The sequence below is a fragment of the Argiope bruennichi genome, chromosome 4 (genome assembly GCF_947563725.1).
Source record: "Argiope bruennichi chromosome 4, qqArgBrue1.1, whole genome shotgun sequence".
Classification (NCBI taxonomy): Eukaryota; Metazoa; Arthropoda; class Arachnida; order Araneae; family Araneidae; genus Argiope; species Argiope bruennichi.
In genome coordinates, this window is record NC_079154.1 from 41,610,593 (window position 1) to 41,682,681 (window position 72,089).

A 72,089-nucleotide genomic window follows, 5' to 3' on the forward strand; every position below is an offset into this window, starting at 1 on the left:
TGTTAGTTAATGTATGTGCCTATTTGTATTGCTGAAAATTTTCGAAATTTATTTTATTTCTTCCATTTATAGGCAATATATTTAGTACAAAAAGGCACTAAGTTCGTTTCTAAGATTACTTGAAGCAAATGTATAGTATATATAATAATTTGAAAGTAAAACGTTTGAAACTTAAAGAGGATAGTTAAAGAGCTATAAAATTACAAATAATTAATATGAAAAAACACCTGCTTGCTCTCAATTTCGCAAAAAAATTGCTTATAATTTCAAATTTATTACGATTTTTGTTGAAATTTCTCTGAAATTCTCAATTTTATACACATTGTAATTAAAATATGCTTATTTTATTAAGATTTTATGCATTTAAAAATGTTCAGAAGATAAGCATATATAATAATGAATTATTCTGGTGTAATTGTTTACTACGCCAGATTTACAGACTTGTTCTGATTATTTACATAGTTCGCAGTGTCATGAAATATTTTTCCGTTTCTTGATAAGTTGGGATTATTTTTTGTATTTTTAATTTTTTTTCTTACTTGTATTCGTTTTACACTGCTTTCATTCTCACCAATTATATACAATATTTTAATTCCATGAAGGTGGATCACCTTAGCACAAGATGGCTTTTGTGCCTAAAAAAAAACTCAAAATAAAATCCAATTATATTATTTTTTTCAAAATGCACCATTTCATTATAGATCTTTTCCACCTTTTCTACAAAATATATTGTCCAAAAATTCTCAAATGCCTTGAATTTAAAATTAGAACATTCATTTTCACTGTTTTACATTCTTGTTCTTATCAACGTAAGGCTTATTTTGTTATATAGAATAGTTTTTCATATATATATGTAACAAAAATGAAGATTTCTAGTTTAAATTATATTATTAACCTTGAGTTACCAATAAATATCAATTACTGTTGTTCACTTAAAAAGATTATCATAAACCATCTTACTGGAGTTTTGCTTTGAATTTTTCTGTCCTGTTTACACTTATTACAGAATATTTATAAAGAACTACATTTCATTTACGGTAAAGTAATCAAGGAACATCTTTATATATTTTTGCAAAAAAAAATCTTGTGTCTGAAATCTTTTTTAAATAAATATGTTGAATGAATATAATAATAGTATGATGCAGTATCATTTTTGCCAATGTAGCATAACCTTACAATTTGTAACTTAATTATTTTGACTTCCAATAACCTAGAACATAAAATTGTAACTATTCAATTAGCCTTTAAGTAATCCTAAAAAAATTTAAAAATTCTGAAAATCCCTTAAATCTATTTCTATGAATAATTCTAAATATTTCTTCAAGAATTTTTTCAATTGCAAGACTTTTCATGCAACCCTATACTGTAGACAAAAACTCAACATTATAGAAAAAAAAAACATATTATCACATAAGTACTCTAGTGTGGAACTCAATGACACGCACAAGAAGTAGAGCTAAACTAATTTATTAACTCAACTCTGAACACAGTGATTGACAGATCTTCGGCTTTTATACTAGCAGGGAAAGTTCCAGAATACTTTTCTGGAGACAGTAAGAAAAGTCCAGAATATTTGTCTGGTAAACTAAAGAAATGTCCAGAATCTTCTAGAACATGAAATAAAGGAAAATATAAAATCGTCGAATTAAATATTTGCACAGACGTTGAATCGCACTGTCTCCAGCGAGATTCGAACTTACGATCTCTTGATTATGAGATCAGTGCTATGACTATTCGGTCATGGAAAGTCGACTGCAACTTTTCAATGCGGCAATAATGTAAACTAAAAATTTCGATGTAATTAATATATTATTTTCTAGTGAGCCACAATCCTTCAATTATTTTGAATATTTTTATTTTGAAATTACTCCAATTTTTAATGAATAATTCAATGGATAATAATATTAATAATAATGAGTAATAATAATAATAATAATTTAATGAATAATTTAAATTTTATATGTAAAGCTTTTATTAATGTAAAAAATGTCTACATTTAAAAAGTTGTATAATTGCTGTGTTTTGCATATTACTCAATTTTTTTCAAAATATTCAGGCATTCAGATAAAGGAATGAATAGAACCTTCTGACTTTTAACTTCAATAAATAAGTTTCCAGAAATAGCTGTTTTTACCTCATGTTTGCTAGTCTGATTGGCATGCTTTTGTTCCCAAAAATTTAATTTCAAAGGCACTCATTAACAAAAAAGTTCAAATAAGGTTCACAATTCAACTTTCTAACATAACTCAAAACATAATTAAACATTTAATGATAAATTAGTTTTAATATTCTACAAGCATTAAGGGGACTGTGGATCCTATTAGAGACTTTTGGAGATTATTCGGTTAGGATTATGACTTTTTTTGCATATGTATTAAAATATAAATATGTCAAATTTCTTTAAAAAACATTTTTATACGAAATATATTATTTTTAAAAAAATTTAAAAGATATATAATATTTCAAAATTTCAAAATATTCAGGCATTTTAATTTAAATTTTTTAATTATTTTTTTAACATTACACAATGTAAATTTATTTGGTATAAAACTAGGTCTGATTTTGCAATTACAATTAAATGGAAATGTTTTAGAAATATTTTTATGCACGCATACTGAATTTTCATAGAAATTTTATGTTTCTCTGAACTAAAAGTGACTCTTAACTATCTAAACATAAAATGCATACCCCAATTTCTTTTAATGTTTGGCCGAAATCTTATTATCAATTTCATTCAATTTCTTCAAAAATTAAGACGCCTGGAATATTTCAAAGATATTTAAATCTAATTATAATATCATTTTGAGAAGAGTCATTAAGATTTTTTTTCCACTTAACCCTTCAAATATTTATCTTTTAGAACAATACATTTTATAACACTATTTTAGTTGAATATAAATATATATTTTGGTGATGTAACAATAAACATAAAATTGCACGTTTTGGTTAATTTATGCTTATTTCAAAATCCACTGTCTCCTTAAAGAATAAAATCTCAAGTTATTGATAGAAAGATGCGGATTAGAATTAGAAACCAGAGTATAGCATAAAGAGTGAAAATCAATATCATTGAATGATATCACAATCATATTCTGTTTTTTTTCCTATAAAAAAACTCGTAAAAGCATTGGAAGATGTAAAATATCTCACACTACAAATTGGTGGAATATAAGAGATCAAACATATATGTCTTGCTATTTGTTCCCAAGCTCATGTTATTCTAATGAAGAGCAGTAAACACAACCACACATAGATGCACAGTTTTTCTTTGCCTACATAAAGATGGAGCGCATGCACTTTTTCATTCTTTCGCAGACTATTTTGACGCAAATTTTGGCAGTCACAAGGAATTTTTATGCGAAGAAGACCAGCTGGAGAACTGGAATATTTTTGCATTCTCAACTAAGTAGGGCTCTGTTTTTGTTTCACTGTTTATTTATTGAACTGCTTTTTTTTCATGCAGTTCTCCCCCTTTCTTCGTCAATCTTTAGTTATTTTGGTAAGACATAGTTCAAGCATTTTCATGAATATATTTTCAGTTAGAGAAGAAGTAAGAAGGAAAAACTTTGTCTAGAATAACAAAGTGTGAAGAAAATATTCTACTTCTCAAACAAGAATATAATAAGGTTTTATTTTCTTACTTTTCCATACGAACACTTCCTTGTATTTTCCCCCACGAAATTAATTGTTAAGCATAAAAATGTTTAACCTAACTATATAATACGGAAAAAAATTATTGAGTTAAACGCATCTGAGAAACGACGTTGAAAAATGTACGTCTAGATAATAATCTAAATTAAAATGAAATGATTTACTTTCGGACACACAATTCCTTATAACAGATATTTAGCATTAAATAAATCATGTTTTTAGAGGAAAACTGATGAAAATTATTTTAGAATTCCTTGGATAATATTCAAAATTTGATACATCTGAAACTATTTTAATTGTTTAAAAATCTGCGTTATCGTCTGAAAGAATTTTTTTAAGAAATATGAAGTAATCCAAGTTACCTACATTACATCCAAACAATAAGAAAAATAGAAGTACATATTTCTATACCTTATATAACACAGAATTCTCACATTATTGTTGCAAATTAGAATCATAGAAGAACTGAAAAGTTTTAAATAAACTTGAGTGAGTAATGAAAATAAAAAATATAAAATACTTCCTCCCATGAAAGTGAATTCTGATTCAGTAAAATATCCAAGTTAACTAATTATTTATGTTGCAAAAAGCTTGGACCCATTTTAGGTTACAAATAAGTTTAGAAAAAAAGAATGATTTAGAAAAAATGATTTAGATGATTTATTGATGATTATTGATCATGATTAGATGGATGATATGATGATTAGATGATTTATTTATATGATTTAGATGATTTATTTATATGATTTAGATGATTTATTTATATGATTTATATGATCTATTTATATGATTATTGATCTTGAAAATGATTTAGAAAAGAATCCAAAATAATCTAATTATGATGCTGGAATATTTTGGGTATAACACAAAGATAATCATTCCAATAATTATGAAACTACAAAAAATTAAACATAAAATGCATGTCAGCTGTAAAACACTACTTATAAATGCAACGATAGAACTGAATTTTGCATAAAATAGTATTATTACCAGCGGGAATAATTCAAAGATATGATTAACTTTATTGCATAATTACATAATTTGATATAATCAGGAATTTCTTAATCTGTATATCGTCTATTCAGTAAATTTATTTCCCTATGATTAATATTGCAAAAGATTCATTATTAAAATGTACTTATTATATTAAAATAGTTTCTTACATTTTAAAATTATTCTATAATTATATGTTTATTATTTTTGAATATCACATTTATATAGTGTCATATGCATAATGAATCGCAAAAATGAAACATTTTTAGAAAGTCTACGGCAATTTTGTGTTTTGATGCACATATTTACTTATAACATATGCACATATTACTTTACTTACTCTACACTGACCCATACTTTTCAAAGAATGTGAGATTGGAACTGCTGCAGGTGATTACAAACACTGTGCAATTTCTTTGAAATTTTCTTAGAAATATGAAAGTATATATTACGCTATAGATGTTTAATAAGCTTTCAATTTTCGCCTCTTTGCATAATGTAAACTTTTTATAATGCAAAAACAACATTTCGAATATTCCTTACAATACAATAATGAACAAAACGCTTCACAAGAAAAATGGTTTGAGTGTGAAATTAGACTCAATTCTTACATTAACGTTTCCCCCACATTATTCAATGTATATAAAGACGACATTCACAATTATTCTCTCAGTAAATGGTACTGAAATTCGCAATCTTCTGATTCTGAAAAAAAAATCTTTAAAATTATCCTACCACAAATCCAAAAAATGAAAGGATTTATATTTATTTGAATGAAAAAGTAACCTTCATTTCAATTCTATTTCCTGGCCTAACTGAAAATGAAATTGCGAATTTCAAAATTGCTAGATTGGGTAAAATGTATATCAATAGAGAATCATTGCAATTCATTTGCAATCCTAATCCCATATCTAATTTCAATATTTTACCCTCAGGATAAATGCTACAGAAATTTCAATTATTTTCGATAGAAATTTTAAATACAATAAAATCTCTGTCATTTGTCACATCTTAACTCTACCAGAGGACTATAATAATTCTTTGAAATATTAGTTTAATTTAGGCAGACAACTTTTCCATCATCATGGTAAATTAAAAATTTACATTGGGTGGTTAAAAATAGAAAAAAAAGTGATTGGAGTAATGAACGATCAGAATGGATTCAGTTTTTTTTTTGGTTACATAATATATAACTATAATGTCTATTTCAATTTTTAAAACAATGCATAATTAAATATATTTACTTAAAATATTATAAAATTAAAAATTAAATATAATTTATGATATAAATTGAAAAATATACAATGCAATTGGGCTATCAAGTTTAATTATAATTATATTCCAAATAAACATTATAGTTGTTTTCAATTTTTTTGATAATTAAGATAAACAAATTTTTTTAGCTTTAAGATTTTTCTTAAATTATATTGCTGAAAAATAAAATATATATATATATATATATATATATATATATATATATATATATATAATTTCTTTATCTCTTGTCACTTTTAAATTAATTGTATTTAAAAAGGAATAAACTGAATGGTATTTTCTAATTAAACCTTTTCTATAATTTGTAAAGTTGATTTGAACGAATTCTCTTGTCTTCAGTACCAAGTATCCTTGTCATGTGATACTATCAAATATACTCATCAAAGTAATGAGTAAACTTGATGTTAAGCATGTGATTGTCATTATTAATAAAGCTAACTGATATAGAAAGAACTTAAATCATTTTTTTCCTTTACTAAGAAATTTGTTCGCCGAAGAGAGGTAATATATAAAGAAAAGCATCTTAGCCATGTAAATTCTGATTCAGATAAAGTTCGGTTTCCGCAAGTATAAAAATTATTTAAATTAAATAAATCAAATGGAAAGTAGTAGCTTTTAATTTCTAAATATTTTATGTATATTAATTTTACAGCGATAAGCAATATTTAATTCTCTAGTTTATTAATATAAAGAAATATACAGAGACATGCTTACTCCATCATATTTGCAAGTAATTTGCCACTAGTCAAAATTCTGTTTGTGTAAGCATAAAATTTATTTAAATTTAATAAATCAAATGAAAAATATTAGATTTCAATTTGAAAATGCTTGTATGTATTAATTTTACACAAAAAATATTCACTTCTCCAATTAACTAATATAAAGAAATATAGTATAGACGTGATTACTACATCTTGTTTGTACGCAGTTTGTCTCCAGTCAAAGTTCTGTTTATGTAAGTACAAAATTAATTTAAATTAAATAAATCAAATGAAACACATTAGATTTCAATTTCAAAATGTTTTATATAATAATTTAACATTGAAAAAATATTTAATTTTCTATTTGATTAATATAAAGAAACATATAGACATGGTTACTACATCATATTTGCAAGTAATTTGCAACTAGTCAAAGTTCTGTTTTTGTAAGCACAAAATTAATTTAGAGTTAATAAATCAAATGAAAAATACTATATTTCAATGTCAAAATGCTTGTATATATTAATTTAACCACGAAAAAATATTTAATTCTCCAGTTAATTAATATAAATAAACATACAGGCGTAGTACCTACATCAGATTTGCACCGAATTTGTCTCCAAAGTTCTGTTTATGTAAGTACAAATTAATTAAATTAAATAAATCAACTGAAAAATAATAGATTTCAATTTCAAAATATTCTATATAATAATTTAACCCTGAAAATATATTTAATTTTCTAGTTGACTAATATAAAGAAACATATAGACATGGTTATTACATCATAACTGTATCCAATTTTCCTCTAGTCAAAGTTCTGTATTTATAAGCACAAAATTAATTTTAATTAAAAAAATCAAATGGAAAATATTAGCTTTGCTATATTGATTTAACCACGAAAAAAATATTTAATTTTCCAGCTAACTAATATAAAGAAATATATAGGCATGGTTACTACATCTTATTTGTACGCAATTTGTCTCCACTCAAAGTTCTATTTATGCAAGTACAAAATTAATTTAAATTAAATAAATCAAACAAAAAATATTAGATTTCAAATTCAAAATATTTTATATAATAATTTAACCATCAAAAAATATTTAATTCTCTAGTTTGACTAATATAAAGAAATATATAGACATGGTTACTACATCATAATTGCACGCATTTTGCCTCTAGTAAAAGTTCTGTATTTGTAAGCACAAAATTAATTTTAATTAAAAAAATCAAATGGTAAATATTAGCTTTCAATTTCAATATATGTTATATATTAATTTAACCACAAAAAATATTTACTTCTCCAGTTAACTAATATAAAGAAGCATATAATATTAATTTTCAATTTCAAAATATTTTTATTTAGTAATTTAACCACGAAAGAAACACATATTATTCTCTATTTGACAAATATATTTGACTAAAGAAATATATAGACATGGTTACTCCATTATATTTGCACGGAACTTGCCTCCAGCATACGGAATACTAGAAAGCACGGATTTTAAACACATATCTATACGTTACCTCTTCTCTATATTTTTCTACATTTTCAAAATTCGATGGGATCCTGCATTTTGAACAGTTCACTCTACACAATTCCCAGATTTCACACGCCACTGAAAAGGTCTTAATCAAAATCCCTGCATTTTGCCTGATGCCATCGGATAATGGAGAGACAATTCTCCGCGGAATTCAGCAATTTCTGAACTGCGATGTATTTGAAAGAAGGGTACTTTGGAGACGCCCCGTCCCTAAATGGAGGATCGTAAAAAATACATCAAACTCAGTGTTCGGCATTTTTGCTGAAATAGAACAGAACGTTTTGAATGTGAAGCATTCCGGGGAAGAAGTGTGATGAGTTTAAAGAGATTCGGGGAGTTATATTTTTTCCTCTCCCTGATATAAGTAGCTAGGCAAGTGTATCTGACACTACTTTAGCGAAATTTTATGCCAATCAATCACGGTAGGAGAAACTTGAGTCAGTTTTGAGAAAAAGCATTTCTTCTTCCTCCGAATTTTATGACAGCATAACAAGGTTGCTCAAAGATCCTTTTCAGAAAAGATTTTTCTCTTGAGTAATCGATTAGCGGTATTTTGGCAGAATATTTTTGAATTTGTAACAAATGTGTAGCTTGATTTAAGCTGTCTGTTTTTGTTGGAAAGAATTTTCATTTTCAAAATTAGACGCGTAAGGAATCTTTTTTTTTTAATTTTTTATAACAAAAAGAAATAAATGTATTAAAAAAACAAAAACTGCTTGAACCATTGCGATAAATAAATTAGTCTGGTAAATGTTTCAATCTGGACAGATGTTAAATATCAATATAAGAATTTATGAAATGTACTTATGTTTTATTATTCTTAAAATCCCCTAGATAGGTATCTCAGACATTAGATAAGATTTTCAGTTTTTATGATTGATTATAGGTTGTCTGGTAAGCTCAAAAAATGATGTGAAGTTGATTACCACCTACCAATAAAATGACGTGCCTCTTGTAGGAGTGTTATACCGTGGCCTTGATGGCCCTTAAGACTCACTCGAAGTTTCGCTTATTCTGTCTTCGCGCTTCCCATCATTCAAAATCTCTGTGTGCATTCGAGGCCGGAGCAGTCACTATGATTATTATTCTTAAATGTACTAATAGGGCATGGTGGCCTGGTGGTAAGGTCTCGGCTTGTGAGCCGTAGGGTTTCAGGTTTGAGACTAGAGTAAGGGGGTCTGTTGCACGATAAGTCCGTCAGGGCCTCCCATTAGTGTGGTGTGGAGAGGTGGGTGCCAGCTCAGGTGTCGTCCTCGTCATCCGACCGCGGTTCAAAATTACGAGGTCCGTCCCAAAAATAGCCCTAGTGTTGCTTTAAACGGGACGTTAATAAAACTTAAGTAATTAAATGTGCTAATTTGTTTTATAATTGGACTACATCCTACCGATGGAGTGACGTGCCTCCTGTAAGATACCTAGACTACATCCTACCGATGGATACGTGCCTCCTGTACCGCGGCCGTGATGGACCATAAGATTTAAGCATAGTTCCCACCAGTGATGTCGCGGCGTTCATATCAACCGACATTTCTGAATTTCAGAAGGTCGGAGTAGTAACTATGATTATTTTCCTTAAATGTACGACTTTTTTTTTATAATTTCCTTTATATACATCTCTGGTAGGTTTAGATAAGAGATTCCAAAATTTCCTGGACTTCTGCTCCTTTTAAAAGAAAAGTATACAGTACTCATCTCATAATAATTAATCCTTACTGCTGAGGGTGGAAATTTAGGGAGGAAATGCCAGCGCAGATGTCGTCCTCTTCATATGACCGCCGTTCAAAATTACGAAATCAATCCCAAAATATGCTTAGTGTTGCTTTAAAGTGGGAAGTTAATATAACTAAACTGAATTGATTATAATGAATCAAACAAAATATTAAATCATTATTGCTCTTGAATCCGCTATCTCACATGGAAAAGTAAAGCACCAAGAGGTGAGCATTAGCATGCCAGTTCGAAATTTATAGCTTAGATGGTGTTGATTGTCACTAAAACTATCAAATTTAATATTCGTTTTAAATGTTAGTATTTGATTATTTAATATTATTAGAAAAAATAATGTAAGTATTTTCAGAATTTTATGTTATTTACGCTGAAATAAATTAGATAAAATATAAATAAATAAAAAGTCTTTAATCACCAATATGAGTTTTTAATTAGAGCTAAAAAATTATGAATTCTTATTGTTTCAAAAATTACTGTTGTTTCATTATATTCCGTTATGAATTCCATAGCTTCGGAAATAAATCTTATTTGGGGAAACAACTTTTGCATGATCTAATCATTAGACATATTTATCTTAAAATAGATAGAAAAAAAATTAATCATCATTAAGACCCAAATATATATTTATTTATGAAGTGAGTGAATGTTAGAGTACTGTTAATAAATTTTCAACTAAAAGCAGATATGAAATTTTTGATAGTTAAAAAATTATGTCATTAAATAAACGAGAAAACACAGTGCATAACAAAAGAATAAAGAAGGAAAATTATTTGTTAAACTTCGAAATATTTTAAACTTCAGAAGTAAAATAAAATAAATAGGGTATTAGTAAAGCCATGTCCATTAGTTAGCCTTTAGCCTCCAAATATAAATTCTAAATTTAAAATAAAATGGAAGAATCTCTTCAAAGTTGATTGATAGTCTCAGGATGATAAACTACGAAAATTTATTCATATCAGAAATTGATAAAGAAGAATGAATTTTTGTTGCACACTTTCCCAGTATCTGGGATCCAAAAGAATTTAGAAGAACATATAAAAAAATGTTGCAATCAAATTATATGTGCATTGTAATTGCATATAATCCAATTATACGCAAATAATATATTGCACAAAGCAAGAATTTGCTTTGTGCAAAGAAAAATCTGCTTTGTGCAAAGAAAATATTGCACAAATCAGAAAACACTTCTTTGGATATTATTTTTGTTTCCACTTTATTATTCATAAAAATTTTCTAAGGAAGATAAATATTATTACCAAGCACATTCGTGTTAATTTTTAATATTTTTTTATGTAATGCATTTTGATGGGACTTATTATATAGATATAGTTAGCCATTTATATTGAATAATCAGTAGTTATATCCTGGATATTTAATGCAAATTCATATATTGCAGAATAATCTGCCCAAAATTTCTAGATAAATGTAATTTTATGAAAAAAGGACATCGGTAATCTTGTTGACGTTTAGAAGCTTAATAAATACTTTGTAAGAAAAAGAAAGAGTCACTTTCATCTGCGTTTCAAGATGTCTAAAGTTTAACAACTCTCTAAAGTAAACGTGAATAAAATTCTGAATTTGAATTTGCTGGGAAGGACTGTTAAGGAAATTTCGAAACTTTCAAATCATTCTAAAAGTATGATTTATCGTGTATTAGCTAGTAAGACACCATATGAGGCAAAGTCTTGTACTTTAAGATCACATATAACAGATATTTGCAGTAATATCCATACAAAAAAATGGCTTAGTATCAGAAAATGTCAGTTCGTAAAATGAGTAGGTCTGATTGCTAATATCCAAAAACAATGCTTATAGACGGATTTTAGAATTTAGTTAAATGATCCACCTAAAAAAAGGCTCAACGAATGCCATTCTCAAAATTTCAGGAGAGTAAAAAATTAAAGTGTATTCGTAAACATAAGGCATACGATTAGAAAGTGGGCCGGGATAGCCTGGTTGGTAGGGCGTTGGGGGTTCCTATCCCTTGGGTTGCGAGTTCAAACCCCGCCGGCAGAAGACCCTCTATGTGTGTGGTAGCTGGCGCATGTATAAATATGTAGTGGTCACAAAGTCCTCCATGTCGAGAGTAATACCACTGGGAGTACTGGATCAGGGGTGATCATTCTCTGATTCAGGTCTAAAATAAGATCTGTGAATGAAATGCATGAATAAAGTCTGCGCAGTAACAAAGTTTGTGATGTGTGTGATCTAAGTCGTACTCTCGGCCCTTGAATGCGCTACGGAAGAAACAAGCAACGCATACTTGGCATAAAATCACTGACTTCTAAAGTCAGTGGACTTGTCTATATTAAGTGTCATTAGAAATAACGATAATAAATGGACTGCTGCATTTTTCAGTGATAAAAAAATGAAACTTCGATAGACCAGAGAGGAATATAAAGTATTGGCATAATTAATAAAAATAATCCAGGAGCTATTTCAGTTAGCAAAGTAGTAGTAAATATGTGATGATGTGCGCTGCGTTCGGTCACAATGGTTAAGTAGCGTTTAATCATTTTAGAAGGCCTACAGAATTCTCTTAAATGCTTAGAAACATTTGAATATCCTCTTATGCCAATTGCAAAAATTTAGTATTTAAAAATAATGAGGAAATCCCATTCATGTTTTTTGATGCAAACCAAAATTTAAAATTTGTCAACCGACATCAACGTCAGTAATTCGAAATGTTTTCATTAGTGTTTAATAATATTTGTTGGTAAATTTTGAGTATTTTCACTTGATTTTCCATTTCTATTAGAATTTTATAACTGTTGAAGTCCTATCAAAATTAATATTTTTTTTACCATGAAAGTACTAAATGGGATTTGTCTGATATACATTTATATATTTGATAAGTATATAAATGTAGTGTTTAAAAACAGATTATGAATTATTTTTCCATTTAAATTAGTCTTATTTTATAATATTCTTAAGTCCTTAAGCAAAGTGTGAAACAAAGAAGAAGTATTATGCAGTAAAATTTGTGATATTACATAATTTTTTTCTTGTTATTTTGTTTTTGAGTCCAGTTTTTCCTGTTCGTTCAAGTGGAAAGAAATGTTGCTTTTGATATCCTTATTAAAAACATTTGACTTATTGCCATTCACCTATATGAAGTGAAACTTTAAATTAATGTAAACAATGTAATTCACCCCCAAAAAATCAGAATTTATTTTTATTGCTCAAATTTTGAAGCATAAATTTATATTCAAATAAGTTATTACTCTGCTCTACTTTATCAAACCAACTACTTGCATTTCTGCAAAATTTAAATTACAGTTCATCATTCTAAAATTATTTTGCTTACAGAGACTAAAAGATATTTAAATCTGATATCTTTTCACGATATTACTTTTCAAAGAGTATGCATCTATATTATTATATGCTGAAACTACTTTAGAAATTTTAATTTAAAAGTAAGGAAATCCAGGACGGTAAATTTAGCCAGTGTAAGATGGATCACTTCAAAACTTGTAAAGTTAACATTACCAATGTGAATAACCGTTTCATGAATATCTTCCATTCACTGCCATAATTTATCAAAATACTTGAAGCGTTACAAATTGGAACGGAGGCAGTTTGAAAAGAGCCACAACTATAAAGATTGCTTACATTTTCAATTCGTGAGGATCAAAAATATTTCAGAATATAAAATTGTTCGTTTTTAAACTTTACATTTGAATTCAAGAACTGTCTTGCAGTTTTGAAAATTTTAAGAAGCTCGATATTTCTTGTAAAAGAATTCAACTTAATGTTTGAATTTTAAGCAACTCATTGCATGCAAATAAAATGTAACTCCTTTTATAAAAATATTTGTTATAAAATTTATTGTTTCATATGATAGATCAATGCTCTGATATCATAGTTACAATACAATTGGTATTTCTGAGTGCAATTTCGAATTTTCAATTTTGAAACTTGCATGACGTTGCTTTTCTCCCACTTTTCAATTCTAGCAATTAGTAAAGTTTGAAAGATTAATATATCGTCTGAAAAATTCCCCCAGAATCGATACTACACTTTATTCTGTAATAATCAAGAAATATTTTGTTTATACAAATTGTTCTCATTTAAATATATATTTGTAGTAGGGGAAAATTTGAATATATCGGAGAAAATTATTGATATAATACAGATATAATGTGCAAAGAAAAAAGGGCAGAAACTCCTTATTTTTCATATATGTGTATGAAAGATATGCAATATTAAAACAATATCAATATTTAATATCATGAAATATTAAATATTAATATTATTTTAAAGGAAATCCATAAAAAATCCAAGATGCACACATTAATGTTTCAATTTATGAAATTTCAAAGATTCTTCAAGGTTTTAATAGCAAGAATTATAAGAAAATGATTAACAATTTTTTATATTAAAGAAAGATTTCTGAGCAAACAGCTGTTGGGAAAAAAATCGTTAGTATTTTTCATATAAGAAGAAATAAATTTATTCTTATTATTTAATTCATATTTTTTTTATAGTTGAAGTCGTCATTGATATTGTACTGAACATAAATATACCGATATTTTAATATCTTTCACAATTTATTTTAATTAGTTCAAATTTTAAATTACTTATTTTTATAAAATTATAATTTTTATCTCAGAATAAATTAGAAAGCATGTTCCAATTAGTCGCTATTTATGAATAATATTTCAAAATCATTAATTTTATATTAAATTATTACTTCATCCAAAACTTATTTATTTCAAAGAAACTTTAATTTTAAAATTATTTCATAATTGTTCTTGAAGTAATTTTAAAAAACAATTTTAAAATTAATTCAGGCTGAATAGTCTGAATTTCTGGCTGAAGTGAAAAGAAATTAATTATGATTCATGCTGAAAAATTCTAAATTTTTTGTAATTGTCTCTGCATTATTGATTAAGAAAAGTAGATGAACACAATATAAAATTAGATCCTAAATTACTTTCACTGGAAAAGCATTAAATTCAAACTAGAAAGGTTTTTTTCTTCTCCAGATTGTAATGGAAATTTTCTGAGTGCTCCATTTTCTCAGTGATTCTATAATATCTACATAAAACAAAAACATGAGCGAGGTGTTGATGGGTGAGCTGCTTTTGTGAGAAAAAAATTACTTGCTTTGGCAAATGCTATATAAATTCTATAAAACAAGAAAGTAAGTAAGTGAAATTAGATATGGATCAAGGAAACAAAATGATTGGTATTTTTGTAATATGAGCTCGAAATTTAAGCTATCGAAGGTAATAATAGATTTTCAAAGGCATAACTATCATTTGCTACCTTAGATTAGAGCGATTACATGCACATTTTCATCAATAAATGACATTCAGATACTTAACTTCTAATAGTGGAACTCCTTATATTATGTTTTTTACTGTCAGATGGATGGATATGGATGTTTCCTGATGTTAAGATCCATTCCTCGGACATACTGCGCTGAAAAAGGTTAAATTATGAAGCCTTTGTATTAGTTGCAACAAAATCATCTTAAAAACTAGTAAAATGGTAATAGGGTAAATGTAATAAAATCAGATTTTACCTAAAATTCCTATTTTTTTAAGAACAGAAATAAATTGGAAGGAGATATCTCTCCTACAGTGCCCGAAAAAATTATAAGGACAAGCGAAAAATTTCCAAATCTAGAAGCCTTGTTTACAAAATTGTATGCAAATTTTTGCAGCAAAAATAGAAGTAAAACTAAAATATTTTATGTCTAAAGTAATTAAAATTTTCAATTTTAAATCTGCTAAAATTTAAATTTTGATTTTTAAACCTAAATGAAAACGGAAAAAAGTATAAGGGCATTGCTTTTTCTCCAGTAATTATTTAAAAATTTGCATATTTGAAAGCATAAAATGACAATTCTGAGTTAAAAGATTCATTTGCGAAAAGAATTTCCCACTCGTCGACTTTCAGTGTGAATTTTTAAACAATGCTCAAAGGAACTCAACTTTCTGACTCTGAAAAAGGAAAAACTGTTGCTTTTCGAGAATGTGGATTAAGTGGATGGGAAATTTCAAAAAGAATCAAGAGATCTAAAACAGTGGTTTATAATTTTCTAAAAAATCCTGGGATGTATGGTATGAAAAAGCGAACTGGGAGACCAGAAACTCTCACTCGTACACAAAAAAGAATGATTGTAAGGAGAACTTGCGAGAAAATAGAAACCACAAATGAAGTTAGACAAAATTTGAGTTTACCATGCTCAACAAGGACTGTTCAAAATGTTTTGAGTAAACATCCTCAAGTTTCTTATGGGAAATTAGTGTAACTCTTACAAATCATCATAAGAAAAGTAGAGTTTACTTTGCCAAAAAATACATTTCTCTTGGTCAAAAGTGGGCTGATGTAATTTTTTCGGACGAAAAAAAGTTCAATCTTGATGGACCTGATGGTTTTCGTTATTTTTGGTATGATCTGCGAAAGACCAAGGAAGTGCTTTCCAGGCGTCAATATGGTGGTGGCTCGGTTATGGTATGGGGCGCTTTTGCGGCAAATGGAACCACTCCAATTGTATTCATCAACCATAAAATGAATTCGGACAGGTATGTTGATATGTTAGGAGAAAGTTTGTTACCTGAAGCGCCACTAATTACTTCAGGGGACTATATTTTTCTGCGAGTGCAAAACTCTGGTTTGAAGCTAATTCTGTAAATTTACTTGATTGGCCGGCGAGAAGTCCCGATCTTAATCCAATCGAAAACTTATGGGGACTTTTAGCCCGAGAAGTTTATAAAAACGGCACACAGTATCAATGTACACAAGATCTTGCCGTCGCTATCAAAGACGCTTGGAAAAAAATATTTGTGGTCATTTTAAAAGATCTTTCAGGATCTATGACCTCTCGGATTATTCAAGTGATTGAAAAAAAAGGTAGTTTTCTTGATTATTGAAACATTTTTTAAGTATTTTACAACATGTCCTTATAATTTTTTCCGTATTTCCTTTAATGTTAAATTTTGTAAAATCAATATTTTGAAGCTAAATTATGTTTTTTATGTGGTATAAGTGTTATCACAAAGTTATGCAGCAGAAGTAAGAAATATAAAAAGTTCATTTAGGTGAAATGGAAATAAAGCATATTTTCATGCAATTACATGTTGTCCTTATACTTTTTTCGCGCGCTGTAGTAGGAAAAACAAATTAAAATCAGACTAGTTAACCCTTTCTAGGGCCGTGGGAAGTATGCTTCCCACCAATTTATCAATCTTTGTATGAATTTATGTAGGTTGGCAATGAGAATTTTTCTGAAATTTTTCTTAGAAATTTTTTTTGTTCTGACAATTTTTTTTAGTAAGACAGAAACTTTGATACTTTAGTTCTTTATTTTATACAAAATGATGTGTTTTGATTTGATACTTAATTATTAATTAACCAAATTAATTACTAGTCAAATTAAATTTATCTAATAAGCTAAATGAATCCCTTTTCTTATTCTAATTTCAAGCCCACAAATATTTTAACATAATATGACTAGAAAAAATGGCTCTTTAAAGGGTTAAAGGAGTTGATATGATCACTGGGAAAAACAGAGCCTCGAACTAACATTTGGCGGAGGTTCAAGGAGAATATACATGTACCACAAAAAGGTGAAGTTTCAATACAGAAAGCATTTGTATGTAAGACTCTAGTGTCCTATGCTTAGTCGAGATTAAGTCACATCATAATTCTAGTTGAAAGATGAAGTTCATGGAGTAATATTCATACATTATATATATATCATATTATTATTTTCGGACGAAGAAATTCATGCATACCATAAGTTGACAATTTAGAATCTGTTGCATCTCTTTTTTGGTGTTTCTTTACAAAATAGAGAACTTTCTACTGTTTGACTTCTGTAGCGACATTGTGTCCAAAGAAGTCGTAAATGTCGACTAAATAATTTCTTTAACTACTCTATTGACATATACGTCAGCTACTTGCTGAAATAATACAAGAAATATTTAACTGCTATATGTATGTTGATATTTCTTGAATTGTGGAAGATAATACGTGTCGTATGCTATTTCATGCGACCATGAAACCGATCAGGCAGAACGCATGAATCGAATTTGTAATTGTATCAGCAGTGGTTAGATCTAAATAAATACAATTCCATTCCAAATGCTTGAAGAAGAAAAAAAATGCGTAAATTTTTAATGTCCAATGATATTTTGCTATGCTATGGAAAATGGATATTATGGTTGTTAAAGGAATGCATTAAACGTCATCTTGTGGTTATTAATCAGCAATTTTATTCAAATGTGCATACATGTCCAATTATCAAATATACTTACCTATTTCAGTCTTATTCCTTTCCATTATGATTTAGCTTGATATTTCAGAATGTCTATGTAACAATTATTTTCTTCCCTCAATCTTGGATTTGAAGCATAATCTCTCTCTCTCTCTCTTTATATATATATATATATATATATATATATATATATATATATATATATATATATATATATATATATATATATATATATATATATATATATATATATAAAGCGTTATAAAAGCGTATATATATAATAAGCGTTTTTGATTGTCACTTAATAAGATAATAGAGCGATTAAATCTATATCCTATATAAAGTGCAATAGAATGTCTGTAAATAATTTGACAATGCTTTTTTTTAAAAAAATCATCAAGTATATATTGTATCTGTCATTCTTATGTTCTAATTTTTAATAATTTTTAAGGTTTATTAAAATTAAATTTGCCCTTAGATTGAAAATATTTTTCTCTAATCATGGTCAAATAATTTTTCTTCAGCTTTCACCCATAATTTTCCTAAAGGTAATTGATTATTTTTATGTATCTTTTTAATTATAATGAGTATTGTGATTGTAATGATACCTCATAAAACGCCAAACAATACCTCTATTTCCTACAAATTATTCCTGTATCATAATTATCCAATAATCATGCTTATATTCATTATACATTCTATAAATAACTAAGCATTTTGTTGTTTCAATACTCAATTGATCAAACTTGATCTTTGAAACAACTTATAAAAAAAATTTAAACATGTAAATTACATTGTTGCTATTCGAAGTATTGAATTACTTCAAATTTAAACTTGTAATTAAATAAATAAAAGAAACTTGAAGGCACTAAAATGCAATGTGGTCTTTGAATTTAAGTTAATCTACTAACTGCCCTTGGAAAATAAGAAAGTTCTATGTTTTTTGTCGTTTATCATAAATACATTTAAAAGTAGGTTCATGTTCAAAAAATAAGTAGGTAGCCTATATATTTATTTTCATCTCCTTCATAATACTTTAAGTGGTTTTTTTATTAAAAGTGAAAAATCCTTTTAGTGTAGGGTCAGAAATATTATTTGAGGTAAGAATATTTTATTATCATTATCCGTAAAATGGAAACATATTTTTATTCCTAAAATGTAAATGCATCGCATTAAAAAGACATTTCAGAATATTCAGACGAGATAAATGATATTACCGATGTTATCGCACTTTTTGAACAGATAGTGACTATCAAGTGTACTGACATTTTTGATATTGAAATAGTTTTGGTTACTATACTGGCTAAAATTTTCTAAGAATTTACTGAACCCCAAGTTTTTGGAACTTCCTTTCAGCCTTACGGAAAACTCTCAATTTCTAACGCGACATTCTGCCAGAATATTTGGCCTTTTCCAGATTTTAAACGACCTGCCACGAGCACCTGTGAAATCCACAACAAACTTATGCCTAATACTTTTCATATTTTGAATCCATATTTCAGAGAATTTGATAGAGAGTGGTGTAACATATCTCAAAACTTCAATTATAATTCACTTAAAAGAGTTTCGTAAGAGCTGTCAATTATGCCATTGACAAAGTCATTCTTGAATCTTTTATAATCTAATTTTATACTACAAAAATCAAAGCTTTTGAATCTTCTAAAAGATTTCTGAGCTTTATGCGTTCAATTTTTGAAGTTAGTTCTTTAAAAAGTTCTTGTTTTTACAAGAATAAATATTGTTAATTACCTTTCTTTCTCTTTTAGTTTCTTTAACGGTAGACGTAAACAAGCCTTTCTTTCTTATTCTCTTCCATTCTTTCTGAGGATATTCTCCTTTTATTTTTCTGTAAAATGTATGAGCTTTAATTTTAATTTGATTTGAACAATTTGTTTTCAAATGCATTTGTTTATCCATTTTTCATTTTTATTTTATTATTCAATTCCAGCAAACATGCATTTTGCCAAGGAATCTTCTAAACACAACTATTCTAGTAGACCGTTTTAAAGCTTTTTTTTTCTTTCGCTCTTTATTACATTATTTGGAGTATATTTATTTTTATTTAAGGCTGTTTCTCTGCAAATAACATAGTTTTCGCCAAAATAGTGTAAATATTTAAATATTGAAGGAATTTGCATCACAAATGCAAAGTTAATTATGGATATTATTTGTTGAAAATGATATTTTAAAAATTTTGTAAGACTTGTTTACTTTATCAAAATGCATTTTGAGACTGTTCATTTTTTTCTTATTAATTTCTAAAGCATGAAAAAGTTTTAAACAAAATGTTTAGGAAAAAAGCTAATTTATTATTTCCACAATTTTCTGAATATAAGAACCTCCATATATTGCATTTGCATACTTCAAAAAATGTTTTATGTTCGCAACAATGTTTGCCATTAATATTATAATCATATGGCCATGGCGTGGCTTTATGGCTTAAGATACAGAATAAAAGAGAAATAAAAAACTTTTTAAAAAGACTGAATAAATTTCACTTGTCATTTCCATTATTATAATAAATAATTTCAACGGTTAAAAAATGAATGGGAAGTGAAGTTTGATATTGAATAATATTTTATACCAAGAACAATGATTGTGCATCATTTCTATACGTGAAATATCACCCGTGATTAAAAATATGGTGTTTCCAAACACCCTGGAGTTTTTAATGATTGAAGATGTTTTCATGTTTTAAAGATAGAAAAATTAAACATTATTGTTATGTAATAATTAACTTACAAGACAGGGTCAAAAGATGACAATCTCTAGAAATGCAGAAAAATACAAATAAAACTTGTATGAATTCAAATCATTTCTTGTGATAAGATAAATAATTTACAGCTTTTGTTATACGGACATGTGTAAAGCAAAAATGGAAAATGTTTATCAATTATTACAAATTATGATGTTCGAAAATGAAAAAGTCTGAATGCTATTCTAATGAAAAGAACAATTGCCAAGTGTCGACGTCCTAGCCTAGGGGTAGCGCGTCTTTCCTATAATCTGGGCGTCCCAGATTCGAGTCCTGGTTCGGACATGGTTGTTCTTTAACCTGAATTCTATCCGTGAGGTGTGTGAATGAGCCCCCTCCCCCACTCAACGCCTGTAAAAAGGGGTTGTGCTAGCGAATATATGAATGTTAACTTCATATGAGCTAGAAGTCAGACTTCTGCCCTCGGGTGTTCAGGGGCCTTTACCCACAGAAGCTACTGCACAATCTCGGCTTAAATCACTGACATCGTCAGCGGGCATGTCTATGGCAAGTGCTATAAGTAACAACAACAACAGCATTTGCCAAGTTGTTGTATAAGGCTTTACGCATTTTAATTATGTAAAGTTTGAAAAAATTAAGTGAAATGCAATTCACACAATTAATTTAGATTTCTGTTTCTCAATCATCAACAAAGCGTGTCTGTCATTTTTTCTTAAGATTAATAAAAGTAAAAGCATTATTCTGTAAATAATCGGGTTTTAAGTTAGTTCTTCGAATAAATGCATGCATAAAGCGGAAGGTAAGCTAATATATTTGCCATGATTTTTTTTTCGTTTGCTGAAAAAGATTTATTCAGTACAAATGAGAAATATCAATGTTAACTTCAGTGGAATGTCTATTAAAAGAACGAGTTGGGCAGATAACTTCCGATATTAATTTGATAGAATGAATTGATGAATTTCATTAAATAAAAATCGTTTATCCTCCGTAAAGGGTTCTTGATATTAGAAAGTTGGTCTTTTTTAAAATTTATGTTCTATGGCTACATTTCTGTTACACATTGTAAAATATTTTATACTATGAATTCCAAAATTATGATAAATATCACTTTGAATCATAACACAAATTAATAGAAATGAAAACAAATATATTTACAAAGAAACTTTTGTTACTTGGTTTTTGTATAATGTATTTTCAAGTGATACTAATGCAAACCAAAACCAATTTAACTAGATTCAAACTTGGTTAAAAGTGAATACGTTTTACTGCACCTTTTTAAGTATTAAATTTTTTTTTGTTTGATAAGTTCAGTGATAACATATTTATTTCTAATTTGAAATGCTGTACTTTATTGCATAGGAAAAGCTAGAGTAAAGTCCTTATCAACATAATATTAAGAAATACAAAACTCATCAAAATTTCAGACACATTTTTATGAGTAGTTTTATTAGCAGTTTCGTCTCATGTGGTTTCCATGGAATAATAATACAAGACTTTTAAAATATAATTCAGTGATATTTATTTACCGTTTATTTACTTCAATTTATCACAAAACAATTAGCAAATTTCCTACAATTAATAAATAAACCATTTTTCTAGATAAACAGCATTTCAATGTATTTTTATAGTATCCTAATTTACCTTTTACAATTCCCGTGAATTTCAATAGCCTCGCTTTTATCAAGTCTTATGCTTCTGTTAAGTACGAGCCATTAAAACATAAATGCTAATTACTGCTTTTAATGTACGACAATCAAAATAACGCGCATTTAGTTCATTTATTGGCTATGCAAACCTCTTTAAAAAGGAATGGAATTGTCTAATTAAACAGGACATTAGAGGATCAATTTCGGTTAGCTAAACGATCTTTTATTTTATTGATATATAGGGTAAAAGGCATTTGATTGCGGTAAGTATCTTGGGGCATTAAAGATTTTATTTAATTAATAAATAATTCTTTTTTTGGTGGTAGGAAGACAGCTATATGGAAAAAATATGTATGAGATGAAAGTTTTCCAGAACATTTTACTTTAAAAGGATTTGAGATACTTTTATTTTACATAGTTGATTTAATTTTTTTAATTGTTTACAATAAATGCCAATGAATATTTACAAATATTTATATCTAATAAATGCTATTCAGAAGTTATATCTGTTCTTTTTTTATAGTGGGCAGTAAGACAAGAATGAAGAGTTTATGAATACGGCAATCAAAAGTCTCTATGAATGTAAAAGTGAAGTATACAGATCAAAGAATTTTATGTCAAAAATAACTATTTATGGAGATACAATGCTGCATATAAGCAGCCTGAACTTATCAAGATATATCCGGCAATCGATTTATTCAAAAAAAAACCTGAAAATCCTTAGGCTTATTTGTAAATATGATCTTCCATTTCCTTTACGGATTGTATTAAAGCTGCTAACAAAACTCATGATTTCACTATCATACAAAATCAAATTGTTTTTTCTCTTGTGATTTTGTATATAGTTTTATTTCCTTAGAAGTTTTGTATTCCATTATGAAAAAAAATCCTTACTTTTCAATGAATGGTAAATGCAGAACACAATTCAATATTTTATGTGATAAAATGTCATTTCAAACGTATTTTTTTTACAGCGAACATTACCATTTAAAGATTAGCTATGTAATACAAAGTGGTTCGTTGCTTATGGAATTGTTCAGAATTTAAAAAAAAATCACATTAAAAATGAAATGTTGTTGACTTGATTCATCTATTCTAAGTTATTCAATAATTAAGTTACTTATTATCTATTCTAAGTTATATTACTCATTGTGCATCACAAATCAATCTATTCTGAATCGACGCGATTTTTAAGAGAAAACAACTCTTCCTTGGAAAATAAAATATCAATGGAAACTTTCGAAATTATTGAAGGCTATAATCAAATGATGGCGTTCAGAAAAGTATTAAAAGGTAATTAATAAATTTAGAAAGATTACATTGAAGAGTAAGAAACAATTCCACAATTCAACTTAAGTTATATTACTTTATTATATTGCATTAATTTTTCAGCAAACTCTTTTCTATAGTGAAAAATAAACCTTGTAGTGAAAGAAGAAAATGAAACATTTCCTTAAAATTGTAGTATCTCCATATGGGATGCTTTTCTATCTTTTGCTTCTCCTCTTACGTGAAAAATTGACAAGTCTCTGAGATCGATAAAATGCCTAAGCTTTCGGCCATCCTTTAAGCAGCAGGGTGTACGAAATGTTTTGTTAAACTTCAAATGTATAACCTATTTTTAATGGATTTATTATTTTATGAATAATTGTTCTTTACAGTACGTTAAAAAGACATAATATATGCCAAAATATCATACTTTAATTTATTGTCTTACTTCGTTTCTGTTTGCTCTCTATTCTTTGAAGAAAAGTATTAAAAGGGCATCTTGATGTCTCGGGATTTATTTATATTTTAATTTGCAATTTCAATTTCAAATGAAATGCATGCAAAATTAAAATTTTTAAGTACATTTTCTCTATGCTATTATTATTTCTTTTTTGAATAATGATAGAAAACATTCATGTACTTGTTTCCTAAATATTACAGCGTTTTAAATTTATAGAAATATTATCGGCATATAAAGTATTAAACCGTGGTTGCAATAAAACAATCATTTACTTAATTCTGCTTTTTTTTATAAAACGAAATTCAACATTTTAAAAATTCTCTTATCTCTTTTCCCAAACTCTATTTGTATACAACATTTATATTTAACTAAATGTCTGGTGTATATTAAAATCAATCTTTATCCCTTATAATATTTCTTTATAGATGCAAATAAATTATTACAATTATAAAAACCACCATACACATAAAAGAATGGGTAAAACAGAATTTCAGTAAGTGAATAAGGTTATTTTATTTTTATTTTTTTTTTTACATATAAATGCATTTTAATGTGTATACCTGAAAAAATAAGGTTTCAATATACATTTCAATATACATTTCGGTGTTCTATAATAATATGACATTCATGTTGGCTGTAATTATGCTATTACTGTTACGATATCTTCAAGATATTACATGGCATTCAAAATATCAAGGAACTAAAGAAATCATATCACTAAAGGTAAAGTAACACGTTGTGTCAACAGGGCCGCCAATGATATTGCATCTGCTAAATTTTTCTTATATGCCAACTATGAGGCCGATGAAATTATTTAAAAGATAACGCTGAGATTAATTATATCATCCTTTACATATTATTTTTTTATAATTATTATAATTACTTTTAGAAATTTATGATTAATTTTGAAATTATTTTACATTAAAAAATTCTTTTTTTCAAGATTTAAATTTATAAAGTAATCGGTAATAAAACTAATAATTTGTAACTTATGGTTTTTAATTAGTTTATGTAAAGTAAGCTGTTTATATGAAAGTCATTACATGTAAAACATCAAAAATGTAAAACAAATAATATTCGAAAATTGCTTTGCTTTCAGAAAAGTCGATGCAATCTTGGCAAAAATATTAAGATTTGCCAACTTTAAACTGTGAAATGGCATTCAATAACATTTGAAAAAAATAGCACAGAATGACCATAAATTAACTTTGCATATTTAACTTTCCTTGTTTGAAAGTATATGCAGCTGTATATAATAAAGGAAATGAAACCAAATTTGACATGGAAACTACGGTAAGCTGTCAAATAAATTGTGAATTCTGTCAAAAAAAAAATTCACGAAATTACCTAATAAACATGTTGACCTTATTATAATTAAACTCATTGATTAGTAACCATAAACGCATTGAAAAGAGTGCATATAAAATTCCATTAATGTTTGAGACAGATATGGAAAAGTCGGACACAGAAAAGAATAATAATTACCTTAAAAACTCATAGAAAATAATATTATAGAGATAATTGATCAGCATTAGGGATCCTGGCCCGCGTGAAATAATTTTATTTGGCTGAACTTCCTGTTCTACAGAATATATTATGTTGATGTTTGACACTTTTTCCCAGAATTCATCTCTCCAATCACAGTGTGCATATGAAAAATCATTTTCAATCCATTCATTAATTTTATTTGCAGATTCATCCTAAAACGGAAAGTTATTTTAAAGCCATCTTGTATATTTCAAATCTTAGATAAAACACTGTTTTTAAAAAGTAATTCGACAGAGGGTTTCTTAATTATTTATCTATTATAAAGCAGTTAATTGCTTTCCTATTTTCATTTCTTTCCCCTTTCTCTAAAATGCCAACCTGATTTTTTAACTGATTGTTTCTAAAGAAGCGAATTTCAGGCATCAAACCAAGCTCTAGGGACGCATCAGCAATTGATTCAAAAGCAACGACACTGCCAAAGCCTTTTGTTCAAACGAAAGCCAGCAGAGCGATAAAAATCAATTGATAGAAATTTCCTTTCTTGCCACTGCACTCTGAAATAAATCTAAGTAAATCCACGAAAGGTAGTTAAGGCCATAGGGGAAAGATTTTTACTCCTAACTCTTCAAAGTTTTGATAGAATCCATCCGTTAAACGGTCTTTTGAACGGGAGGAGCTGTCAAATTGAAAGCCTCGTTCCTGAACGCAAAGGTGACATGAACCACACTTATCTTGATTGGATGTATTAGTTTTAACTTGGATATGCTGTTACACTCTTGTCTTGTTAGTGACCCAATCCAGGTCATCTGGGGATTAATCCATCTTTTGAAGTGGAGAGAGATTTTTTTAAAAATTGTTTTTTTTTCTGTTTCAAGATAGAAATGTTATCTTTTATTTTTCTTGAGATAAGATCTGTGTAACAAAGCCGAGATAAAGTCGTGGAAGAGTATTTGGCTGTTACCAATTAAGTGGCATCTTTGCAACTCCCATTTTTATATTGGAAACGATTTTAGATTTCAAATTATTTTTATATTTTTTATGAGATTTTGTTTATTTCTTGTCTTTAAAACGAAAATTTGGTTTCTGTTAGCTTTCCACTATTCAGAAATTTTATTATAATAAATATAATTTTGGTCTTAATTTCATCAGTTAATAACTGCTGATGAAATATTGATTATTGCTGATGCTCATTTGTAGTTCTCATTTAGATTTCAAAGTTAATGTAATCACATATGCTTTCTATTCTGATTTCCATTAAATCGTGATTTCTATTTTCAAAATGTTAAGAGTAGATATTAATTTTATTCCTATGATAACTCAACATTACCATCTGGAATACGAGACTGAAAAGTCTTCGTAGTCTTATAGATTTCTGGATAATATTGATAGGTAAGCAATCCTTTTCTTAAGACTCTATAATCATTTTAGCGAGCTCATTACAGAATGGTTGTGACAGAAAAATGTAATATTTAGAAAGTATTAAGGAATCAGTGTCATTATTCCTTGAATGGAAGTAATATCCATTACAGAATAAAGATGTAACTAAGAAGGGATATTTTATGAATTATGAGTTGTGATGGAATATGTTATGTATATTTTAGTTATATGCGTGAGAAGTTCGTATATGAAAACAATTTTTATATGGAAATAGGAAATAAGATTTTTGCACATAATTTTAAGAACAGCAGATTAATTTTATGAGTTAAAGTTTGAGTTAAAATCAACGTTACTAAGAAAAAATATTAATGTTATAAAAAAACCGATCATAAAATCATTTTTTGCTCTAAAACATTTTTACATAAAAACTGTTACCAAAATTTCTTCTTATACATTGCTTCGAAATACGGTTATTAATATAGATTTACAGCATTCTTAAAATTAAAAACATAATATTATACTATGTATGCTTTCAAGAATTTTCGATTTTTATACTTCACCAATTATTGCTTTTAATTCCTTTAAATATATAATAGAAATTATTTCATATTGGGATTGTTAATTTCTATGTTTGAGATTTATCAATTATTTATAAAATGCAAATATATTCATTTCTTTATGCAACGATATATTTGCGATAAAATGAAATTAATAAACTAATAAAAGACTGACTAAAGAAAAGGCGATAACCACATGCTAAAATTTTTACAATTATGTTTCATGTTTTATTATTCCGATGCTTGCTACTTTGTATATTTTATACCTAAATTCAAATCAGCTGTAGAAAGTTATGACTTCTTTTCCAGAAAGAAACGCAAATTTTTAGAGCGTTTTATGTAATATTAAATTATTTCAAGAATTGCGTTTTAAACATAGTTTGAAACAAAACTATGGATTCCTGGTAGAGAAAGATGGGTAGTTATTTAATAAATTCTCAATTTAATTTTAGTTCAAAATGATGCTCATTTATTTAAATATTTTCAACTATAAATTGTTTGGAGTCAAAAATTTATTATTTAGTTTAGGACATGCAGTTTATTTCAAAATTTATTTCAAATTATTATCTAATACTAATTTCCTTTGTAATACTTTCGGATAAAAAATTTAAAGTAATTACAATTGCTTAACAAAAGATTTAAAAAGAAACTGAATGCAGTTTTGAAATGTAATGCTGAAAATAAATTTATAAGGAGGAATAAATATTTTCACTCTCTTAAATGCAAAGAATTCTTGAATAATAAATAAAATTATGAGTACCGCGAATGCGTTCATTAGCTGTAACCAATTCTGTAACTTTTTCTTTTTTTCTTTTTCTTTTGCTTCTCGTTGCTCAGGAGATAATGCAATTTCCCATAATGCAACTGTAAACAAATCAAAATCTTCCAAAAGAAGTTACTTTGTGATTGCAATAAAAATATCTCGTTTTTTGCCCTTAAATATTATCTAAAAAGAAGAATAAAAGAAGAAAAACACGTTCTATGAAGAATTTCCGATTTATTTACTTATTATATTATTTGAAAATTTAAAAGGCATATTCTCTTTATTTTTTCAGTATACTTCCAAAGAATTTTTTTAGCAATTTATTTTCATATAATCATAAAGATATAGTTTTTAACAGCAATTAGCAGAGAAAATAAATTTTAATCTTAAATCACTTATGAATTTTTGATTGAGTATATTTCTATATTACAGATTCACAAATGAAATAATGCAAAATTACCAAATTTTATCACATTGTTGAGTACAGTGATGCAATAATTGTAAAATCCAAGCAGTTATTTATTGAATTGAAGCTGCTGTAACACAGGTGTTTCGTGTTGTGCTTTGATATGAAGAAGATTTTTAATGACGTGCCGCTGAAGGAACCCGATAACATCTTAAAACGTTCAGTAGAAATTTCCATTGGATTGATTTCAGAAGCCGCTTTTGCCTTTGTATGAAAGAATACACCCAGGCTCCAAGACTTTTGAAATCCTCATTAGCCCCCTAGTGGATCCGGCTATCTTAAAAAAATTTCATATTTGAAGGTTTGAAGGACATTTTTAATTTAGGTTCCGGAGACGCACAAGCCAGTTTCATTTTTTTAAACAATTGTTATACCTACTAGAGTCATAAACCAATTTCATACCATGGTATTGTAGGACCGTTTATTGCTTTGCTGGTGAGGAAAAGCCTATTTTTTGGTAGTGGCTATTTAATTATGTTTATCGGTCTAAGCTTTGAAAATTAAGGCTTACGGAATTTTATTTTGATGTCTTCTTTATAAAGGCGCAAATTATGAAGGCAGAGCCGACTTCAAAAGCCTTTAGGAGCACACATGATGACTATTCTTCAGATATGCTTCCAAAATACACTTGTGAATTTTCAGCACTTGTGAAATCATTTTGTTCACGCCCTTGTTGTTACTATAGGAAACGCAATATTGAGCTATTTGCATGATAACTTGCTATTCTATGGGAATTTCGTTAAGGGTTACTTTAATGTCTGCATTAAAATTTATGCTATCTAAACATATGTTCTTATTGAAGACAGTTTCGGTATTTAGAGAAATTGCTGTTGTGTGGTGTTTGTTACTTTCCAGAATATTCAGTTTTTGCCTAATAGTTGGAGAGTTAAGTCGTCCATTGAATTTGGGAAATCAATACTCAAATTTTTATCTGTTTTATATTCAGATTTAAATTCAAAAAATTTAACCTCAATTTCCAAAATCAAATTCTTGTTAGTAAACCGAAAGTAACAAATTCTCAAATGTGAGTTTTAGTAGAAAAGTATAACATTTGTGAGAGACCGTCTTACAATCTATCATAAGTTTGTTTACTAAAAATTAATACGTTTTGTTTAGATCTGAATTTAAAAGATGTAACTAAAATCAAACAAAACTTTTCTCTCTTGGAACTAAAAGTAACAAATTTTTCAAATGTTATTGTTAGTTGAAATGTACATGACAACCGTCGTGTAATAAATTACAAAAAAGGATTTAAGTGCATTTTATATAAATTTGCATACTATAAAAAATCCAAGCGACCATTAAAAATGAATTTGTTTCTGATTTGCATCAACTTTCAAGCGTACTACAGAGGCGCAATTTTTCATTCCCAAGAAAATCTTCAACTTGATCATTATTCAAGGCGCAGACATCTGAGTGAAGGAAAGGTTTAAACTTTTGCAGAATGTCATTACGGAGAAAAGATATTTTCGGAATCTGATACACACTGGAAAGGAATTGGAAAATAACTTTTTTCCATTGCGAGTGCTCAAATAAACATATTCAATCTGAAAGGAAATGAATAGATTTTTGTACTCCTTTTTTTCACTAAGAGTGCCCCAAGAAAAAACAATTACATAGAAAAGGAAAAGAGGCTCTATTTTGAGCTCCAAAATGAAATCCTCAGAATTGAATATTTTATTCAAGAATATAGAAAAAAAGTGTAGGTTTTCTTTAAGAAACAATACTAAGAAATTTTTCACCCAAGATTTTAGCGTGGTTTTTATATTCGAATGATTTCAAATTTTTATATGTAGGGAAGAAACATTCGCGATAAAAATGAAAATTTTACTTTTAATCTATTCTGAATTGATTTTCAGTCGATGTCAAACATAAAAGCAATTTCCCAAGATGACATTGAATATACAAAGATATGAAACTTTGATTTAAAGGCAGTTTGTATTCGAATTAACAAGAAAAATTACTAATTTTTTATCCTACTTTAAAATTCAGTTATATTTCTTTTATTAATATCAGTTTAATATTCATCTATATAAGAAGTAAAATGTTAATTAAAGGAAACATTTTCTTTTCTTTTTCTATTTATAATGTATATATACCTTCAAGTCAAGCATGAAAGATAAATCCATTGTCTATTTATTTCACGCATCCAATAAAAAGGAACATTAAAATGTATTTAAGCAAATTATTGGATAGTTTAGAATCTGACAATCTAAAATAGAGAAAATTAGTTATTTTCAAATCATTTTGAATATCTTTTCATTGGAAAGGCCATTATTAAGCATTAGATAAAATGGCTATCAAATGAAATATTTTTTTTTTTGATGTTTCAGATTTTATTTTCATTCTGAGTTATAAAATAAACATCTATTGATAATACACAATGAATATTTATAAAATATAACTAAGCCTGAAGAAAGCTTGTATAAAAAAGAAAAAAAAAGTAAATGCTAATCCTAGATTTTGGTTCCACTTATAAGTTTTATCATAATCATTAACAGTCATATAACTTATAACTTAGTATTTCTTTCAAAGTTAGAAAATCCATGGGACATAAAGCGAAACGAGTTAAAATTATTATTTTTTTTCACATTTTTTTCAATCTTATTTATATTAACTTTTTAATATTTTCAAATCATTTCTATCTTTCGTTTTCTTCCTTGTGTTTTTCTTATACAAAACTTACGGAGAAACTATACGGAGAAATTCTCTAACAAAATTTTATTAAATTGAAGATTTTAAAGATGTTAACATTCAAAATAAATATTTTAACTTATCAATTAGAAGTTTCATATGCATTAAGAGGAAAACGATGAAAGTAAACATAACAAATTTAGTCGTTTATATCTGACCTATAGGCATAATTATAAAAATTAATAGTATTCATGATAAATATCTCGGGCGTTCTAAAATTATAGAAAGATAGTTTCATCCTATCTGTTAGTCATTTTGTCTATTTTTAAGCCCAAGTTTCTCATTAAATTTTGTCTTTGAGCAGAGAATTTTAAAATTTGTACATATAATATAATCACAGAAAAATATTGAATTTTTTGGGGGACATTTATAGATATTAATGACTTTCAAAATAACTTCAATATGTATACCAAAATCACTTCTCTAGAAGTTTTTGTATACTTAAATTTGAAAAGAAATTAAAATGCCTGTAAAACTTTGAAATTTGTGAAATTTTCATTTTTTGTTTTGAGATAACAGCCTTTTAAATATGACAGCTTTAATGTCTATAAATTGAAACTTAGTCAATAAAATGAACTCTTTATGTATTTACACCTTTTACATGCATTTGAAATATAACATACATATTTCTAGTATTATTCGATGAAAAAATAAATTTAAATATTGTAAAAGTTTGAAAATTACCTCATTAATTTAGCTGTAAGCCACAAAAATAGTAAGATTTTATTATAAAAAATAAATTAAAAAATTAATTAATATACATTTACTTCAAATTTAAATTGCTTTATTTAATTAAACCACTTTTGTAAGTAACGAGCATCAATAACGAGTAAGAGCATCAATAACGAGTAAGTAAGAGCATCAATAACGAGTAAGTAAGAGCATCAGTAACGTTTTCAATCGTTGAAACGTGGACATAGAGCTTTGATTTTACGCTTCAATTGTCCATAGCTCCTGTAAAAATTATCGAAAAACAATTTTTTTTAATATTTAATTTTTTATATCCACAATATTCAATTGAAAAAAAAGGGGAAAATGTTTTATTCAAACCGTTTTGGGGAAAAATCCCTGGTCACCTTAGAGATTTGGGAGGGAGACAAATCGAGACAACTGTCAATTAAATAGTTTTAAACGAATCAAAAATGTGGACACTTGAATGAATTAATAATTGCAATTCAGGTATGACGAAGACGGTTTTTCTATTATCTTAATAATATTTTAGTTTTTTATTCCGATTTTGAATATGTTTTTATTTATTTTTAAAAATGAGAGTGATTATTAGAATCACTTTAAATTAAGCTGATGATAAAATATGAATTCCCTTTTATGATCTATTTCTATTTATCTGTATTAAGAAATGATAATGACATTATCTTAGATTTCCTCTTGCCATCTATTTACATTTTTTTCATAATTCCGTTCTACATAAAATTAAGAAGAAGACATATTTATTAGAATCTTATATTTTAAATTTCACATATTTCAGAAATGAATACCTAGAACTTCATCTAGAGTGATGATAGACTTACACTTTCGAAGTGAAATCAATGCGATATTGATTGTGCAGCATAAGTTCCACAAAATTCATTCTTTCCAATATTGCACAGTTATAGATGTCTAGAGGAAACAATTTAAAATCGATTCATTAAATATAAAATTAAAGAATTTATCATTTTCCGGATTGTAATTTCAGAATTGAAATATTCCAGATCTTCCCACTAACAAAAAAAGCATTTATAATTATAAATATTGAGACCCTGAAACACCTACATGAACGAAGGTAAAAGTCAACATCTTCCTGAAAGGAACTTTAGCCTCTTATTTCTTAAAAATCACTCGAGTATTGCATTATGGAGAAGTGATAAAATTCTAAATTACAGACTAGCGATTTTCTGGATTTATGATGTCGCGTATATTTTTAGGAAAATGTACTAAAAATGTGATATATAAAATTAATGTTTTAAACTTCATGGTAATTTCATAAGTTTTGAGCAAAAGGTTACTTGTCTAAAGGATTTATCTCATTTTTTTAATAATTTCTAGTCAACTACCTTCTTTAAAATACATTAATAATATCTAAATTACCTAAAAAGATATATCATTAATTTGAAAGTTTAATAAGGACAATGTAACAAAGAACTAGTGACGTCAGTAGTGTCGAGTCATATTCAGACTATTATACGCCAAGAAACAAATTTTCTTGAATAATTACTTAGAACTAGTAACATATTAATCAATCTAGTAATCTTAAATATGCATCATGATTCAACTTTTTCATGAGTGATGAAGATGTCAGTCATCCAACACAATTTCATTTCAACATGCTGTACTGTATGAATAATACCATTTATATGTATAAAACTTTTTACCCATTACTACTGTATTTTCTCAATAAAACCTAGTTAACTCATAACTTAACATACTTTGATAAGCAAATTTTTATTTTTTATAAAATAAATTAAATTAAAATCATTATTGTTGAAATAATTGCTCCAAGTGTTATTTTAGCATATTACTACATTTAAAGTAAAGAAAGGCTTTGAGGAGAAGATCTGAATTGCGTTATTCTTAGGTATTCATCTTCAAGATTCGTAGCTTACATCTTAATAAATTAAAATTTTAATACTTCATAACATAAAATTATTCAAAATTCCACATTATTTCAATGACAATAGTGTATAAAATTTAATTTCTTCAATTCGGGATCAAATTTTCAGATTCCATAAATTCCAGATGATACGAATATATATAAAACATCAAGCCTTAATGTAAATATTTTTGAAATAAACTTATTTAGTTTCAAAATTGTTATTTTATGTTTGACAAAATTATAAATTTTTAAATAATCGTGAATTTGTGATAATTTTCAACAAGAAAATTAGATTCCTTTCGCCGTTCACAACAAACGAAATTTTCCTAAAAGTTTTTAGAAAATTAATTCCTTTTCTCAATTATTTACATAATTAAAATATAGACTTAAAAAGTATTTTCCATGCATTTATAGTGTCTTAAATGCAGATAAATGATTGATATCACTGACATAAATGAATCTCTATACCTTGTTTTGTCCCAGAAATTTCAACTCCAGCCTCAACGCTGCTGAAATTTTATTTTCACACAATTCTATCCGCATTAGGTTTTAGTACTTCAATTACTTTTTAATATTTCTTGTGCGTTCTGCCTCGTTATCGTTTCTATCACCACTCCCAACAACCTTTGCTTTTCTATTTTCCAATTTCAATTAAATATAACTCAACAGTCATTTTCGCTTTTTTTCTCAAAAAAAAATAGAGATAATGACTTATAATCGCTTCTCTAATAACCCAAATATATCATATAATATCGCATTACATTAATTAATATTCGGAATATTATATAATATTGTTAAATATTGAATAATTCAATATATTGTTGTACAGTATTGAGCTAGCCTGGGTTTATCCTAATATGTTGGGATTACCTTCCATGCACTTTCATTTCTTCATGTTCTTTAAAAGACAATGCAATATCATCTATCGGGACCCATCATAGATAATTATCTTTAGTGAGAAAATGTCATTCACGACAGAAACAAACAGAAATAAATGCTGAATTCTTCTATCTCTTAGATATATGCTTTCCATGCTTTCCCTGCTTTCCCATACATTTTAGCTCCAAAATGTTACGTATCTCTAAACGTTTTCTCCATGCTTAATTATACATCATTGACTTTAAAAATAACTTCTAAAGTTGTGTAAAAGAATGGAAATTTAATTCAGTTAGTCAAAAGTCTTTATTTATAGGTTTAATTTTGATTTTAATCATTTCAGAATAGTGAAATACTTTGAAATACATGGAATAAAGCGGCGCAATGAAAGTCAGTGGCGTTTTAAAACAGTATGATGTTTTCACATTTAGTCATCCTCAATAGCTTAACTAGTGCAAAAGCGTTAGGACTCGGATTTATTTTTCTCCCCTCATTAAAATTAATATTATAAGGTAGCATAAAAGTTGTATCTATTTGTCACCATGAATCCCTTAAGAAGTGTTTGAAACATCTATGCATCTATTTACCTATGTTTCCAAAAAATTTATTGAATACAAAACGACGTTATTAAAAAATTCTAATTTTTCTTCAAAAGACTTAAAGATTTTTCTTAAATTGAAAAAAAAAATGTAATTTTTTTTTTTTTTGAGAAAATTGCGCGTTTGCCTCTTATAAAGAAGCTATTAACGAAAGTATTAAAATATGCTTCCAAAGTGTGTTTTAAATTGATATTGTGTTTTACTCTTTCAGACAAAATCAGCAGAATTAATGCCATTATCTTCTTCATTAACCGCTCAATAATTTAATTATAAATTTCCGATAAAGGAAACTTTATATCAAACACAATAATTTTAATTTGACACAAAAAGAAATTTTCTGTCCTTTAATAAGTCTGAAGTTTAAAAATGTAGAAATTTTATTTCCTTTTTTGTAAATAAATGGGAAACAGAGTTTTCCTACGGATTTTTATTTATTATGGAATGATATCCGTACTATACAATTGAGCTTCTTGTAGATCAAAGCTTTTTCCCAAGATATTTTGTTGAAAATAATTAGAATGCAGTGAAGTCATTTTTTCGTTTTTCTGAAACTCTGAAAGTGAAAATCTTGGCAAAACATATATTTTCCTTACAATGTGAATGCATCTATTTTTGCGAAGTTTTTTGTCAACAAAAGAATAAAAGAGGATTGAAACTACTCGCTGATGTAGAAATGCTTCTAAGCGGATTGAAAAAGTCCTGGTGCGTCATATATCTCATTTGAGAAGATTTAACTTCAAAGCGCAAAGCAAATTATTTGTGCGCGAAATAAACTTGGTACATCTACTCTTATTTTATTTATCTTATCTTTATCATTTATTTTATTTATCTTGTATGCAAATCATCAAATAATTTTTACGTATTTACATCACGAAAAATTATTTTCTACAGTGTAAAACTGTTTGTACTGATATCAGATATTCAACTGTTTAAACTGATATCAGATATTCAAGCATGCTTATCATGTGAGACAAAGTTTCTTTTTTAACATTTTTAATACAATTTTTAACTCCCAAAGAAGTCAAAACATAGATGATCAAAGAAGATAAAAGGTTTGTTTGAATGATATTAGCATAAATCTAAATAAGTTTGATAAAAAGTGGAATAAGTTTGCTTTTATTTAGTCTTCATAGAAAGAATATTTTCATAACAACCTAACATCCGTTTGAAATAGACATAATTGAAAAAATATTGACTTTAAAACAACATTTAGGTGGATTGCCTTGGTATCATTTCTTTTTGAAGTAAAGTGATAAGCTTTAACTTAAAATTGCACTAAAATATTTTTGTTATTCTGATAAAATCTGATGATTCAAAATGTGTATTTAATAGAACAAATCATAATATTTTTCAATAAATCTCTACATATAGAAATATTTTCTTTGGCATTTGTGGTTAGTAATTTTTTCGATATTCTTTTTCTAACAATAAATATAATTTATTAAGAAAATTAATATTTGAGATATGTTTTTTAAAAATGCTTAGTTAATTTTTTTTAAAGGATCAGATGGGAGACATTACGCAAATGTCTTAGTATATAAAATGAGTTTGGCTTATCTTTTAATTCAATAAAATGGCGCATTATTTTCATTATTACTATTTAATTTTATAGAAACTGCTTTGAAAAATGAAAATAAATAAGGATGGAACTAATTTTATATTTATTATAATGTCTGATAAAAATTTGATTTAATCCTCAGCTCAGAAGTTTATTGAATAGTTGATATTGAAAATATTTATTGAATTCTGATTGTGAATTTTACGTATATATTATTTAATTACAAATTCACCCGAAAGAAAGCGTTATTAAATTTCATTTAGCTTTTATCTTTTCTTCAATATTTCGATTTTGTGAAATTTAGAATTTAGTTGTTCATGCTATTTTTCTGAATAAAGGTTTTGATAAAAATTCAGATTATGTCATTAAAAGGCATTTATCTGTAAAATGTTAACTCTTTTATGTTATTGCACTTCATTTACTTCTGTATATGAAACTTAAAATATTATTTTACATGCTTACCTTTTAATGCAACAAATCATTATATTCGGATATTCAAAATATTTCTATATTAAAAAAAAAAAAAACTTGAAGAGATACGTGGGATTACTACAAAAAATGTATCGTCTATAAATTGTGCTAGATGGCATATTCTTAGGCTAATGCATGTTCATCATATCTCAATAAATGTGAATTCCACTGCCTACATCTAAGGATAAAAACTGAATAATTCTCTCTTGAGCTTGATTTGTGAAATATATGGAACTTTACTTTTTTTTATATATATATTTCTGCTTCGCTCAACTACACACAATTACAAATTATTTTATGCAAGAAGACCTCTGAGACACAGAATCATTCTGCCATATAAATCTTACATCGAACACTGTTAATAGAACAATAATCCGTCATTTGTTGATCCCTTATACCCTTAAAATATATATAAATATAATGAGCGTAGGAAACTTAAACAAGATTTTTTGATATCTTTATATGACATGAATGAGTTCGCTCAATCATATTATTTATCCATGTGATCTAGTTTTGCTTTATTCATCTTCAATTTCTATTTATGACTGTTTTTTCTGATTTTCAGTTCTATTGGAATGTATATTTCATTTATATTTTAGAAAAATTATTAAATTGCTTAAAGGAAGAATTATTTTGTGAATTTTTTTTTAAAAAATCAACTTTCTACTTTCATATAAGAAAATCGTGTAAATTGCTAACTGGAAGACAACTTTGTCAACTTGTTAATCATTAATCCCGCAATACTTGGCATTAATAAAATTTCCGTAAAACAACTGGAAATATCCTTTCCTCTGACTTTCATCACAGTTTTTCTAATCAAGCAATTTTACTGTTTTCATTCTTTTCTGTACAAGATATTATTTTAAAAAAGCTATTTTTATTTATTCTTCAAATTAAAAACTGTTAATCCAGACATAATAGAAGGACAGCGTTTTATTAGTTTTCTGACTTTTGTATTGATATACACAGTTAATCATTAATCAAATTACATGCTATATCACCTCGTAATGGTTTTAGGAAATATTAGATTTTAAGATTGAAAAGTATAAATTAATTAAAATAAAAAGAATATTTTGTTTAATACATTAGTAAATGTTGAATTAAAAAAAATCCCTTAAATGTATGCTAACATTTTCATTCTATACAACATTAATATAAGTTGGATATAGCATGAAAGGTTCATAAGAATAAATTCAATAATTTAAATTAAATGTAGCTCAATAATTTAAATGAAATTGGAATTTTCCATTCGAAACATCATTTCATGTTTTTTTTAGACTTTACTTATCAATAATTATTTGATTCTTTTTTATTTGCTCTTAATTATTTTCAGTAATAATGTATACATAAAACACTTGAACAAGCATCCAGTAACTAAAATACTGAAAGTTTATTGTAAAATATAAATAAAAATTAATTTTATAAATCCATACAAATTATAGTCAATGATAATTAGTGTATTTAGGGTAATCCGTTACAATCAGAATAAATTAGTATCACTGTGATGTTTTTCTAAATTTTAAAAAGGCGTAAAAATAAACGTAAAAAGACTTTCATTAATATGCTCTAAAAATATTATTTAGAATATATTATCGCTGTAAAATTTTAATTATTTTTAATTTAAATTCCTTTTAAAATTTTGAAAAATCATTATTTTATAAGCTACGCATTATCCAAATATTAGCAATATTTACTAGCTCTGTTGTTCAGGGATTTTCTATTTAGTGCATTGTAAACTATTGCTTTCATCATACTTGTGCATCATACAATTTTCTGTTAGTATAAGCCTGTGAAGATGATCGTGTCACGATATTTTTATGATATATTTTTTTAGGTTAATAGCAACGTATAAATAAATAAATGGAATGTTCATATATATAAAAATCATTTTATTGAAAAGGAATTTCGATACAGACGTCAAGAAACACCTATTACTACAAACGTATTAGGCAGAGTTTAATATACAGGGTGGTCATTAATTATTGTCGCTGTTTCCGTACCTCATAACTTTCGAATAAAACATATTACGCAAAAACCGATTACGCATTCGTAAATTACAACTCAAAGAATTTTATTAATTATATTAAAGTGTAAAGCTTGCACAATTTGCACGTTGTAGGTATTCAGTTGAAGGAGATTCTTTGAGTTGTACTTTACGAATACATAATTCTTTGAGTTGTAATTTACGTATTCATAATTCTTTGTGTTGTAATTTACGAATATATAATTCTTTGAGTTGTAATTTACGTATTCATAATTCTTTGAGTTGTAATTTACGTATTCATAATTCTTTGAGGGGTAATTTGCGAATACATAATCGCCTTCAACTGAATGCCTACAAAGTGCAAATTGCGCAAGCTTTACACTTTAATATAATTAATAAAATTCTTTGAGTTGTAATTTACGAATACGTAATTGCGTAATACTTTTTATTCGAAAGTTATGAGGAACGGAAACCTCGACAATAATTAATTAACACCCTGTATAATAAATTTTTGTAAAATGATTTATTATTACATGTTAATGGAAATGTTCAAAATTTAAACTAATTTAAAATTTTGATATAATAATAGTTTTTTAAAATTTATTCTGATGCAATTTTGAGTCATATAATTCATACACGCATCAACAAAGCAGAATTCCAAAAACGTTTTTCGGATTCATTCAAGTCTTAAGCGCTAAAGCACCGCTAAAATATCTATGCAAAAATCGATACTTTCTTCGAATTTATTTCAACTACGAGAAAGCAAATTAGCTGTAAATTCTTAAAACAATTCTTTAGAATACGTTTAGAAGTGCTTAGATTCAGCCTTAGGATTTCAACATTCATCGGATGTAAAATTCCTTTCCAAAACATTCTTCTACATTTCAAATAATAGAAGCTAAATTAGAAAGCTAACTCCTTATTTCTTTTTAGTATAAGTAAATTGACTAGGAATAAGCTCATGCTTGTCAACGAGCTTTTCTCTTCAGAAGGTTCGTTAATGCAGGATTTAATTGCAATAGATAAACACTGACTATAATCTATGGATTAAATATTTAACTCAAACTTTTTGGAGTCTTTCAATGAATTATTTGATTCTCGACAGCAGTGTTGTATATTTTAGTTGTTATAAGCTCTTTAGTTAAAAGCTAGCTTCATTGAAATTTTTATGGAGTAATGAATAAATTAAATTTATAATTATAGAGGATTATCTGTTCTTAATTGAAGAATCGTTTTACCTTGCTAATTGGAAATAGGAAATAAATAAATGCAAGAGTGTATAATATTCATAAGAATATTTCTTACTGAAAGTGCCTTATTTTTAAAATATTTCAGTTTTGTCTGACTACATTTTTATTTTCTCAATAAATTATAAATGTCACATGTATCAATTTATGCGATGGAATATTAATAACATGGAAGTACGATCGGAAGAAAGTTGTATTTTATTAACTGGTATGGAATTAAAGATAGATTTTCAAATTTATAATTACCTTCGATTGGAGTATTTGTAAGGAAGAATATGTTTAGAATAAAATATCAATTATTTAATTTGTACGAATGAAAAAAGGAGGTTTCTTGAACTTATTAGAATCTTGTAAACTCTGAAAAATATTTATTACATCTCGAAAAGAGGATGAGGTGTTTCCGATATGGTGGTTGGATCTCGCCACCCTGGAGGGTACATACGAAGGTGGGGGATCTGGCTCCTCCCATCGAGTACTTCCTTCGGGAAGGGTTGTATCGGTGATGGCCCTTAGGACTCAACCACAGTCCCGCCAGTGTTGGTGTTGCGGCAGTCGGGTCATTCAGTATTCTTTATCCATGTGCCTTCGGGTGGGTCGGAGAGTCAGTGATATGACTTATCTATTCGCATGTATTTCTGAATATATTCTACCAGTAAAATTCTCTCTCTGGATTATATTTTTAGAATAAGTGTTCACATTAAGGTCAATTCATTAAGAACAGCGTTTCTCACCCTTTCAGTATTCGCGGCCCAGTTTTCAATCATAATTTTCATTTCGCCCCCCCCCCCGTTTACAATAAAATGTATACAACAATAATGTATATTGAGTATTTTGTATTCTGTTTTTAAATTATTTTTAACTAACTGCCAAAAAAAAGAGTAAAAGCGAGCCAACATTGGCGAGACCACATCTGGCATTTTGCAAAGATGGCAGTGAACACATGAAGCGATTGAAAGCGAGGAAAATTTAAATATTATATTTGAAATGAAAGCCAAACAGGGAGATAACGTTAAAAGAATATGAAAGAAGAAAAATTCGTTAATGAAAGTTAACCTAAAAGGGGTGAGCTAAATTTAGAAACTGGGAATACATTTTTTCGAATAATAAAAGAAATAAAACAGAAGCATGACTAAACAAAAGAGAAAAAAATAAGTAATGTTTGAGGAAGAGAATCCACACGACCGATACCGTCTTGAGCATGCGCAGATGTTTTCTCATAGAAAGAAGGAAAATGTGCGATAATGCAAGTTTCAATTCCTGCCAGTTCCCATTCGAGTCGATCCTTCTATCGCTATCGAATATATCGTTATTGCGTATATAAGAAAAGAAAAGCTCTAATTCTGATTATAGGGTTAGAGCTTAATATCTAATATAAAACTCTAATAAATTATATATATAGTTCTAATAGCTTCTCAGTATAAGGTCACTTATATGTAAATATAGCTCTAATGTTACTGATAAAAAATATTTTTCTGGTGATTTCATATATAACATTATTTAGTGTGTACTTTTGATATTTATATTTCTTATCACTGGAACATTTTTGAAATTTTGATTCGTATATTTTCCATACATTCGTTGCAATTATTGCAGTATTTTCGCTCCAGTATGTTGGTAAAGTTATTGTATTTATTTTAATATATATTAGCTTGTATTTTCAGTGAAATTTTTGCAGATTTCGAAGGCTACATTCTACTATTGTTTGTTAAAAAAAAAAATGTTTTAAAAACCAATTTTCCACTAGCTTGAAACTCTTGCAATAAATTTTAAGAAAACGACAAATACCGAGAACCTTCAGATACATACAACTTCTACTAGAGATAAAATAATGTTTTAAGGAATTCAACACATGACTGTCATTAATAATGAATCTGTCTTTCTATAATAACAACAAATTTTTTTACAGGAAGTGTTGCATCAAAAGTGCCTCTATTTTGATCAGAAAGTAAACGCTTTTTTGCAACAGTATGTTGTAAGAAAACTTCGAAGGAAAAAAAAGAACATAAAAAACATGATTCCTGTCAGCAAAAAAAAAAAAAAAAAAAAAAAAAAGCTAAAAAATAATCAGGCAAAAAAAAAATCATGTCAGTATTAATGACGATGCTGTCAGCGTCCGGTTGATTTATGGCGTTTTTGATTTCCCCAATAAATGACGAACAAAAAGACGAAAAAAATGTTGTCTAACCATTTAATACATTTCTTTGATCTTCTAAGTAAGCTTAAATGTGCACTCATAACGGCTTAATTCATTGATAAATACTTATATTTGTTTGCTTATATGCCAAAAAATTTCTTTGGGATTAGAAAAAAAGAGAGCTACATTCTCTATCTTTCCTTTTTTTTAACTCATCAAATACTATCTAGAATTAAGTGAGTTACAGATGTAAAATCAAACATGTTTTATAAAAAGTTTATTTTAGTAGTATAAATATTTAAGCAAATACATGATTTAACTGTAAATTTAAAAAAAAATGCATTTTATTTTTATTCTATTATTTTAAGTGCGGTTACTGTATTAATAGAATAGATAAAATCGTCAGAAAATAACAATGAATTGATTATTTTTGTAATTTTGGAAAATCACCTCTATAAGAGAAAAAATTCCAAATATCACTATTTATGAAAAATAAACTATGCACTTATGATATATTGACATATTTTTTCTATTACAACATTACATTATCAAATAACAAATAAAACATTAATTCGTTTTTTTTTTATTTTTTATTTATTTAGATGATTTTAGTAGTTTATCATCAGCATTATAGTTTCAGTTCTTTTTATGTTTTTATTAGAAATCTATATATGTAGCCATTTTTAAGTTTCAAGAGTAATATCCTAACTCAAGACAACTAAAAACTTGTCAATTTTTCATTTTGAAATGGAAATCGAAGGAATGTATTTAAAATATAATAAATATTACTAACATCTAAAATATAGCATTCTCTAATAAGCTGATATTTGGCATAAAATAATGTATAATTATTGTTATTAATAATACTTCACCAATAATAAAATTTTAATGGATCATAGTGATATCCGCATTATCATTGCGTTACACAGCATTGACAGTTTTTCGAGAAATGCCACACCTCTTTTCCATTTCCGCCATTTTTTTTTTTTTTTTTTTTTTTTTTTTTAACATTTCGGAAATGACATGTACAAAACTAGTAAAAGAAAACAGAATTCATCTCGTAAATGCATCTTTCTTCAAGTAGAAATTTATGATACTAATTATCTCACATTAACAATTTCTAAAGCAACAAAATCATGCTATTATGAATCAATTTCTTAAAATTAGGTAGAATGTGAAATATATTGAATGAATAAATAATTGTATTCCTTAACGATTCATAGTTATAGAACGTAAAAACAAAATTGTCAATTATTAGAACTGGACAAAATTATTGCTATTATTTCCCAAACGATTTACAACGCCTTTAAACGATATTGCTATCGTTTAATTTCGAACTTCAGATTTTGGAAATAATAAACTCAAAACTAGTGAAAGAAGAAGAGTAATATAATCTTAATTTAAACTTCCTTTAAATACAAATTTATGAAATAGATTATCTCACATTAGTAATTTTAAAAGCAGAATGATCAAATTGATGCTTTTATGAACAGATTTCTATAAATGAACATAAAATTTGAAACATATTTAATGACGAAATTTTAGCAATCGTTTAAGTTTTATTAGTCATAATTAGCGTTGATGCAGAATTTTGATCGGAAGTTTTTATTTTTTATCTTCCAAACACTGCTATACTTGATATTGTATTTTCCCTATAGTTAGCACATGTAATATACATAAAAATATAGCAAATAAGAATCTTACTAATTATTTAAATAACAATTTTTGAAATAATTGCATTGTAAGAGGTTCTTTTAACGTATCTATTGTATTTGAAAAACATATCAAAAATAAAATATTCGGTTCGTGGCTTTAAAGCGGCTTCTGAGGAATAAATGTTTTGATTCAGCCATTTTATTAGTTTCTATATTCTTAACAAATATGTAAAGCTGCTTTATGAAAATAAACATAGAGAATAGTTTCACTTGTTTTCATATTCGTCCGTTTATAAACAATAAGATCAGATAGAGATTATCAAAATAGGAAACGAACAAACGAGGTAGCTAACTTCCTTGTAACATCGCCTTACTAAAAGTCCTTTAAACTCCATTGTTTTTCTACAGTGAAAGTGAAATTGTATTTTTATTTACAACTAAAATCTCCTTTGATCCTTTCTATTGTCTTATAACCCCACTTTAGCTAAGGTTTACAATAAAACGTCATTTTTTTTTTCAAAATATCACCACGTTTCTGTCCTTATTCTTTTACGATGCGTATCGGAAGCATTTGTAACAATAGAGGATTGTAACTGTTCGCCTCACGCAACAATATTATCTTCCTCATCACGAGTTTCTTCGAAGAAATTGAAATTTTGCAATACTCATGTAAGGATAAAGTTTTTTCTTTGTCTTTAAAAGAAAATTGATTGGAATAATTTATTGAAGAATTTTAATTGATGAATTGATTGAAGAATTTAACTCCAACTTCAATATATAATATCATATTTCAATTATGATTTTGATATTGCTCATAGTAAGTAGAACAAAAATAAGAATATGCCAAATTGAGTTAACCGTTTCATTTTTCAAATGCACGATTACTTTCAATATAAAAATGGTTGTGAATTTTAAATTTATTTGAATCTAAATTTATCATTTTGAATGACAAAATAAAAAATACTTTCTAAAGACGAACGATGGTAGCCTTCTTATGTAGAAAATAGGGTTTTAGAAAAGAGAATCTTGGATTAAAAATTCGAATTTCAATTTCTCAACGATTTGCAGAATGCTAAGGTATATGAACGTTTAACTCTCTTTATATGAAACGTCATTTCATTGATATGTTTAGATAGAATGGTAGGGTGCCATTAGGATGTCAGTTGTCATTTCCACTATCTTACTGTGTTTCAAGTTTGCAAAGTCTCATCAAATAAAATGTGATAATACTTGGAAAAGAAGAACAAACTCAAAACGTCAAGCTATTTAAAAAGCAATACATAATAACATTTGCAGCAATACAGAGATGGATGGATTAAATGGATTGATTGATAATTGAGCCCCTAAGAAAATCTTAACGGCTAAATCATTTGGCATTTCGATGAGAAGAATACCAACATTTAAGAACACTGACTGCGTATTTGAAAATTATGAAGAAGACGAATTGAAAAATTTCGTCCAAAACCATGATGGCATGGAATGGAATTCTGAGGAAGACCAGCGCATATATATATATATATATATATATATATATATATATATATATATATATATATATATATATATATATATATATATATATATATATATATATATATATATATATATATATATATATATATATACATGTTCATATAGATGTGCCATCCTAGCATGGTACCGAACATAAAATTTCATACTGAAATATATTCAAAAAATTTATTTTGTAAGTAATATAAATACTTATATACTGATTTACTTCTGCAGAGTCTTTGTAATCTTTCAAAAAAAAAAAACCCTCAATGAAAATAAAATTACGATTTTTTTTTATTTATTCAAATGCAATGTCAAAGGAATTATTTTCTAAAAGAGCTTCTAAATAACGAAAAGATAATAACTAAAGTTAATCTAAGTTTCAAATAAGGACATTTTTTTTTTAAATTAGTAATCTCATTACGAAAACCGACTCTAAATATAAACCCAGAATCAAATGCATATCTTGGAAACTAGTTTCATCAGTATATATATATATATATATATATATATATATATATATATATATATATATATTGCTCATTTTCAGTTAGTTAGATGATTAAATATCATAATATGAAAGTTGTGAAACTCGGATAAGGAATCATTATATTTCCTTACATAATTAATTGAAGAAGGTTTTCATATCTAATAGAAAAAGTGTCAAATATTAAGATTTTGATGGAATAAACTTCGTTCAATTTGAGTTAAACCTCTTATTTTAGATCCTCAAATATTTCTGTCATCCTCACTTTTACATTTTCTGTGAAAAAAGAATCGGACTGCATATTTTCTGTGAAAAAGAATTGCAACGAAGTTTTCTTAAATTTCTAAACTTAGAATATTATTTCAAAATATTATATAAACATGCTTTTAAATTCCATAAAAAAAGGAAGTAAAGAGTCTCTTTTTTTTCAAAATATTATTTTAATTCAACTATAAATGCAACATCGACTAAAAGTGAATGTGATGGTAAAATGAATGAAAAAAAAAAAAAAAAACACTGAAGGCCGATTTAACTTGTTTACAGACTTGAGATCCTTACGTTTCTATCGGAATAGCAAATACATCTTTAGAAACAGGTGAATAGCATAAATCTTCACAGGTGACTTTAAAAAAATTAGCATATCTCAATTTACCCGTTATTAGTAATGGAAAAAGTTTTGGGTGGGATTCGTTCAGGATGACCAGTCAGTTAACAATTCACTAAGGGATTTTTTCAATATGAAAATGAAAGAAACAAACTAGTTAAAACATCTTTAAATATATTTTAAAGCTAAAATTATGAAATTTTTTAATTAGGTTGGAAAAAAAGAATGTGTTTTCCGCTTACTTAAATGGTGAGAAAATAATACACATTTTATCATAAAATAATTTAAACGATTGGATCCATGTTATAAATTCGCACAAACCAAGAGTTCAGACATGCAATCAATAAGAACTGGTTCCTTTCAGTTCAAAAAAAAAAATTGTACAGAACATGTGCATAGCTCTTGATTTTAGATATTCGAAACGTTTCATCAAGGTAAAAGCCAGAACTTTGGCTAAAATTCATAGATGAACGAGGTTTTGTTTGTATTCATTATTCCGTAATTAAGTAAGTGTTGGTATTTTTTAAGTGAAGTAATATGTATCTTTATTCCTCAAATACTATTCATCTTATGTTAAGACATCTGTATTGGTTCCGAGATTTTCAACTCTTTAATTCAATCCTTCTCTTTTATAAAAATTGTATCTTTTTTTTATCAAAATCATATCTTAATTGTATTACATTAATGATTCTGCTTACCCAAACGTTCTAGCTACGCTCTATGCAATCTCCAAAAATATTGCCTGCATTTTAATTATAAACGAAAATCAGAGTTACCACTTTTTATGAAATCTTAATTATAATTTATATCTTCTCTCATTAATAAAAATTTACTTCAGTTTTGCTTGGAACGTAGTTTTGTTTTTAATTTATTAACCGCTATCGATTCAGAGCATTAAAAAAAGGGGAGTGATTCATAGCTTGGATAGAAAATGTATTGCATTAAAAATTCCCCTTCTTGAAGCGATATTTCTTTTTATAAAAGATACTCATCTTTTATTTCAACCGAAAATTTCTTTTATAATTTATCCTTTAAAAGAAATAAAAACGCTCTAGGTCTCACACTTAAATATCGAACTCAGTTGCAGATATCTGTTTTTAAATCCTCTTCTTGGTACGAAACTTTATCACGCAATAGGATAATTTCGTCCAATAATGAAACAAATGACCACAGATCGTTGTTCGGTTCCCCTCAAATACCCACAGAGCACGGAAATCGCAGATTCCTAAACCGCTGAAAAATATTTCGAGAATTCCCACACAATAGATCACGAAATGCTTATACCCTTTGATGGCAAATAAAAAAAACCAGAATGAATAAATAGAAAACAATTCCGCGAATAAATGCTTTTGGTAGGAAAATGTTAAACAGCCTTATTCCCGAACTCCGCTAACAAAAGATAAAACAAACCATTTCAACCTGTGTTGAAAGTCTGGCGGAAATTGCTTTTGGTGAGGGGAACAAATTATTTCTCCATTAGGTAAAATGTGGGATTGGCTTCTCGTAATTCGAGCATGATACTATTCTAGAAAAGGGAATGAAACACAAAATATACATTCTTGGAAAGAGACCGATTGCTGCGTGCCTGAGAAATGTGGATATAAGCAAGGCAGTAAATCACTTAGTATTATAGCTCACCCACGAGTTCTTGCAGAGACCGTTAAGTGGTGGCGTATGGGGGGTTGGGAGTATAAGGGTCAGAGGGTGCTATGAGAGATAGTCATCTGTAAAAGTAATCATGTTTATCTTCTTTTAATATCCTTAGACTTGGCTAACCCTAATCCGAGGGTGACTTCTTGACCTGAAACCAGGAACTGTCCTTCCCTTACACTAGCCTTTACGGCATCCAAGGCAGGGTTGTTGGAAGATAATGATGAGCGAATGAAATGTCGCCAAGAAAGCTGAAGACTTTATTTAGGTAATAGCTTATGTAAAGTAAAGCTTAATCTTTTTTTTTTCTTTTTCTACAATGATTATTTTTTATAAAATTATTATAAAAAGTAATAGCTTATGATAATTTTTGCATTGAATATTTTTTTTCTACCAATGTTATTTAGATAACTAATTTCAACACTTATTTTCATTAGCATTTAATAAAAGTGCTTCAACTATAATCTTTGAGAAATTAATGACAAAAAAATTATCTAGAAAAATCGTTTAGATTTATATAATTTAATTATTATAATTATTAATTATATTAATGCTATATTATTTTTTAAAAAATTAAATTATTTTTATGCGAAAGTTAATATGTTACTTTTAAATGGTTCAGTTTTTTTCCATTTTTATCCCAAGGCTTAAAAAATAGTATTTATATTAGTATTATATTATTTAATATTTAGTATTTAGACAAATGTAATTTTACTTTTATTTTTCTCCAAAATATGTATGACTGCATGTGAAAAAATGTAAAAAATGCTTAAAAATTTTAATATGTAAAATTTGTAAATTTAAAATTTTAATTAAAAATAATTAAATAAATTATTGGAATGATTTTTTTTTTTTTTGCTTACAGAAGCTTTTATTTCTTTAAGGTGACCAAAGAATTCTTCTCGAACCCTTTTTAGATTTAAAAAAAAAAATTGTTTTCAGTTTCTATAATAAATGTTAATAAAAAATATTCTTCAGATATTTAAAAAAAAAAAAACTTACATTTCGATAGTTTTTAAAGGAATTTCTAGCACTTAGAATTTGTAAAAAAAACTGCCATGATCAATTTTGACAGCATAAGACTTTTTTTTAGGGATCATTATTTTTTAAAAATAAATAACATTACGGCTTTATAATTCGAAATAAATGTCTATTAATCATTTTCTATTTTTTATATTAATATATTACACCTGCTGCGGTTTAAAGCTAAATGAATGTAATAACATTCGTAGTTTTTATCATATTTAAAACTGTATATTTATTTGATCATACTACAAAAATGTGTTTATGTTTTAAAAGTTTAAAAAGAAATTTAAATATGTACAGAAAGCAATTTATTGACTAAAATAAAATTTGTAAGCAGTTATTTAATAAAAAAATTTTTTTAGCTCAAAATAAAAATCTTCCAAAATTCAAAATTCCCCAGGTCCTTTAAATATTTTTCAAATTCCTTTTAAATTTCTCTAGATATATGAAAACTATTGTAGCAGAGATTTTGTAGAGGATTTTTACATGTAGACGGGAATTTAAAATGAAAGTATATATATATATATGTTTATTTTCAAATCAAATGGGAGTCATATGTTTCCTCCAAATGAATAGTTTTGTACATATATATATTTTGAATTTCCCTTCTTAAATAATTAATAGAAAAAGTTCCACTGCTTTCAAACAATTTTAAAACACCTGTGAGATTTGGCGTCAAAGCAATTATTAATTATTAAACATTATAATTATATCAAAAATTAATGAATAAATAAGCATATTGCAATGAAAGTTTATACAATATTTTTTACGGTATTTTTATTTATGACTGAAAAACTATAAATCGATAAATTAGAATTTAAAAAAAATAAGTTGAAAGTCCCTCGTCGCTTTAAGTAAAACAATTTTTAAAAAAAGTGTTTCACTAAGCAAAAAAATTACTGAAAAATCAGTTAAAAATAACAGTAATGAGTTTGATGCAAAAAATAATTAGTGCCCAATTTGGTTACATATTCCGAAATTTATATTTAAAAAAAATATTTTTGTTTACATCCATTATTTTTTGGCTGATAGTTTTAGAGCTTTACATGCTTTCTTGAACTTTACACATTATTTAAATGTCTTTAGTAAACATAGCATTATGTTAAAAAAGAAATTAATAACTTCGTTATTAAAAAAGGAGTGAAATTGTGTTCTATTTTCGTATGAGAGTAAATCTTTCTTTCGAATTTTAAATATTAGTTGCAATTAATTCATTTAAACATTAATCAAGACATATTAAATTCGTGAAACAAATTTTAAGAAAACTTTATGTAATTCTATTTGAAATAATAGTATTTGAAGTAATCATAAAATTTATAATAACAAAATTCCACTATTACTGAGATTGCTCTAGACATGAAGGACTCAGATCCATTCAGATTTTTGTTAAGAATCTTTAGTTATAGCTTAAATAACTTCCGGAAAGGAGATAACTTCCGGACATATAATTAATAATTTTTTCAGAGTTTTGACAAAATAAAAATAAAAAAAACATCCCGCGAAAAATTTTGATTACAATTTTTGAACTATTATAATAGTTTATTTGTTAGCAATTTAGAAACCTGAAAGAACAGAATGATAAATGGTGAGTGAAAATTAAAATAATAAAGGTGAACTTAAAAATATGGGAAATTTCACACGGTTAGAAAAAAAAATACGTTCCATTACATTTCCTCATTCTGCGACAAACGATTCTTGAACTACATTTCATTTTATATCAAATAACTTGATGAATTTCCTGTTATGAAAGCAATCAAATATTTCTCACGTGTTATGAGAATTTCAGCCTCTGTTTTTGTGTGATCTGCCGTCTTATTTTTATATTTCTTGAAATATTTTTCAGCAACACTATTGATTTCATTTCTTTTTGGCCCATTTCTTTACTGTGGAACAACCTTACTCCAGTTCTCACAGCTTTTCCTAAAGCAGCAATAAATAATATATATTGTTTTCATCTTATTGAAAATCGAAGCTATATTATAAAATATCCATTTCCTTTACAGCAGAATAATCAATACCTTAATAGAAAATCGCAGATATATTATAAAATATTGATTTCAATTACAGCAAAATAATTAATGCAAATAATTAAATTTTGGATAATATTATAATATAGAATATTTGATATATATATATATATATATATATATATATATATATATATATATATATTTCTTAGCACATTCAAAATTCATTATTTTCATTGTTTGTTTTGATCTTCATTTTTTTTTTGTCCAACATTGTATATAATAGTTTTTGTAATGCGAATTTTCTTTTAATAAATTAAAGAACATGAAAAAATTTTGAATTTTATTACAGTCTAAATATAATGTCTGTTAAAATATTTACACTATTTGTAATTCAGGCATAAAAGAAAATGAAGTATACTTAATATTTTCACGTAGTAAACAACTGAAATCATACATGTATTAAACTATGAAATGGTAAAAAATGTTTATACTGATCTAAATTTACCAATCTTTTCATCCACACAATAGTATAAGGCAATAAGTATTTATTTTCTGTAGAATATTATTTCTTATTTTTATGTAGTAAAAGTATATGTATATATATTTATTTGAACTTTTTCTTCCGATAAAATAGACATTAAGAAATAAACAGTACATTTAGTTGAAACAAAGCTCCGTGAATTTATTGGTAATGTAATAATAACTATTAAATTCTTCTTAATTATAAAAATAAATAAATTCTGGTTTAAAAATAAAAATAAAAATTATCTCACTTCATTCTAAAGTTGTTGTAGTCTTTTTTTTTTCTTTTTCTACAATGATTATTTTTTATGAAATTATTATAAATTAGTCTTCTTTACTTTCTCCTATATGACATTTGTAATGAGAAATTATTATATTTGCCAAAATATTTAAATTCCAGTTTTTGACGAATCTTGACATTTTAGACTTCCTTTAATCCTAAAAATATATTTTGGAATTGTATCACCTGACGTTCATTCTGTATGTCTGTCTATGAGCAGAATAAGTAGAAAACCTTTTGAGCTAGATAACTGACATTTCATATACGGAGCTTTAAAACCAAATAATATATTTCTATCAAATCTTTAATGAAATTTATTAAGATAAATCAAAGTAAAAATTACTACTATGACTACAAATCGAAAGAGCTAAATGGTTTGAATTTGGTACACCGATTTATCATCTAAAATTGAGATCCATATCAAATTTCGAACTTTATAAGGTGTTCATCGTTTGTCGATCTGTAATGTCGCTTTCATATAAACACAGTTTTTTTTAAAAAATAATATCTTTTGCCTGTCTGTAATGTTTCATTTATTTAAATACAATTTTTCAAAAACATAATATCATTTGTCGGTCTGTAATGTCTCATTTATATAAACACAATTATTCAAAAACATAATGTCATTTGTCGGTCTGTAATGTCTCATTTATATAAACACAATTATACAAAAACATAATGTCGTAAAACGAGTGAAATTTGGTATGTGGTATTATAAATATAAGTATAGATCAATACCCAAATTTGGTTTCAATCTTAGAGAAAAAGACTTTGACATGCATGTTGACTTCTGGTTTCCGTGTCAGTAATTAATGATCGAACATAGAACGTTATATTCAGTAATTTTAGATTAAAACAGAAGATAAATATTTTGCGTAATATATTTTCTTATTGCATCTTTATTAGTCATTTACACGTAGTGCCATTTATTGGATACTGAGAAATAACAATGTTGCTTTGTATAATGTAATCTGTAATTACGTAATGTAATCTATAGAATCGACGAGATGCCTTTTTTCCTAATTTTTTTCTTCATAATTTTGTAATGCTTACAAGTATTCTTAAATATCATCTATATTCTTATATCTATTGAATGAATTAATACAAAGTGTAGCAAAACATGCCTTTAACAACACGAGACCAATTGCTCTTTACATAAGCAAACTTTACATAAAAAAATCAGAAAAATAATACGAGATTGGAATTAGACGTTTTAGATTTTTGATTTTAAAATGGTATGATGTAGAAGGGCAATGTACATTGAATTGTGAAAAAAAAAAAGATCGAAATTATTGTTGTTCGAAATCAGAATTTCTACATTTATTTTAATAACAGAAAATTTACCTACGATTTCCCCTATACAAGAGCAAATGATTAACATGAAATCATATGAACAGGCCACATGTACAATGAACTTAATGTTGCTACTTACATTTTTATGCAGTTATTATTTCTCTTTGTTGTAATGATAACAACTTATCAAATTCTGTATTAATATTTATATATCATATCGATGAATTAAAAATTTCATGAATAAATTCATGAAACTGATTGTATTCATGAATAAATGCATCAGAAATGAATTGCATGTCTGTTGAGATTACTGTTATGACTAAAACTGTATACATCAATTTTTCTTTTTGTTTCTTTTTTTTTATTTCCTATGTCACCAGTATTGTTATTTGAAAATGCATCACTTAATTCAATTTTTTATTGATTTTCATGTATCAATTAATAATATCTTGCATTAAAAGTTCGAGAGTTTAAATTTTCAAGTGAAAATTTCGCAAATTTAATAGTTGGAAAGTTGATGTTACCTTGCTGCTCTGTTCGTATTCATCACAGGAATAAAACATTTGGGTTGATATGGCCTGAACATTCATATTAATTTCAAGAACTTATGCTTTTCCTTCATTTAGAAAAAATGTTGTATTTTGAAACAAATAAGATTTTTTTTTACTGGAATATATATACGTGATTATTTAAAAAAAATTATAAATATATTGTTTATGTATCTATATTTTTAAAAAAAGGTATTAACGTTTTTCTTTTATATTTTACTTTCTCGAAGTACAGAGAAAGTATTGCAATCATCGAAAATTCGAACTGATGAATCTGTACATTTCAGACCTCGACAAGACCAAGAATCTTCGATATTATGTCTGTCTTTGAACACGATAATTCAAAAACTCTTTGAACTAGATGACTGAAATTTGGTTGCTTTATAAAATTACTTTCACATTTGTAGATTTCTATTGAATTTTGAAAGAATTCAATAGAATTACCTGTGCTTTTAATGTCATACCTGTGCTTTGAATTCAATAGAATTCAAAGCACAGGTATGACATTAAAATATACATACTTAAAATATACATATAATAAATATACATAATATAATACATACATATAATAAATATACATAATATAATACATACATATAATAAATATACATAATATAATACATACATAATATAATACATACATATATTAAATATATATACATATAATAAATATACTTATTAAATTATGTTCAAAATTTTGCCGTTTGTCGATTGACAGGCATGTAAACATAATCGCTCATAAGCGCAATCACTTAATGGAACTCAAAATGCTATTTTCTAACTACAACAGTATAATTTCGTGTTAAATTTTGATTTCAACTGGTCGCAAAAACACCCATCCATCGCATAATAGATTCAGTAAAAATGCTAGATCTATGCCAGAGATCTTTATTTCATATTTATCGCTCACTTATGACATGCAAGTTGCTCAGTAAGCTGCCCAAAATCAGCAATTTTATGCAGATATATGATATAATACTTTTATTGGATATGGAAGGAATAAGATAAAGGAATATAATACTTTCATTGGAGAGTAAACGGAAAAATTTCGAAGAGAACACCCACGCTGGTTAAATATTATTTCGATATTTTCTATTCAGACAGAAATATACTACAAAGAACTTACAGATAAATTTTCTTTTATTCCTTCGCATTTTATTTATGTTGCTTGGTGCACAGAGCCTGAAACACTTACACTTAATACTTATTTATCAATTAACAGTGGAATTGATGATAATTGTTGTCCTTTAATCTGTAATTTCTCGAATATATTAGGAGACTCTTCATTTCTGAGAGGATATTGTCTAGACTGAATTTTTGTGATCTGTCTAAATTTTCTAAAAAAAGAGCTTTCTTTTGGTCGATGAATGTGTTGTAAAGAAAAATTACCAAAATAATTATTATAAAGTATAATATTAGTTCAGCTATCTGTTTCCCTTTTATAGTGTATAATTTCAAAAGCTGACCAAGATTATCTACAGTTTCTTTACTAATATTGTAATCTAATACTATGCATTAGCTTTTATAATGTCTGTTATTTATTGGCTTATCAAGATGCACTGTATTCGGAAGAGTGATGTTCTTGTACTTCCTTATAATGTGATATACATCAGATGTATCATTTGTAAAGAAAAGACCTTTACTATGCTTTTCTTTGTTCGTCATTTGATCACAAAATTCTGTTTTATATTCTTGATAGTATCAAATAAAATAATATTGCATTTCAGAAAAAGTTCACTTAGTTTGTGAGAAATGAAATTGCCACATTTACTATTGTTAGTTATATGCTAGATCACTTACAACTCCCATATTTTGAGATTTTTTTATTTATTAACGAGAGTTTATCCGGTTCATACTTCATGTATCTTTAGAATCAATGAAGTATTCACTTTGCATAAATGCATTGTTTTAATTCCATAATTAGAGGATACATTCGGCATGTCTCGTCCCCTGGCCATAAAAGCGATGTGATTTTTTCATCTACTGTAATGTTTTCATATTCATAAAATAAAGTTTTGACTAAATTTCTAGCCTTTTTTTTTTCTTTCTTTTTCGAAATTTCCTTAACAGGATAAAGTTTATCAATGCGATATTTTTTTTAAGAAATTAGTTTATTATATAAAAGCATGTTTTTCAGGAATTTATTTTTATTTTTATCTTTTTTAGTTTAATTAGTTGTATGAAGTGCAAAATCATAAGTATAGTTAAGAAAAATATTATCGTGTCTATTGACCAATCGATACATTGATCCAATTTGAAAAATATTTTAGAGAAATATATGAATAAAAAAATATGTTTACAAAATTAATGCATCCCACCTTGCAAAATCACGAATTATCTATAAAATAACTTCATATCATCATCTTCATAAGAAATTCAAAAACGTTTCGGATGAAAGAGACCATAACAGAACAACAAGATTGATAAACTTGTGGAATTGCATCATATCATATATTTCAAATTCATATATATTTTTAAGTTAAATTCCGTTATAATGAGTAACGTTTAATTGGTAAATTGCAGCAAAAATAACAAATTTACCTAACATATAATGATAAAAATTGTGAGCTATGTTTTGTTAAACGAAACACGCGAATGACTTAATGCATAAATAGATATACAAATTCGCCCTCGCATGGACACATTTCTCTTGTTGCTTTGCGTGCATAGATATGAATGCAGTATTTTCATTCAAATCGATGCCATATTTTGTTTTCTATTTATTTGCTATGCATATATTTTCAATCGAATCCAAGTATCTATTTACCCGGACCCTTTTATTCTTCCCATCTTGTAAGGGGGAACATTTGTATCATCAAAAAAGAAAATATTTCTCTTTTTACGACAAAGGAATTGAAAGGAAATTGGATCATTGTTCTAAAAATATCAATTTGAGCAATAAAAATAGCGGACGTATCTTTTTTCTTTCTTTCTTTTTTGTTTTAACGTTTTTCATTTTTACATCTCCAATTTAATATTTGTTTCATCGGCAGAGTAAACTAATGCATATATAGATTCTCAAATAATGTATCTTCACTGGAAGTTTTTGTGAAATAGCTTTATAAGAACCGAAAAAAATTTCATTGAAAACGGACCAGAAATTTAATATTTGTTTATTTTATTTTAGTATTATGAGAACATCAAATAAAAAGAAACTTGCATATTATCTTTCAATCCCTTTATATTTTTCTCATATTTTCAACTTATCTTTGATTTAAAGATGCAACAAACGTTATTTGTGAGCTCCCCATGTTTGTTGAATTTTTATAAAGTGCAAAAGAAGAAAAAATGAGGATTCTTTTTGTGTTTGAAAACACCATATCCTTTATGAAGACATTTGTTGAAACGTTTATATTATATTTATTGAACTCAAGAAACCTTGAAAGACACGATTATTTTGTTACCTTTCTGAAATCCAAAGTATATGACGTTAGAAAAATCCAAAAATATTTATGGCTTCTTGGAAATTGTTTACATCTTTTTAACAACTAGTCATTCGATAGCACCGATTTTCATAACTTTATATTTTCCCATGAAATATTCTCTTTATTTCTTGCATTTTAAAATATTACTCTGCAAATTCTTCAATACAAGTATAATGGTAGATATAAATTTCTTATTTTATTTTTTAAAAGAAATTCGTACATAGAAATTGATTTTGAATTTTTTATAAAAAAAAAAAAGTGTCTCTGTTACACTTTCCTTGAAATTCTGTTGCACACCTCTTGAAAATAATTGTATTTTTTTGTATATCGGTGTATAACATTATTCAAGAGTGAAGTTATGCATATAAGTATAGTGTTAAAGGAAAATTTCGTTTCACTTTTCACTGCACTTTAGTTTCTAATGAATTTCAACTTGGTAAGTAATGGAAATCTGGATGTGATTAACAAGATCACAAATTTAAAGAAAAATAAAACAAATTAAGCAATTTTCTGTTGAAGAATATTTCCTTTATTTAATCGAAATTTATGAATCCTTGTTTATCAACATTTTTATCTGCTTTATTTTACTTTGATGAACTAAAAATGTGATACATTCACAGAAAAGCAAATAAATAAAGGAATAAACGGCAATCTTGTTATAAATTTGTTATTTTATTTTTAGAAAGTTTCACAATGGTGTTAACTTAAGAGGTCCATAAATAAAAAGGAAGAACAAAAAGTAAATGCAAATATTAAAACTATGCAAAGCGATAATGCGATAACAATGTAAAAAAAAACAACGAATATTTTAAATAGCAGAGAAAATCCTAAAAATTTCAAATGAATTAAAAGAAAAATAAATGAAATAAAAAAATTAAACAAAGAGTTAAAATAAATGAAAATAAATTAAATAACACTAATAATAAACAATAAAAATTAAATGAAAATAAATTAAATAATAGTACTAATAAATATAAAGATTAAATGAAAAATGAAATAAAAAAAATCAAATGAATTATATCATTAAAGCTTCAATTGCTGTATAACGATCTCATACAAAATTCTTTTTTTTTGTAAAAAATAATAATAAATAAATAAGTAAAAACAGAATTTAATAATTCCTTGCCGTAGATCCAATCATAGATCCCTCAGCATACGGAAATTTAATATTCAGTTTAATATATACATTTAAACCGTCTTATTTTCGCATTTTCGCACATATTCTCTTCCTTATATACATGAATCTTCCTCAGGAAGTCAAGCTATATGACGATCTCAGTCACATAGAAAACAAGTAATATATTATTAAATTTTGAAACTTGCTAACTAGTTTGAAATTATAAAAGAAAGTGTTTAAGGAAATCAAGTAATATAATTCAGAATACTGGATATAGTACTTAATAAATAAGACGTTTAGAAGATAAAAAACTAATATGTAAATAAGTAAAACTTCGTTATAACTTTGCAAATAAATATGAAAATATTTTACACAATCTCCATTTCTTAGATTTCAAAATCTGAAGTAAAGCGCACAATTAAATATGAGTAGAAACAATGAAAATGATTTCAATTTCATTGCAGCACTGTGAAGTAGTTTTATGAAAATATTGTATGAAAATAAATTGTATCTGTTATTGAAAATTGCTCTGTATTTGAAACAATCGGAATTAGATATTTTCTCAACAATTAATTAGTCTCCTTGAATTTTAAACTGATAGAAACGTAACATTTGTTCGATAATCTTTTCGAAAATTATCAACCACATAAATAAAAAGTTGCTTACATCTCAATTAATTAAATATTTTAAAACATTAAATTGTTTAATTGAAAATTAATTAATAATTTGTAAATTTATTAATATTTTAAAATTTCATTCTGAAAGGCATATTCAAACTTCAAAATTATATATTTCTGTTATTCCAAGTTTAATAACTAGTAGTTGCAGTTAAAAACCTGTTTCTGATACAAATTTATGTATTGCGATACCGGTATCACATGCACGAATGCTCATCGTTTTCCATATTACGGAAATTCATGCGTCTTGCAGAAGTAATGACATTTCTAAAAACAATTTCATTTAGAAAAAGTGAAATAAATATATAATATATTATTTGAACCAACCATTTATCAAAATTACATTCTTGATTATGTTTTCTGATCTGTTATATGAAATGTGAGAGAAATAAGATGACAGTCAAACAAATGCTTAGACTCAAGGAGTATATATCAGTTTTCTGAATTTCTTTTGTTCGTTGAAGTCTTTATCTAATATTTCATTACTTACATGCTTTTTAATAATGAATAAATTTAGATATGTTTGTTATGTTTCGACAGCAATGTCATATTCAAAAGTTTTTATACTTGGGTGGCTTTAAATTAATGTTAATTACATTGTGAGCGAAGGATTTCATCCGAATTATTTTTTAGCATTTGAAATATTCTACTGGAAGTTGTTTTGGTAAATGGAATGAAAAAGGAAAACTGTATTCCAAAATATTTTTTAAAAGCGGTTTTTTTTTTTTATGTATATAAAATATTTTATATTGCTTGTTTTGCGCATTGAAACATATTATTAAATATCATTGATATAAATAAAGTAATATATTTATCTTCCATTATAAAAACAAAAATGAAAATAATTTTTTTCCAGAAAATCTTTTGAAAATAGGAATTTTTAATTTCATACTGATTTCACCTGACATTTCTCTAAATAACTTCAAAACCGTTTGTAATATTTTAAATTAAATCTTCCCATACTTCTACTATTGATAAATCGCCAATTGTGCCAACCCGTCACTCAATATCTGGTAAAGCACTTGAAAGCTCTGTCAGTCTTCGAAGACGAAACACTGGTGAACTTTGACTCCAACAGTTCGCCAAGTACCATCAATAACGCTTGACCGCTCACGATAATGACAGAATCTTCCCCTCCACGCTTGCATCTTACCTTTTCTTTTGCGCCCTGGCTGACTCCAGTGGGGGGACTATATTAAGGTAAAAAAATGCTGGGGAGGGTACTTTGGCACGCGCTCGTGCTCGTTGAGAGCACGAGCCAGGTTCAAGGGTCAAGAACGCCCCTTGTACACGCCGCGAAGATCCGGGCTATAAGTATTATCTGTTAGGTACTTAGGGTCTGTGGGTAGGGGTATTGCTTAGAGGCGGATGTTGAGTAGGGGGTCCGTTGGTGCCACGCGCCTTTCTTCGTGTCCGGTTCGACACCTACGGGGCCGATCATCTAATCATCTTCTGAAGACTCGGAGTGTTTAATCTGGACATTTTTTGACAGCATAAGCTTTTGTGTGGTTGTTGCCCAATTGATTTAATTGTTCGGTGTTAGACTGTGGTGTATTTCTTTTGTTTTCTGTGGCATGGTGTTTTTTGTTTCAGTTCCTTGAAATATTCTCAGTTTTCTTTCATTCTTTTTAACTTTCATTTCTCTTAATATTAGCATTTCAAGGTAAATGCATATTTACTTCTTGCATCTAAACATTTTTTATTTAGCATTGGTCTTTCACGTATATGTTAGAGAGGAAAGTTATTTTTAAACCTATCGTAAACGGGATGATGTAGTAGGTATTTAATTCATAGAAATACAGCTTTATATTTTGCTTGAGGAGTTGTAAATTGGATTGTTGTTTGATAATTGAAATAATTTTGTAAATGACGTTAATAAAAAAAAAGAAATATAAAACACGTTTACTTTATGTTATATAATTGAATTAATATGGATAAATGAAAAAAGCCGAATTAAATCTAAAGATTTGTATTCGAATGCAGTTGGAAGGCAAATGCCTTTATTTATATTTTATTATTTCATGTAAAAAATTACTTTTATTACATTAAATAGCAATGAAGATCTTGTTTTAATATCTTACATGAATTACAAAGAACTATATACTATCAAATTAAATTAATAAATTCTGTCAGACTAATAAAAAAAATACAAATTTCTCTTTGAGAGACTTTTTATTAGGAGTATTTTTCATTCATTTATTTAAAGAATATTTTTAAATGCTAAACAATACTATAATAAAATAATATTTTATATGAAATTTTTATAAGAATCTATCATTTAAACTGATAATTTTCATATAAGTTAATGTAGATTGATGTGTTTATTGTTTTTGATGAATAAAAAAAACCATAACTTCTAAACTCGATTGTCATGGATGTAGGAAAACTGATTTCTCAATTTCTATTTTATAAACAAGGATAGAACATTTTCTTGTTGATTATAAGATTCATATAAAGCTTATTGAATGATATGAATCAGAAAGCAAAGCATATTTTAAGAAAAGCTTAATGAAACGTTTATAAGTGAAATTGATTTTTTTAGTTCATTGGTGTTTGTTGTAGAAATAAAATATTTTTCAATTTTAAATTCAATTAGACGCCTAATTCCAATTAATTGTTTAATTAATTTAATTTAAAAAAAAGAATTCCAAGTTTTTAATCAAAATGCGCATTTTTAAAAAGTAAATCTACTGCAAAATCTATTAAAAAGGAATAAACCAAACTTATTAAAAACCTCTTTTTTCCGATTACGATACGCTAAAATATTTTAGCATTGATTTAAAGAGTGAAATTTATCCAGCTTATTACATAAAATATATTTGATTAACTAATGATGAATCGACAATTCAGAATATATTATAAAGATTCCAGATAAGATATTGAATCTTTTTGCTGTTTCATCGAAAATTTGAGAAGGATTTACTTTATATATTTTTTTTTTTTACAGCTGTAGTTAAAGAAACAATAATACTAACTCAAAATGATAGTAATGAACTATAAAGAATTTTTTATTAAAAATAGTAATGCGATACTATAGTTTATTAATATTTGTTTGGCATCTAAGGTAAAACTTATAAATATTTGTTTGGCATCTGAGGTACACCTTATTAATATTTGTTTGGCATCTAAGGTACATCTTATTAATATTTGTTTGGCAGGTACAACTTATTAATATTTATTTGGCATCTAAGGTACACCTTATTAGTATTTATTTGGCATCTAAGGTATACCTTATTAATATTTGTTTGGCATCTAAGGTACACCTTATTAGTATTTGTTTGGCATCTAAAGTAATTAAGCTATAGAAGCTGCAATTAGAGAGAATAAATCATTTTACATGGCCAATTTAAAAACTGATAATTTTGTAGATAATAAAAAGAATTGGTAGAATTTTGCATTTAGAAGTATTAAATAAACACATTATCGTCAGCTGTTATATTGTCTAGAAAACATTTGCTTTCCTTATACTTTTTCAGGCAATTAATTTATGTTCATTTAATTCGAATTCCACTATAAATATTCATTGGTATATTTACATCTTTGCACTGACATATCTCAATTAATAATGTCCAACTCTTTCAATTCAATTATTTAAGTCCCAATGATCAGATAAATTTTATTTATTTTTTTACCATTTCTTATTTTCATATTTCACAAAATTATTTTAAATGCACAAAAACAAAAATAAAACATCCAGTCCGGCATTGCATCAATTATATACATCTTCAGAGAATTGTCGAGGCAAAGCATTTTCTAAGCAATTTAACCAAAACTCGAGCAAGAATTTCAATAAGATCAAACCAATTTTAATGTTTATTCATAAATCCAGTGCGTCCCAAATGAATTCAAAAGACCATATTCGGAATTTAGGAACCATCCAAAATTTTAATCAGATCAAAATGATCCTTTATTCCCAATTCTGGGTGGATTTCTAAACATGCAGCCGTTTTTTATTCCTTTTCCCCTATTTTTCTAAATTTTTCTTTCAATTTTGCAAATGCACAACACCGAGCTTTATTCTCCAGCGTCTCATTTGGAAATAAATCTGGTTGGATCTATCTGAGAAAGATCTAGCTGCCCTGGGAGAGTTAAAAGTAAAGGAAATACCATTAAGGTTTCTGTTCATTGTTTTTTATGGGGAATTGAAAATAGCATGATGGCTTGATCCAATTCTTAAAAGCATAATGTATCAGTGAAAGAAGAGGAAAGATTTCTCTCTAGAGATTAAATGTGGTTGAATTAGAAATGTAAAATTTAGATGCTTTCATGGGCAATTCCTTATCTCCCCGGTAGCTGAAAAGTCAAGTTTACAAAAATGATATTGAAATGGTTTATGATTATTTATTTTTTGGCAACCTAATGGCCAAGAAAATGAGTTCTTTTTCCAATTGTCTTGTTTGTTTGGCAATTTGAACGTATTTTTTACTAATGACGATTATTATGAACATTTGTTTGAAGTTCCTCGAGGGATATGCTTTCGTTAGACGATTTGTGCTGTTTTTGGCTAGAGAAATGGTAAATGTGGATATTGTTTTGAATTATATTTTGGTTGTGGTTTTTAATGCGGAAAATATTTATTCAGTTCATTATTTTATTGAAACTTTCAAGTAGACTGATTTCGTTAAAGACTAATGATTATCTTGTAAAAAATGCCCAGAAAGTTTTTGGAATTAAATATCATTCATTACAAATAAAATTTTGAGTTCCCTAAAATGTATCCTGCACATGTTATGATATAAAAAATTCCGAATAATCAGAATTCGTATTTAACTCAAGAAGAGCCATTTCAATGATAAATGAAACAAATTCAATTTAAAGGCTAATTTAAGTTAAATTTTAATTTAAAACTCGGAACTTTAACCGAATTTCTTCATCAGATTATCTGTATGCTTCTTTTATGTACAGCAAGATAAATTTCTCATAACAATAAATATAAATGTGTAGCCTGTCTGACTTTGTCTTTCACTCTCTCTCTCTCTCTGTGTTCACGTGTTTGTGTCTGTGTGAACCCCGTTACGACGGCACGTTCCATTACGCATATGGTCATCTGCCATCTGACCAATTACGATCATATGGCGGTACCGAGCTACCTCCGCCTGTGGACGTCGATCGGGAGATTCCCGCAAAGTATCGGTAAAATGAAGATACGTCAAATAACTCTGAAAAACTACAGGAAAGGGAAAAGAGGGCAAAATGTGCCTGTCTTTAGATGCTCAAGGCCGCCAGAACAGTGCTTGAAGCCTACAGCTGAAACATTTGGCACATACATATCTTGAAGAGTGCCAGTGTGTATCTCGAGAAGATTTTTTTGAAATTTTAATTGGAATTTTATTTAATTAAAATTGAGCTGAATTTTGGTGTTTTACCTCGATAAATTCCAAAACTAGCATTGCACAAAAATTAACTTTGCACCATTTCAAAATTAAGATTTTTTTTTTTTTTTTTTTTAAATAATACAATATAGTAAATGTGAAAATTTTTCCTAAATGTTGGCAGTTTCTTAAATATACTTTTTCCTAATTTCCAATAATAGTTTACATTATTGCCTTAAAATTAAAAACTTTTTATTGTTTAATCAGATATATTGATTGTGTGATTTTCTTTCATTACTGACAGATAAAGAAGAAAGATTCTGTTTAATATTTGTTTACTTCATAAAGAAAGTAGTAACAATACCGATAAATTTAGAAGATAGATGAATCGGACATATATGTTCTGAATAGCGGTGTGATGTTATGGGACTGATTTTCATTTGAAATGTTTGTTCATATATACAATGAACAAACAATTAAAGGCAATTAAAATAGCCCGCCTTTATTACCCGACAACTTTTGGAATCCTGTGCATGAAGTTATATCTAAACTTTTTATTTAACTTGAATATAACCAATGTCATCAATATGCAAGCCAATTGCCCGAGGCGACTAGTTGAAAATATTTTTTTTTTTAATTTTAGTAATAGTTAGATTTATTTAATAAGAGTGAATTTCAAAGGAAAACTTTTATAGAGTATAGATAATGTATTCTATAATGCATCGATTAAAATTTTAACTGTGTCTGCAAAAACATGAGAAGCTTTCTATATGTTTGTATCAATACTTCTGTGGTTATAGAACCAGGGCATTCACATTTTATTTTGTAGATAAAAGAAAAATGAAATCTTAACATTGAAGCCTGTCCTTAATTGATATTATTTACATTCGGAGTGATAAAAATTATGAGCCTGAAAGTTTCAGCATCGAAACTGTAGTTTTATAGAACATTTTTCTTTTAATTATATAAAAGAAAAATGTAAGCATCATGTGTTTTGTTCCTTTGTCTGTTTTTTAAACGAATTTGTAACTTTCGTGTTCAATAGATTTCTCTCTTTCTTTCTTCAAATATTTTACTGAATGAAAAATCTACAATTTAAATTAATTTAAAATTCTTAAGATTTAGGTTTCATTCATCTTTACCTAACTGATTTGATGATATAATTTTACAATTATTATCTGAATTACCTATCAAATCGCATGAATATATTTTACATCACGTCTAAAATACAATTTATTTATTTATTTTTTCTTCTTATGTTCTTTCTGGAATAGTATTTAACGAATATTTGACTTTCATAATTCAATGCAAAAACCAACTACATTTTCAATCTTTCCAAATGGCCTGCTTGAAGCTCCAACATTTATTTCTTTGAACAACCTGCTTAAAGTTCCACTATTTATTTCTTTATTGCATACTTCTGTAGTTGCTAATTACAAAAGAGCTTTAATGAGGTGAATTCTTTTTAAAAATTGCGAATGTATGTTTAAATTTGGTGGGTAAATTCTAACACTTTTTTCAACTTTCGTATTTAACTTCCTTGTAATTTTAAATGTTTAATATGTTCACTTAGAATAACGGCACATGCTGGAAACAATCAGTAAATGCTTAATACGTTTGTTTAGAATAAAATCGCATGCTGGAAACATTGACTCAAGTACTGCTCTTGTATTTAATATGCAGATCGATCGCTTATATTTGTTATGATATGATTTGTTCAAATATAGTTATTTCAGATTAAAAAAAAATGACGTTTTTATGATGTCATAGCTATGATAATGGAAAATGGAAAATTGAGTAAATACGTATCTGATACTTTTAGCTTTATAAATTAAACTTTTGACATTCCATATTTTTAAGTTTTTACGAAACCTTTGCTAAAAAAAAAGACTTAATATTTAAAGAAAAATAAAAACAGTTTTAAAAATGGTTCTTCATTTGCTCAGTCACCACTAAATGATTATTCTGAAGGGATACGGAAAATTTTTCTTTCAATAAACTTAAAATCGTTTCTATAACAATTTAACACAGTTTGAATAATGATAATGATGTCAATAAACTGACGCACCTCTTGGATCTCATTAACATGAACCATTTAAAATGCCGTATCTCTTGGATCTAAATAGTTGTTTATTAAATAATGTTTAATGACCTATTTTCAATTGATGCACCATATTTCTGCAACATAAATTTTATGTTTTCTGCTATCTTCTCGAACGATACTAAACATTTCAGGATTCTACTTGTGATAAAGGTAAATACATCAAGTTACCAACAACAAGCATAAAACTATTAGCTAAAATATTGAAAATTATATCTGAATGACAATTTTATGACTCCTCCTAGGTATATCTAAAAGCTACTATTCCAAAAATTTTTTTGAACAAGTAGTCAATGTTCTTTTATATTTAGTGAATGAATAGATGCAATGAATGTTTTGTATCAATGTATTATTCTTCAAATGGGCACTGGTGAATTTTAGTTCTTTAATGATCAGATCATTTATCATAACAACTTCTGAACTATTCTTTATTTTAACGGAATCGATTAACTAGAATCTATCTATCTATATATATTTCTTTTTTCAATGTCTAGATCTTTGTGCTGAAAGCTCATAAAAAAACTGACAGTCGTTTGATAAATGTGACATTTTTTGGCGATTTAAATAAAATAGTACGATCTGCCTACGCCTAACAATGATTTGCAAATATCCTTCTTTATTTTTTCAACTTCAACTGAGGATAAGAGTTAACTGTTGAATCCATGAAGGAAATCCATTTAAAATTCTAACGAGAAAGTTATTCAAAATAGGTACAATCTGTCACGATCTATCGATTATGTAAACTTTTGGGGGTTTATTTTGAAACGGAGGTTCATGGACCGCAGAGAATAGTTCGAATATTATTTTAACCGCACGTCTTTTGTAAGGAAATAATAAATGGAATACGTGAAATATTTTTAACTCTCTATGATATACGTTTCCATTTGTGCCTAAATAACCCATGAATGCTTACATGAGTTATGAATTTAAAATAGTAGGCTTGAAAGATTATTTTAAAGGCATATGGATCATTTAAGAAATTGAAGAAAAAGGTGGATTTTCATTGTGAAAGTAAGCTTTCTGGATCAGGGCTTTCTTTTCCTCTTTGAAGTCTGTTTATTGCTTTTAAATATCACTATTTAATTTTATTTATTTTCTTAACCATACAGCTCTTTTACCGCAATTCTATATATTTTAAGGTTTTGATTTTTAGTTAAGTATATTTTTCTAGTAAGAGCCCCTTTCATTTTAAAGTACCTAATACACTGTGCTTGAAAATGTTGATTTTTAATACTAGCTATTTTCCAACAATATCCCCAAAATGCCCAAATTTTTTTGTATATGATTTTGGAAATATTCTCTCAAATGGTTGAGTAGATGAATAAAAAACAGGAGAATAAAAACGTTGATGATGATTAAAAAATTGTTTTCTTCAGTGTATTGAATTTTGGAGGAATATTTTAAAACAGGATAACATAATATTTTGTATACATCAATTTAATTGTCTCATCATATTTTTAAAATTTTGAAGCTAGTCGAATCTTCTTAACTCTGATCAAAGGATCTTAACTCTGACCTCATGTGTGCTTGAAAGTGAAGTAAATGTGCATGAAAAGAATGCCAAATATATCGAATTGCATAATTCAGTAAAGTGAGTGTGTAAGTAAACTGAGTGAGTTATGAAAATTTGAATTTTACTATCTTATAAAAACATGCTATTTATATCATTCCATTGGTCTTCTAGGATATACTATAATCGACGTTTGGAGTTTTCACAAGTCTGATGAGTCTAAAATTAAGAAACTACTCATTGTCTTTAAATAGTAATATTCGAATCTCCATAATCGATCAGATCAGTAGAACAAGCACTTTTTTTTTTTAATTGAAAAGTTGGAATGTCAAGAATATTTCTCTGAAAATGATTCTTTAGGACTGCATAAAATGTAGATTTCATTATTTTTTCAGAAATACATATATTAATAGAAACAAAATAAAACGTCATTTAAATCATTTTAAAAGTGGAACTAAAAACTGAATGGTATTATGAATTAGAGGAATTTTTACTGAATAATTTTTTGAGACACCGCATAAATTATTAAAAAAATATTCTATAGGCATCTAGGACTTCAATACTAAAGGATTTTGTTTTCTGTTCTCATATTCATTAAAAAAATATATTTGGCTTCAGGAAAATTATTATGTTCAAAAGTTTTTCATTAACTTTTGGTTTTTTTCAGTATTAAGTTTCGGTCACTTCGGTTGCAATTTAAGATTCAAATTTTACTACAGTTGACAGAAAATATAATACTGTGAATATAATACAATACATATAATATATAAATATAATGCAATGAACAGAATTGCATAAAGCTTCTATAATAATACAAGTTATATGACTATCAAAACTTGGAGTTTAAAAATATGAAGCTAATATGAGACCGAATTATTTAAAATATTCTTTTGAAAATTTGGCGAGCAATTATCCTGGAGGACTAGCTTGTCGCCAAAGTGGCTAAAATAAATATAATCAGAGGCTAATATGCAATAAATCCTGGAATATAAATTATATTTTGTAAATAAATATGCAAATTTTACCATGCTGTCATTATATAACCGGATATACTCTGTGATAAGGCCGTCTGAGAAGTAGCACGGATATATATTTGCCCTGACAGCAAAAATAGGTAGACGGTGAAAACTAATTATTTTTTTTATAAACTTGGACTTAAAAACTTTAAAAGCAGATATTTTGGAAGAAAAATAAAAACCAAGTTAAAAAGGTAGGAGAAGATGAGTGAGGATTAATGTATAGATGAAAAATAAATAAATTGTCTTATGTAGTATTCGCGATCTCTACAATATATCGCCCAGTCAGCCTTTTCGTAGCCTTTTCGAGATTTAATCACGTGACCTGAATTATTAAAGTATGACCACTCAGCTTATCAATATAACCATGATCTCAATGTTATTTCTTTTTGAAAACAATTGCAGTATATTTACTAAAAATTTAATGAATAATTTTATATTTGTAACTATATAAATTTATTGTCCATAACATATAAAGCGAAATTAAATTTAGATATATTGTCCTTTCAGTTTGAAGTAACAAGAAAATCATTTTATGTTGAACCTCCTCAATCTCAGGCATTTATTCGGCAGGTATGATGTCGGAAACAATAACCCTTTACTCATTCTCTTAACGGAAAGATATGGCTATCTAAAACGGACTTGACAGGCACCAGATCTTTAACGGTATCGAGTATCGAAGTCACGACTCGTAAGTCTAGAAACCGCAAACTTACAATTAAATAACCGCAATATCTACAAAATTTTGGCGATAAGGAAAAATGGTTTATTGACTTTATTATTTATGAATGAAGTCATTTACGATAGAAGAATAAACATTCTAAGTGCAAATTTGAACAAAATGACAAATTCCATTGCAGTATACTTGATTCATTTTAAGCGAAACCAGTGGGTATGGTCTCCCCAAAACTTTCTCGCATACTCCCAAATAAAGATGGTATGCCAGAGAGCGCTTTGCTTGATATTGGCATAGAAGGGTTACAAAATATTTACCTTCGGCATGAATTAATATTTCAACCCCTGGCATGCGATTAAAAGTATTCGAAAAACGAATTTGAGTTTTAGATGCGTTCTTTCCCACCAGTTGAAACAAAAATTCGACACAAATTCGAAACTTGTAGTTACAAAATCACATACCAAATTTTATATATTTGAACCACTGCGCTTTTGAATTATCAGGTTCACATGTTTCTGAAAATACAGACTGGCGGACGGTCAACCCCTTGTGGAAATTGGCTCTGTGTTCTGAATTTTATCCATTTAGCTCTCTTCGTTTTTTACTTATCGTTATATGCGAATGGCGGAACCGATAGACTTCTCCTGAACGAATCTTGCTCAAAATTTAATAGAAATCTACGAATTTGGTCTAAAGATTGTATATCAAATTCAAGGAGGTCTGAAGAGTGGAAATTCATCAAGATTTTCCATGCAGATTTTCTATTTGATATTATATGTTGTTAATACATGAAATCTGTGAGTATTATGTTTATGTTCAGGCAGTTTATTATAAGTTTTTATTATTTTTAAGTTTTATTGTTAAGTTTCTGTATAATTCGTTATATAAGAAAGCAAAAAAGAGAAAGCAATTAAAATAAAGTCGTTAATTCCTTCGAAATTTGAATTACATTCACAAAATATAGATATAAATTCAAATTTTCATGCCTGAAGGAAATGTTCAAGGAAAAAAAATGTCGATGCGTATTATGTTCATCAAGTGCAAATGTGAACTAAATAACAAAATCTATATACATAAAGAAATATCGCTAAAGAAAAACATAAAATTAGCATGGAATGGGCATAAAATTAAAAGTTAAGAAGCAAAGAATAAATAAAATACTTGGGAATACATAAAACAATAAATAAAATTTTCAAATATTTATAGCAAAAAATTGTGCACATATATATTAATTTATAAATCTATTTATGAATCTCATCCAACAGGATCCAGCAGTTCAGTTATACTAACATCTCGTTTTTAAAGCAGCGACAGGGTCAAGGATATGATATCAAGGGAAAAAAAACTAAAAACTAAATTTTTAAAGTAATTTAAAGAAGGGGAAAAGGAGACAATGTCTAAAATTCAATTTAGGAAGCAAGAAAAAAACTATGCTTGTGATAAAATTTAGAAAAAGAAATAAAAGAAGAGCATGAAATGAAGATGTTGTTAAAGAAGACCATGGAGATATTGTAGATTAAAAGGAAAATGATACTTAAGTGTGTCAGTTGCTGTTACATTCTGTTGTATAAGGCTCAATATTTCTTTTGAATCTACTCAATTTTAAAAAATTCATTTTTCTCAAAGAATAAAATTTTGGGCTGCTCTCATTAAAAACTACCGATAAGACCGTTAAATTTTCCGCGTGACATAAC